The sequence below is a fragment of the Schistocerca cancellata genome, chromosome 5 (assembly GCF_023864275.1).
Source record: "Schistocerca cancellata isolate TAMUIC-IGC-003103 chromosome 5, iqSchCanc2.1, whole genome shotgun sequence".
Classification (NCBI taxonomy): domain Eukaryota; kingdom Metazoa; phylum Arthropoda; class Insecta; order Orthoptera; family Acrididae; genus Schistocerca; species Schistocerca cancellata.
The window spans coordinates 472,030,284-472,102,372 of NC_064630.1; the positions used below are offsets into that span (position 1 = coordinate 472,030,284).

General features: G+C 42.6%; 1 protein-coding gene across 1 annotated transcript; it reads left to right on the forward strand.

The window, feature by feature from the left end:
* Nucleotides 1–1,833: 1,833 nt before the first annotated feature.
* LOC126188608 (RNA-binding protein squid-like) lies at nucleotides 1,834–54,517 on the forward strand. Its single transcript, XM_049930210.1, is given in 3 exon segments — nucleotides 1,834–2,133; nucleotides 53,854–54,191; nucleotides 54,193–54,517. Coding segments are annotated over 3 exon segments (963 nt in total).
* Nucleotides 54,518–72,089: the final 17,572 nt, after the last annotated feature.

Genomic DNA, 72,089 nt, shown 5'->3' on the forward strand with positions numbered 1-72,089 from the left:
ATCTGTATATTGAGCAAGCAGTAAAGGAAACAAAAGAAAAATTCAGAGTAGGTATTAAAATCCATGGAGAAGAAATAAAAACGTTGAAGTTCGCCGATGACATTGTAATTCTGTCAGAGACAGCAAAGGACTTGGAAGAGCAGTTGAACGGAATGGATGGTATCTTGAAGAGAGGATATAAGATAAACATCAAAAAAAGCAAAACGAGGATAATGGAATGTAGTCGAATTAAGTCGGGTGATGCTGAAGGAATTAGGAAATGAGACACTTAAAGTAGTAAAGGAGTTTTGCTATTTGGGGAGCAAAATAACTGATGATGGTCAAAGTAGAGAGGATATAAAATGTAGACTGGCAATGGCAAGGATAGCGTTTCTGAAGAAGAGAAATTTGTTAACATCGAGTATAGATTTAAGTGTCAGGAAGTCATTTCTGAAAGTATTTGTATGGAGTGTAGCCATGTATGGAAGTGAAACATGGACGGTAAATAGTTTGGACAAGAAGAGAATAGAAGCTTTCGAAATGTGGTGCTACAGAAGAATGCTGAAGATTAGATGGGTAGATCACGTAACTCATGAGGAAGTATTGAATAGGATTGGGGAGAAGAGAGGTTTGTGGCACAACTTGACCAGAAGAAGGGATCGGTTTGTAGGACATGTTCTGAGGCATCAAGGGATCACCAATTTGGTATTGGAGGGCAGCGTGGAGGGTAAAAATCGTAGAGGGAGACCAAGAGATGAATACACTAAGCAGATTCAGAAAGATGTACGTTCCAGTAATTACTGGGAGATGAAGAAGCTTGCACAGGATAGAGTAGCATGGAGAGCTGCATCAAACCAGTCTCAGGACTGAAGACCACAACAACAACAACAACTTACAAGTGTTTTAATTTCAATAGCGACTATTAAAAGTTTCTTGCGATCGAGTTTTAAAACCGTAAGAAATGCTTGAGATTTATGCTTTTGATGCATTGTCTTTTAAATGTACATTTTCTTAAATGTTTCTGAATTTTCCATCCTTTGATTTTTAAAGTGTTACACATGACAAAAATTGTTTCTAATGATTGTAGTGTTGAACACATCCGGCGCAAGTTAAAAATAAAAATAATAATAAACGTGTGGAATGTTAGTCCTACACGTCCAACAGCTCATCACTCCAAGATCCAAGTTCCCTGCCATTTCAAAATCAGGGCTAATGGAAGGTAATGTTGCAATGAACTTAGGCTGTGGGGAGCATATATATATATATATATATATATATATATATATATATATATATATATATATCTGTGTGTGTGTGTGTGTGTGTGTGTGTGTGTGTGTGTGAGTGTGTTTTATGTGTTTTGATTTTCAAATATATCCTTTAGAGCAAAGAACGGGTTCCATTATATAGTACTGTTTATTCATTCATCACTTGTTTTCCTTCTGCCGGCCGCTGTCGCCGAGCGGTTCTAGTCATTTCAATCCGGAACCGCACTGCTGCTACGGTCGCAGGTTCGAATCCTGCCTCGGGCATGGATGTGTGTGATGTCTGTAAGTTAGGTTTGAGTAGTTCTAAGTCTAGGGGACTGATGACTTCAGATGTAAGTCCCATAGTGCTTAGAGCCATTTGAACCATTTGGTTTCCTTCCACTATTGCTTTTTGTCTGCTCCTTATTACATATTGGCAAGAAAACGTTTCCAAGGAAAGAACTTCGACCAAAAAGTGACTAACTACGTTTCTTAGTAGGCCAGTTCTTGAACACAGCAGGGCACTTACAAATGTCTTCAGAGAGCAGTTGATGTCGACAGTTTGATCAAAGACGCCTGGTTGACGTACACGCTCCGATCCTCCTGGATGCTGGTGCATAAACAGGGTGCCCGGAGCGCGCCAGCCCCTGCTCCTGCATCTGGTTCCTTCCGTCCACTTGCTGCTGGCTGCGGTGTGCAGGGATTCCCCGCAGGAGGCTGCCCCGCTCTCTCCACGAAGGTCGCGACCTCTGCGCTGCGCCGCAGCTACGTAGCGATGCGATCATACCCACTGGACTTCCGTTGCAGAGAAAGTGGAAGTGAACCGCAACCCCGGCTCGGCTTTCTTCCGGTCCACGCTGTGCCGCACCTCAAGAGACCAGCTGTGTTTGAAACTTCAGAGAGGAGGGTAAGGGGGAAGTAGATCTACGGACTGAGGGAAAGCTTACCAGCTAGTTTCGGCCTCAGTTGATCTGCCATACGTGTCCATAATTAATAAAATATTCCGGGCTATTATGACATGGTCGAAGGGATTTCACTTTAAGACCCGACGATTCGTCCTCATCTACAGAGGACATTTTCAAAGGGGATCGTAGCTTTGTTGAATGTCCGATTCACACCCTGGCTAGCTAATGACTACAGCGAAATTCCGCTTCCGCTCAGTGTCGTGACGTCACATTTTTTGAATTCTCGAGCGCAACTGACCGTTGTCCACTGCCGTCGTCCGCTGTTACTGTCATAAATTCCAGCTTTTTCCAGCGGTTTGCGAGCATTCTTGGCAGATTTTAGGTGAGCTTATATCTTCCGTGTGGCTGTGTAAATTACCGCGATGTTCCGCTTCCTGTGCGGTCAGTCAAGTCCTTAATGGACGGCTGGAAAACTATCGATGTCACCGGTGCTTGAGTTGTTGTTGTTGTGGTCTTCAGTCCTGAGACTGGTTTGACGTAGCTCTCCATGCTGCTCTGTCCTGTGCAAGCTTCTTCATCTCCCAGTACTTACTGCAACCTTCGTCCTTCTGAATCTGCTTAGTGTTTTCATCACTTGTTCTCCCTCTATGAGTTTTACCTTCCACACTGCCCACCAAGGCTAAATTTGTGATCCCTTGATGCCCCAGAACATGTCCTACCAACCGGTCCCTTCTTCTTGTCAAGTTGTGCCATAAACTCCTCTTCTCCCCAATTCTATTCAATACCTCCTCATTAGTTACGTGATCTCCCACCTAATCTTCAGCATTTCCCTGTAGCACCACAGTTCGAAAGCTTCTATTCTCTTCTTGTCCAAACTATTTATCGTCCATGTTTCACTTCCATACATGGCTACACTCCATACAAATACTTTCAGAAACGACTTCCTGACACTTAAATCTATACTCGATGTTAACAAATTTCTCTTCTTCAGAAACGCTTTTCTTGCCATTGTCAGTCTACATTTTATATCCTCTCTACTTCGACCATCATCAGTTATTTTGCTCCCCAAATAGCAAAACTCCTTTACTACTTTAAGTGTCTCATTTCCGAATCTAATTCTCTCAGCGTCACCCGACTTAATTCGACTACATTCCATTATCCTGGTTTTGCTTTTGTTGATGTTCATCTTATATCTTCCTTTCAAGACACTGTCCATTCCATTCAACTGCTCTTCCAAGTTCTTTGCTGTCTCTGACAGAATTACAATGTCATCGGCGAACCTCAAAGTCTTGAGCATCACTATAATATCTATCCGCTGGACTTAACGCTCTTTTCACCTCAGCGAACGAATAACCATTCTTGAGCAATGCATTGGTGAGATTATTTAATTCTGCATCAAGCAGCTCTGGTTCGCAGATTTGTCTTGCTCTGTCCACCAATGTTTTTATGATGCCTTGCTTTTGTTGTGGGTGGTGGTTCGAATCCCGTTGTAGGTAACTGTGTTCGTATATCGAGAGGTTGTAACAACAGAAAATTGTAGTGAAATGCAGGAGGATCTGCAGCGAATTGACGCATGGTGCAGGGAATGGCAATTGAATCTCAATGTAGACAAGTGTAATGTGCTGCGAATACATAGAAAGAAAGATCCCTTATCATTTAGCTACAATATAGCAGGTCAGCAACTGGAAGCAGTTAATTCGATAAATTATCTGGGAGTGCGCATTAGGAGTGATTTAAAATGGAATGATCATATAAAGTTGATCGTCGGTAAAGCACATGCCAGACTGAGACTCATTGGAAGAATCCTAAGGAAATGCAATCTGAAAACAAAGTAAGTAGGTTACAGTACACTTGTTCGCCCACTGCTTGAATACTGCTCACCAGTGTGGGATCCGTACCAGGTAGGGTTGATAGAAGAGGGAGAGGAGATCCAACGGAGAGCAGCGAGCTTCTTTACAGGATCATTTAGTAATCGTGAAAGCGTTACGGAGATGAGAAACTCCAGTGGAGGACTCAGCAGGAGAGACGCTCGGTAGCTCGGTACGGGCTTTTGTTGAAGTTTCGAGAACACACCTTCACCGAGGAGTCAAGCAGTATATTGCTCCCTCTTACGTATATCTCGCGAAGAGACCATGAGGATAAAATCAGAGATTAGAGCCCACACAGAGGCATACCGACAGTACTTCTTTCCACGAACAATACGAGACTGGAATAGAAGGGAGAACCGATAGAGGTACTCAACGTACCCTCTGCCACACACCGTCAGGTGGCTTGCGGAGTATGGCTGTAGATGCAGATGTAGATGTAGAACTGTCAGTGTGTACGCGGGTACTACAAAAAGAACTGTTAAAAAGCACTCGAAAAGCACCAGGGCAATTGCAGAAGACGGGAGATTGACAGATCAGCTGTTGCGGAACGGGCGTGAAAGTGAATGAAATTTGGATTCCGGTGCTGCGGAAGATGCGTACTAGTCTTCGGCCATGGGATGATAGTAACAGCGGACGACGGCAGTCGACAACGGCCAGTTGCTCTCTCGTATTCAAAACACGTGACGTCACGCCACTGCGCGGAAGTGGAATTTTGCTGTAGTCACTAGCGAGCCAGGGTGTGAATCGGACATTCGACAAAGCTACGATAGCCCTTCAAAATATCCTCCGCAGATGGTGACGAAACGTCGGGTTTAAAGTGAAATCCCTTCGACCACGGCATAACATTTTATTAACTGCGACAAAAAAAATTCCGGCCGTGTAAGTTTACATTTTATAACCGTTTTGGTTGCAGAAATCACTGTCAAGAGTAATCTGGGACCATGCAAACTGGATATTGTCCTACATATGATATTATTGTCTGTGAGTGGCTAGAATACATTATTACAAAAGAAAGAAAATTCCGCACCCACTTGTTAATAAGATACGATGTTAGTATTTTCTTATACCCGTCAAGATCGTTTGGAATCACATAAAGAAGGAATCAGTGAGGATGATCTCAGAGAACTGAGAATGTTGTCTGTGCTTGTTTGGAATACAATAGCTCAACATTGATTAAGAATAATGATAGTTCCGCTGCGTACCCATCCACGTTTCAAAATCGTAAAGAGATTGGTATAAGCGTGCGTTTGTCAGTAATCTTTAGGATCATGTAAACTGGCGAATATAGACGAGGGAGAGAATGCTGTCTGCAATGCCTTGGTATAAAAATGCTCATCATTAGGCGAATAAGGAAGCTCCCGTTGTGATTACCCATCACGTCAACTAGGTACCCGGTTGGAATCGGTGTGCACTTTTAAAGTATTGGAACTAATTGGTGATTCACTTCAGTACAAGAGAAAATCAAAGTAACAGACCTTCAACATCATACGCCGGAATCCACGGCATGGATAACACGGAAGATAGTCTGTCAGATCATAGTAAATGGTATTTAGAGTCTTTCGTGACGTGTGGGTTCAAGTACAGGGTTATTACAAATGATTGAAGCGATTTCACTGCTCTACAATAACTTTATCATTTGAGATATTTTCAAAATGCTTTGCACACACGTACAAAAACTCAAAAAGTTTTTTTAGGCATTCACAAATGTTCGATATGTGCCCCTTTAGTGATTCGGCAGACATCAAGCCGATAATCTAGTTCCTCCCACACTCGGCGCCGCAGCATGTCCCCATCAATGAGTTCGAAAGCATCGTTGATGCGAACTCGCAGTTCTGGCACGTTTCTTGGTAGAGGAGGTTTAAACACTGAATCTTTCACATAACCCCACAGAAAGAAATCGCATGGGGTTAAGTCGGGAGAGCGTGGAGGCCATGACATGAATTGCTGATCATGATCTCCACCGCGACCGATCCATCGGTTTCCCAATCTCCTGTTTAAGAAATGCCAAACATCATGATGGAAGTGCGGTGGAGCACCATCCTGTTGAAAGATGAAGTCGGCGCTGTCGGTCTCCAGTTGTGGCATGAGCCAATTTTCCGCGGGCTACGCGTGAAACTTGCCCGCACGCGTTCAACCGTTTCTTCGCTCACTGCAGGCCGACCCGTTGATTTCCCCTTACAGAGGCATCCAGAAGCTTTAAACTGCGCATACCATCGCCGAATAGAGTTAGCAGTTGGCGGATCTTTGTTGAACTTCGTCCTGAAGTGTCGTTGCACTGTTATGACTGACTGATGTGAGTGCATTTCAAGCACGACATACGCTTTCTCGGCTCCTGTCGCCATTTTGTCTCACTGCGCTCTCGAGCGCTCTGACGGCAGAAACCTGAAGTGCGGCTTCAGCCGAACAAAACTTTATGAGTTTTTCTACGCGTCTGTAGTGTGTCGTTACCATATGTCAATGAATGGGGCAACAGTGAATTTATGAAATCGCTTCAATCATTTGTAATAGCCCTGTATAAGAATATGACTTTTCCCATAATCACGATTATTTATCTAATGCTTTGTGTCTTGTTCCAGCACTTAACAGTCGGAGGTATGAGTTTAAAATTAGAGTGTATGTAAATGTGATTTTATGACTCTTGTCCCAGTAGGTTTTCTTTCCGGCACTTTTAGATTCGCACCGTAACCACCGACTGGATTCCAATAGCTCCTCTGCCTGTCCCGCTATCGGTTCGTCAGCTGTGTTACACGCGCTGCTATCTGGTGGCTCTGTCGATGTCCGGAGTAGTCACTAGATACGAAGTGCCGCAGGGGAGGCTCTCTATAACATCCACGATATATATATATTTATATTACGAGTGGAATATGAACGTGTGGAAAATTACGTAACTCAATAACATTCATTCAATTATGTATCTATTTCTTAAAAAGATGATTAAAACAGAGACAATATTTGTCTCATATTCTTTGTTAATCTATGTCAGTCTTTTCTTTTGTCTTTTACCCTTTTGTCGTCTTCTTCTGATGTAAGTCACCGACGCAAGACGCGAATCGATTTGAGGTCTGTTGAATGAAAAACATTTAACGTAAAATTATTGTACTTTTATGTTCATTTGCTGGTAAAAAACAAATAGAGCCAAATGCGTTAAAACTATTTATGATTAATTATTGAAAAATCACTTCCTCTTTTAATTATAATTTTGTATTAATTGTTTTATTATAGCTGCAAGAAGCGCAGCCATTGTTAGTTGCGATTATATAGCAACTTCGTCTGTGCTTCTGGTCGAAATATCAAGGGTTTGTGTTAAAACTAATTTGCAAAAGAGTATTAATAATTATTTTTGGTTGCATCAATTTAAATGATTAATTATTTATTGAGCAAAGGAAAATCTTAATTAAAAAAGAAATCCTCTATCTTTTGTTGGCCGCCATCTTAACTTTTATCTCAGCGGCAGACTTAAATTACTTGAAACTGCAAACAATATTCCGTTGTCAGAATGAGATTTTCACTCTGCAGCGGAGTGTGCGCTGATATGAAACTTCCTGGCAGATTAAAACTGTGTGCTCGACCGAGACTCGAACTCGGGACCTTTGCCTTTCGCGGGCAAGTGCTCTACCAACTGAGCTACCGAAGCACGACTCACGCTCGGTACTCACAGCTGTACTTCTGCCAGTACCTCGTCTCCTACCTTCCAAACTTTACAGAAGCTCTCCTGCGAAATAAATGTGCACCGGTGGGACTGAACTCTATTTATAAAAGAAAAAATTAATCGAATCAGACTGCATTTCCTAAGAACAGTGCTGATGGTATTTATTGTTGAACAAGATTTCATTGCTGATGTATGAGGCCAAAATTAAATTATGCACGAATCACGAGAAAAATATTTCTGGTAGCATAACGTCTATGTTGTGTGCGGGTGGTATTTTGTGGTTCCTTTTCATGATCAATTTGCTAAGAATAATTAAATCCATCGAATACAAAAATTATAAAAGCTCTGATGTACGACGTGTAATTTTAGTGATATGAACACAACTTACAGTCAACATTATTACACTACGTCAGGTGGAATTCTTGTGCAATTTGAACAAAATACTTATCCGGGAGAAGTGGTATGAACAATGCATTATACATGTGTATAATATTGTCACTATCATTTACAAAATCGAATCAGTGCAACTACGAAATAATAGAGCGAATTCAAACCGCAGAATACCATAGAGTATCATATCATCCATATTCATTGCATTTGTCCACGTTGATGATACGCAAAAGCACCACACTGGCGCCCGAACAGGGACCACCAATGCACATTTGTTCATTTAAATGAAATAATAACACAAAAAACTTGTAATTTATTACAGGTAAAAATTACCAGAACAATTTATTAATTACTTGTATGTATTGTTTTTCACGAACAATGACATCTGTCCACTGGGTTGCTGTACTACTAGAGCTGGTGCGACAGCCAAATCACATAGAGCACTGCTGCCCACTGCAGAAGAGTTTAAAGGTAGGAATAAGGTCCATGTTTGTTTCAAAAGTTGCAGTGACACACATTAATTGAGCAAACATACATTTTTTTTTGTGATATGTTACAATACAGCATCACCGGTCTATTGCGGTCTAACTGTGTTGGTGAGGCAGTAAATTTATCCACAGGGCAGTGACTGCGTCACTGCAATTCACTTTGGAGGTGTGGCGGTGGGACTTGTAGTCCCGTACCACCCTCTGACGGTGACAGTACTACATGAGTCAGGCAGAAAAATTTAGCCTAACGTGGGCAGGTATGATTGGAAAGTATTGGACGTAGAATGGGGGATAGTCCCGCCAAATGATGCGTCCGTGGTGGGCGTGCCAGACCTATCGTTAGCCATGGTCGGAATCCGATTCCTCTAGGATGGTTAGGGGAACCGGATGTCGATGCCAGCGGCGTGGAAGTGTGGTCCCAACGTGTCGTAACCCATGGACAGTGTCCCGCAAGGCATCCACTTTCTCATAGAGCCGCCGCGCGTTGTTGCGTATGGTCGTCTTTAGGGGGACGATATCAGCTTCCTCGTGGAGAGTGACAATTCTCGTGAGTGGCGGGGCGTGCAGACTCCACCTGAGCACCTTGTTCTGTAGGCGCTGCAATGTCCGCATCCTGGTGACACTAATCGTGGCCCATGCAGCAGATCCATACGTGAGGACAGGCAGGATAGCTGTTCGGTAAATGCGGAGCTTGGTATGCAGGTTAAGTTCCCTACTGCGAAAGAGCGGGTACAACGCCCTGGTTAGCTTTTGCCCCTTGTTGGTGACATACTCCGCATGACAGTGGAAGAGCAACTTGTGGTCCATCTGGACCCCGAGATAGGTGGTTGTCGGGGACCAGGGCACCTGCACACCTGCAATCGAGATATTGCGGTGGAGGACTGGGCGCCGTTTCGTGAAGTACACTGCCGTAGTTTTGGCGGCATTGAGAGCTATATTGTTTGTCCGGTACCAGGTGATAGTGGCGTCCACCTGTCGCTGGAGGCGGGCGACGACGGCCTCAGTAATGCGGCCAGTGGTGTATAGTGCTGTGTCGTCAGCGTATTGTGCAAGGTGGCACTCGGGGATGACCGGCATATCATTCACATAGATATTAAAAAGGATGGGAGATAGCACCGATCCTTGCGGAGTGCCTGCCGACAATTGGCGAATGCCAGAAAGCATTCCCCGTTGAGCCACTAGGAAAGTCCTGTCACGGATGAAGTCATCAACGATCTTGACATAAATATCCGGAATAGGGGTCTGTGTCAGCATCTTGTGTACGAGGTTGTCTTGCCAGATTTTGTCGTAGGCGTTTTGCAAGTCCAGAAAAACGGCAGCTGTCGACTTGGCAGTGTTGAAGCCTTTGCTGATGTGTTCAGTGATCCGTAGGACCTGAAGTTCAGCAGAGAGGTGCGAAGTGAATCCAAACTGTTCAGGACGGATCGTCCCAGCTGCTGCAAGAGGTTGGGAAAGTCGGTGAAGAATCACAGATACAAGGACCTTCGCCATAGTGTTTAGGAGGCTGATGGGCCTGTTGTTGGTGGGGACTGTAGGGTCCTTGAACCTCTTGGGGATCGCAAAGGGCTTGGCTTGTTTCCACTGAGGGGGGAAAAGGCCAGATGTGAGACAACAGATTAAAATCTTGGTGAACAAGATGAGTGGTGTGCGGGGAAGGTGGCAAAGATGTTCATTTAAAATTCCGTCTAATCCAGGGGCCGACCGGCCACGTTTCCGTCGAAGGATGCGCTGAATTTCTGCCATGGACGTAAGAAGGGGAGCAGATTGGGGTGGCCGGTTGCGGAAAGCAGCAACAGCTGTGAGGACTTCATGTTCTTCCTGTAGTTCGTTCGGAGAAAGGTCCTGGACCAGAGGGCGGTTTTGGGCCTCGAACGCATCTGCCAGCGTTTCCACAATTTGCAGGGTATCATAAGACAAGCCCGCTGCTGTGCGAATAGGATGGGCAGTCGTTGGCTTAGAACGCCGCAGGGTGCGAATGACAGCCCTGTCAGATTTTTGGTGGAGTAGGAAAGTGGACATCCTGTCCTCCCACTGTTCAGACCTCCATTCGGCGAGCCGGTGGCTGAATTCGCGTTGGAGGCGTCTCATTTGGCGTTTGTCCTGAGGGTCACGAAACTGCTTCCACCTCCGGCGGTAGCGGTTCTTCTGCACCTTCAGCTCTCGTAACAAAGGGGGCAAGTCGTCCAGGGGTGTTAAATTTCGAGGTGCAGTGGAGGTGGAGAGTTTCACTGCTTTCTGTATTTTGGCGGTAAGGTAGTCCACAGCACGGACTATATTGGCCGGTGTTGTCAAATTGAGGTCGTGTCGAGTGGTGTTATTTAGTACCCTGGCAAACTTGTCCCAATTGGTGAGGGTCGCAGTGGAACGAACATCAAATGAAAGGGCATCATTGGTGAGGTGCAAGAGTACTGGCTCATGGTCTGAGGCCAGTTCGTGGAGAACTTCCAGTGAAAACTGAGCGGTGATGTTTTTGAAGATGGCCACATCCAGAACGTCTGGCTGGCAGTTAGTACGGACTGGGATATGGGTAGGTTCGTGGGGACCATAGACTGATAGTGCTAAAGTATCCTCCAGGTCAAGGAGGAGCCGGCCTTTGGGGTTAGACACGCGAGAATGCCAAGCTGGGTGCTTGGCACTGAGATCTGCCCCAATGATGAGTCTGTCGAAGGATGACAATGTGCGGAGGTCTGCTTCCAGCAGCGGCTTGTTTGGGCTCAAATACGCTGCTGCAAAGGTAATGGCACCAAGGCGTGTGGAGATGGTAACTGCTGTGGCCTCTATTTGTTCCATTGGCTGGAGGGGCTCTTGCATATGGACAAGAGCTTTGTTGAGGAATACAGCTGTGCCTCCACCACGGCGGTCGTGGCGATCAGAGCGGTAACATACCATGTTGCGAAGGCGGAAATCGTCTGCCGATTTCAGGTGTGTTTCTGTGACCAGTAAAACATCCACACGATAGTCATGGAGGAAGGTGTTCAATTCCGTCTTCATACGTTTTATGCCATTGGCATTAAAAATGCAAGTGACAAGATCCCGAGGGGGCTGGTGGTGGTGTGGAGGTCCATTCGCCATTACAACAATATTTGACTAAGCCCTTCCACTAGGGCGATGACCTTGGAGAGCCCGTCCTCCGACTGACGGATTTTTTGTGCAGTGTCACGAATAACAGCCCGGATGTGGGGTTTCGTGAAAAAGGAGATGACCAGGAGGATTTCGCGCATGTCCGCCCGAAAAGACGCATCAGTCTCCACCACTGGGGGAGGGTCCCAGGTGGTCTGCTTGCCCCTACGGCGCGCAGGTGCAGGTGTAGTAGTAGGCAGAGTGGAGGTAGGGGCAGAGGGTTGAGATAGAGCCACAGATGGACTGGAGGGAGCTGCAGCTGGCTCCTGTAGTTGGTGAGCAGTGGGAGCTCTCACGGAAGACAGACAATGAGGAGGAGACCGGGCTGCAGCAGCAAAGGATGTCGTGGCAGTCCGGGCAGGAAGCGGCACAGGAGCCACCGAGCCATCTGGTGCCTGAGTGACTGGTACCAGAGTGGCTGCTGAGGACAGTGCACTAGGCTGACCCCGCAAAACAGGATAGTTGGTCATGTCCCGTAGTGGTGGGGGAGGTCGATTTATTCTCGGTTTCTTTTTCGGCGGACGAGAGCACTTCAGTGCCTTCTGGTAAACAGGGCACCCCCTCCAGGATGCCATGTGGTGGGGATCGTGCGTCGTTCCCAAACATCTGGCACAGGTAGGTTTCTCCAAAGCAGGGAGTGTGCAGTTCTCCACTAAATGTGGGCCAGCACACTTAACACACCGCAACGGCAGGGAGCAGTAATTCCCAGTATGTCGTAAACGTTGGCATTTGCGACAGATGGCTGGCCCGTTGCGGCCCTCGTACGATTCAATCCGGACTTTCGTGTATAGAAGATACCGGATTTGGTAAATCCGCTCTATGTCCTCCCTCCGGGAAAGGGAGACGACGTGGGTAGGGCAGGGGATCAATGCCCTGGTCTCAGGATTCCTCTTGCTATACTGGTGGACCAAAGGATCTTCGAAATCGAGTCGAAGCAGTTCCTCCTTGACCTCCTCTGCCGTAACCTCTGGTGGCAAGTCCTTGATCACGATTTTGGTGCGGCGATTACCCGACGTCTGGTGGGTAAAGTAAGGCATCGCCTTTGATTTTACGAAATCGAGAATGGTAAGATAGTCGTCCCTACTGTCAAGCAGGTATTTCACATGATCTTTTTGGTAAACAGCTCTCAATTGGCCGACAATGAGCCGCTGGAGCTCAGTGTTCAGTTTCGTATAATTAGTGACATTATATACCACAATGGGGGGTATCTTCTCTTTCTTCAGAGGGCTTGACGGGATCTCTTGAGAAGGACGGTCGGGAGCATGAGCCATTTCCTCATCCACAGGACCATCCTGTGCAGCGTCCCCCGGCAGGGGGGTATCGGAACACGATCCGCTGCCACCACAGCCCGCGTGGGCGGAGGGGCGTCTGGAGCGACGGCCAGAGGACTTTCCGACTGAGTCAGGGTGAGGGGCGTCTGGAGCGACGGCCAGAGGACTTTCCGACTGGGTCAGGGTGACCAGAAGACTCGCCACGGTGGCGGGACGGCGTAGAGCGAGGTGCAGGTACAGCCGGGTGGTGGGCAGACAGAGCCGATGTGTTCGCCGCCTCACTACGAGAGAGGTCAATTACTAGGCGGTCAGGTGGATCGTCGGACGACGACGATGACGCGGATGAACGGACCCTGACACGCGACGGTGGACAGTCTTCATGATGATCGGTTTCAGTGCCAGTGGTATCAACCGGCGATTTGTGGCGGTTGGCGCGATTCAAGCGATCCTTCGCCCGTTGTGAAGTGGGCGGAGCATTGTGCGCGACGGGAGGCCGGGACGAGCGGCGTAACCGACGCGGTTCTCCCCGAACGGCGGCGGTGCAGGGGTCGGAGGGTCGCGAAGGCTGCTCCGCGAGCCTCTCCATAGTGGACTCGGGTCCGCCCGACATGGCCAGGGGCCCGGCACGAGAGGACTACGCACACCAAAAATCTCCCACCTATCCTGGGGTTATAATTACTAAGACACCAACGCCGTAATAACAAATATACCAACGCTGTTAAGCGGTTCAAACTGTAACGATACGACACGGTAACGCACTCGTATTAAATAACACTTTCAGGGATCCAACCTGAAACACAGCTTACATTGAACACCAGCAGCGATAAGTAGTAGACATTCAATAAACCCGTATTAAATAACACTTCCAGGGATCCAACCTGAAACACAACTTACATTTTTTTTTTTTTTTTTTTTTTTTTGTTTGTGTGATATGTTACAATACAGCATCACCGGTCTATTGCGGTCTAACTGTGTTGGTGAGGCAGTAAATTTATCTACAGGGCAGTGACTGCGTCACTGCAATTCACTTTGGAGGTGTGGCGGTGGGACTTGTAGTCCCGTACCACCCTCTGACGGTGACAGTACTCCATGAGTCAGGCAGAAAAATTTAGCCTAACGTGGGCAGGTATGATTGGAAAGTATTGGACGTAGAATGGGGGCTAGTCCCGCCAAATGATGCGTCCGTGGTGGGCGTGCCAGACCTATCGTTAGCCATGGTCGGAATCCGATTCCTCTAGGATGGTTAGGGGAACCGGATGTCGATGCCAGCGGCGTGGAAGTGTGGTCCCAACGTGGCGTAACCCATGGACAGTGTCCCGCAAGGCATCCACTTTCTCATAGAGCCGCCGCGCGTTGTTGCGTATGGTCGTCTTTAGGGGGACGATATCAGCTTCCTCGTGGAGAGTGACAATTCTCGTGAGTGGCGGGGCGTGCAGACTCCACCTGAGCACCTTGTTCTGTAGGCGCTGCAATGTCCGCATCCTGGTGACACTAATCGTGGCCCATGCAGCAGATCCATACGTGAGGGCAGGCAGGATAACTGTTCGGTAAATGCGGAGTTTGGTCTGCAGGTTAAGTTCCCTACTACGAAAGATCGGGTACAAAGCCCTGGTTAGCTTTTGCCCCTTGTTGTTGACATACTCCGCATGACAGTGGAAGAGCAACTTGTGGTCCATCTGGACCCCGAGATAGGTGGTTGTCGGGGACCAGGGCACCTGTACACCTGCAATCGAGATATTGCGGCGGAGGACTGGGCGCCGTTTCGTGAAGTAAACTGCCGTAGTTTTGGCGGCATTGAGAGCTATTTTGTTTGTCCGGCACCAGGTGATAGTGGCGTCCACCTGTCGCTGGAGGCGGGCGACGACGGCCTCAGTAATGCGGCCAGTGGTGTATAGTGCTGTGTCGTCAGCGTATTGTGCAAGGTGGCACTCGGGGATGACCGGCATATCATTCACATAGATATTAAAAAGGATGGGAGATAGCACCGATCCTTGCGGAGTGCCTGCCGACAATTGGCGAATGCCAGAACGCATTCCCCGTTGAGCCACTACAAAAGTCCTGCCACGGAGGAAGTCATCAACGATCTTGACATAAATATCCGGAATAGGGGTCTGTGTCAGCATCTTGTGTACGAGGTTGTCTTGCCAGATTTTGTCGTAGGCGTTTTGCAAGTCCAGAAAAACGGCAGCTGTCGACTTGGCAGTGTTGAAGCCTTTGCTGATGTGTTCAGTGATCCGTAGGACCTGAAGTTCAGCAGAGAGGTGCGAAGTGAATCCAAACTGTTCAGGACGGATCGTCCCAGCTGCTGCAAGAGGTTGGGAAAGTCGGTGAAGGATCACAGATTCAAGGACCTTCGCCATAGTGTTTAGGAGGCTGATGGGCCTGTTGTTGGTGGGGACTGTAGGGTCCTTGAACCTCTTGGGGATCGCAATCAGCTTGGCTTGTTTCCACTGAGGGGGGAAAAGGCCAGATGTGAGACAACAGTTTAAAATCTTGGTGAACAAGATGAGTGGTGTGCGGGGAAGGTGGCAAAGATGTTCATTTAAAATTCCGTCTAATCCAGGGGCCGACCGGCCACGTTTCCGTCGAAGGATGCGCTGTATTTCTGCCATGGACGTAAGACGGGGAGCAGACTGGGGTGGGTGGTTGCGGAAAGCAGCAACAGCTGTCAGGACTTCATGTTCTTCCTGTAATTCGTTCGGAGAAAGGTCCTGGACCAGAGGGCGGTTTTGGGCCTCGAACGCATCTGCCAGCGTTTCCACAATTTGCAGGGTATCATAAGACAAGCCCGCTGCTGTGCGAATAGGATGAGCAGTCGCTGGCTTAGAACGCCGCAGGGTGCGAATGACAGCCCAGTCAGATTTTTGGTGGAGTAGGAAAGTGGACATCCTGTCCTCCCACTGTTCAGACCTCCATTCGGCGAGCCGGTGGCTGAATTCGCGTTGGAGGCGTTTCATTTGGCGTTTGTCCTGAGGGTCACGAAACTGCTTCCACCTCCGGCGGTAGCGGTTCTTCTGCACCTTCAGCTCTCGTAACAGAGGGGGCAAGTCGTCCAGGGGTGTTAAATTTCGAGGTGCAGTGGAGGTGGAGAGTTTCACTGCTTTCTGTATTTTGGCAGTAAGGTAGTCCACAGCACGGACTATATTGGCCGGTGTTGTCAAATTGAGGTCGTGTCGAGTGGTGTTATTTAGTACCCTGGCAAACTTGTCCCAATTGGTGAGGGTCGCAGTGGAACGAACATCAAATGAAAGGGCAGCATTGGTGAGGTGCAAGAGTACTGGCTCATGGTCAGAGGCCAGTTCGTGGAGAACTTCCAGTGAAAACTGAGCGGTGATGTTTTTGAAGATGGCCACATCCAGAACGTCTGGCTGGCAGTTAGTACGGACTGGGATATGGGTAGGTTCGTGGGGGCCATAGACTGATAGTGATAAAGTATCCTCCAGGTCAAGGAGGAGCCGGCCTTTGGGGTTAGACACGCGAGAATGCCAAGCTGGGTGCTTGGCATTGAGATCTGCCCCAATGATGAGCCTGTCGAAGGATGACAATGTGCGGAGGTCTGCTTCCAGCAGCGGCTTGTTTGGGCTCAAATACGCTGCTGCAAAGGTAATGGCACCAAGGCGTGTGGAGATGGTAACTGCTGTGGCCTCTATGTGTTCCATTGGCTGGAGGGGCTCTTGGGTATGGACAAGAGCTTTGTTGAGGAATACAGCTGTGCCTCCACCACGGCGGTCGTGGTGGTCAGAGCGGTAACATACCATGTTGCGAAGGCGGAAATCGTCTGCCGGTTTCAGGTGTGTTTCTGTGACCAGTAAAACATCCACACGATAGTCATGGAGGAAGGTGTTCAATTCTGTCTTCATACGTTTTATGCCATTGGCATTAAAAATGCAAGTGACAAGATCCCGAGGGGGCTGGTGGTGGTGTGGAGGTCCATTCGCCATTACAGCAATATTTGACTAAGCCCTTCCACTAGGGCGATGACCTTGGAGAGCCCGTCCTCCGACTGACGGATTTTTTGTGCAGTGTCGCGAATAACAGCCCGGATGTGGGGTTTCGTGAAAAAGGTGATGACCTGGAGGATTTCGCGCATGTCCGCCCGAAAAGACGCATCAGTCTCCACCACTGGGGGAGGGTCCCGGGTGGTCTGCTTGCCCCTACGGCGCGCAGGTGCAGGTGTAGTAGTAGGCAGAGTGGAGGTAGGGGCAGAGGGTTGAGATAGAGCCACAGATGGACTGGAGGGAGCTGCAGCTGGCTCCTGTAGTTGGTGAGTAGTGGGAGCTGTCACGGAAGACAGACAATGAGGAGGAGACCGGGCTGCAGCAGCAAAGGATGTCGTGGCAGTCCGGGCAGGAAGCGGCACAGGAGCCACCGAGCCATCTGGTGCCTGAGTGGCTGGTACCAGAGTGGCTCCTGAGGACAGTGCACTAGGCTGACCCCGCAAAACAGGATAGTTGGTCATGTCCCGTAGCGGTGGAGGAGGTCGATTTGTTCTCGGTTTCTTTTTGGGCGGACGAGAAGACTTTAGTGCCTTCTGGTAAATAGGGCACCCCCTCCAGGATGCCATGTAGTGGGGATCGTGCGTCGTTCCCAAACATCTGGCACAGGTAGGTTTCTCCGAAGCAGGGAGTGTGCAGTTCTCCACTAAATGTGGGCCAGCACACTTAACACACCGCAACGGCAGGGAGCAGTAATTCCCAGTATGTCGTAAACGTTGGCATTTGCGACAGATGGCTGGCCCGTTGCGGCCCTCGTACGATTCAATCCGGACTTTCGTGTATAGAAGATACCGGATTTGGTAAATCCGCTCTATGTCCTCCCTCCGGGAAAGGGAGACGACGTGGGTAGGGCAGGGGATCAATGCCCTGGTCTCAGGATTCCTCTTGCTATACTGGTGGACCAAAGGATCTTCGAAATCGAGTCGAAGCAGTTCTTCCTTGACCTCCTCTGCCGTAACCTCTGGTGGCAAGTCCTTGATCACGATTTTGGTGCGGCGATTACCCGACGTCTGGTGGGTAAAGTAAGGCATCGCCTTTGATTTTACGAAATCGAGAATGGTAAGATAGTCGTCCCTACTGTCAAGCAGGTATTTCACGTGATCTTTTTGGTAAACAGCTCTCAATTGGCCGACAATGAGCCGCTGGAGCTCAGTGTTCAGTTTCGTATAATTAGTGACATTATATACCACAATTGGGGGTATCTTCTCTTTCTTCAGAGGGCTTGACGGGATCTCTTGAGAAGGACGGTCGGGAGCATGAGCCATTTCCTCATCCACAGGACCATCCGGTGCGGCGTCCCCCGGCAGGGGGGTATCGGAACACGATCCGCTGCCACCACAGCCCGCGTGGGCGGAGGGGCGTCTGGAGCGACGGCCAGAGGACTTTCCGACTGGGTCAGGGTGACCAGAAGACTCGCCACGGTGGCGGGACGGCGTAGAGCGAGGTGCTGGTACAGCCGGGTGGTGGTCAGGCAGAGCTGATGTGTTCGCCGCCTCACTACGAGAGAGGTCAATTACTGGGCGGTCAGGTGAATCGTCGGACGACGACGACGACGCGGATGAACGGACCCTGACACGCGACGGAGGACAGTCTTCATGATGATCGGTTTCAGTGCCGGTGGTATCAACCGGCGATTTGTGGCGGTTGGCGCGATTCAAGCGATCCTTCGCCCGTTGTGAACCAGCTATCCTGGTGCACTAACTACTAAGACACCAACGCCGAAATATAAAATACACCAACGCTGTTACGCGGTGTAGAACTGCAACGATACGACACGATAACGCACTCGCATTAAATAACACTGCCAGGGATCCAACCTGAAGCACGACAACTTACATTGAACACCAGCAGCGATAAGTAGTAGACATTCAATAAACCAGCTGCGAGAAATTTACTGCAACATGTAATAAATTTGCATAAGATTCTCTACACAGATCCAAAGAGTTTTCAGTGTTTATATATATATATATATATATATATATATATATATATATATATATATATATATATATATATATATGTGTGTGTGTGTGTTTGTGTTAGGTATAAGATTATTTTGTGTTGATGTATATGTGTCAGTGATATATATATATAGATTTGTTGTGTTATATTGTGTATAAAATAGTTAGGCCAAGGAAACTGGTTAAACCTAGTGAGGATACGGAGGCAGAAATGGTATCAGATCCTCCAGTAGAACAATCTGTTCACACTCCTACTCAGTCATTAGAGAATTTAACTACCGATGATATTCCGACAGGTAGTGAGACTGAAGAGCTCCCGAAGCAAACTGGCACTCCACTAGTCAATCAGTTAGAAAATAGAGACACTATTTGTACCGGCCCAGGGCACAAGTGCACAACACACAAGCTATGCCGTTACAAGATATGTTAACAGTATTATTCGACAAGTTACTATCCAGCAAAGGGAAGAAAGAGCTACAGAGCTGGAACGTCAAACAGTATTATTCGAAAAATTTACTATCCAGCAGAGGGAAGAAAGAGCTAGATAGAGACAGGAACAAGAAATTAAAGACCAAGAGAGGGAAAGGAAATTAGTTGAAAATATCAACAACATATTTCTTAAAAGAGATGAGGAAATTGTCCGCCAGATCAATCAAACTTTAAACGAACGGTATAGTGCAATTACTAATCATGTGAAACAAGAGATCGATGCAGTGAAATCCACGATCGAACCATTAGTGAAAATTCCAGTTCAGGTTAGCAGCCTTCAAACTTATGTGGATAAACTTGAAAATAGATTCAAAGCTCTAGCCACAGCTGTCCATACATTGCAGGAAGATATTCATTCCGAAATTCATAGGCAAGTCAAAACCGAGATAGCCAGAGCGATGTATCCTGAAAACCGTAACCCACAAAATCTGCCAGTATGCAGCAATAACAACACTGATGCTGACAGGCAAACCTACACAGAACATTCTACACCGAATCTTGTTGTACCGCAAAGAAAACCAGACTTTGGTAGTCAAATGATTTTGCCACAGCAGTGCGTGACAACAAGAAAAAATCATGATTACGAAGGAGAGTGTACTTGTAAAAAGGTAAATGATAGCAGTTCAATGCAACTAACAACTCTGATGCATGAAGAGAGTCTCATCAAGCATCGGCACTTTCAGATCTTCAATGAAGAAAGCAAAAGAAACGTACACCCTGTTGTATCTGTCCGTAATTTCAAAAGTGTTCTGCCAAAATCATGGTCAGAAGAACAAAAGATACAATTTGTGGTATCACATATCTCTGGTGATGCGTCATTATGGGCATTAAATGCCGCAGAAACTTGTAAAACCTTTCATGACTTTGAAAAGGCGATTTTAGATCAATTTTGGTCGGCGTCTATTTAAGAGCGACTTCGTAAAATAGTATACAATGCCGAAGTCTATAATCCGAAATCAGGTTCATTAAGGAAATATTTTGAAAAATGTTAACATGACCAGATACTGTGATGAGCCAGTTACCACTAGAGATTTGTTACGAGTACTAAAAGCCAGACTACCAATCCACATTAGAGAGAAACTGTTCAATGTTACAGACACCGACTTAAAAGAATTTTTGTGTGTAATCGATTCCTTGGATCTTGTGCAGGAGGACGCCAGAAAAACTTCTGACGTCATCAGCAGTACAAACAGTCCGAACGGAAAGCATTGAATTCAAACAAGGGAAATAGTGGCGAAACTAGTCCTAAACAAAATAAAAATAAATCTTATGGAAACAGCAATTACAACAATAACAGTAACAGAAACCAATACAACCAAGATTTAGTTACAACGATAATAATAACAAGGATTATAGGAAAGCCGAAGAGTACCAACAGCCGAATGGTAATCCAAGGCAGCATCACAATCAGAATTCAAATTTTCTTAGTGACATTAATAACCGAAAAAGACGGAATGACCACAGACCAGACAGTCCGTACAAAGATAAGCCAAAGAATATGCGCGGAGATAACGAATACTGGCGGCAACCAGGACCAAGCCATTGGCAACCGTCGCAAGGTTCTTGTAATACAGGCCAGCCGATAAACTATGTCCAAGCTATTCCGATGTCAAACAGCCAATATCCACCGTGGTGGGATACAAGCAGGTCACCTCCAACTCCAACAGAAAATTCACAAAATGTGAAAATAACAGAGGTAGCTTCTGATACCAAACAAAATTCACAGAAGCCGACAAACTAATTGCGGTCCCTGTAGGCCTTCGCCAGGCGACCGAGGGCAACAAGGAAGGCAATAGGTTGAAGAAGCACAATATAAACATGATTCGATATCAAGATGGAAATAAATTAGAAGATGAGCTATATCAAGAACCTGTCATTTATGATAAGATAGAAAAGGAAATAATTCAAGCAAGTGTCACCGGGAGTATAAATGGGATACCAACTACAATTCTGCTCGATACAGGTGCATATGTATCCGTAATGAATATGCAATTTTTCAAGAAGGTTTCGCAACTAGGAAGATTACCGATCTTACCCGTCGCAAATTGCAAGGGTATTGGAGCATTGGGAAATAAGACACAAACCATAAAATTCCAGACACAAGCGGAAGTTACCTCAGGAAATGATCGCTTGACATGCAAGTTCCTATTGATAGATAACTTATCCGTACCAGTGCTACTTGGACTTGAATTCCTTCGGCAAAAGGAAGGTATAATTAATCTCGCCCGGGGGACATGTGATCTTAATCACCAACAGCGACCGATAACTTTGATGTTGAATCGGGCGTTCGGTGCAAACCTTCCATTAATGCAAAAGGTACACCTTTCTGTCAGTAAACAGAAGATGTTAATGTTGACCCAAGAGCACCCGCAGATATGTAGTCAAAACCGAAATAACGATGTACCCAGCAATGCGAATGACATCGTGGCAACAGTACAATAAAAAATAAAGGAGACAACTTTCATTATTACTTCTGATGCTAAGCAGTTGACCGAATTATTGTCTGAATATCATGAAGTATTCGTTAAACAACCTGGTATCATAAAAGATTAACAACATAAAATGAATGTATTACCGCACAAGACCTATTGTAGAGCAGCTTACTCGGTTCCCTGGACTAATAAGAATGATGTTATATGTTTGTTAGTTTGTAGACTTACACGTCAAGTGTCACAATATAATATGATTCAATTATTTGTGCAAGGAGTAAAGAGTCTCCATGATAAACACATTTTCAAAAAAGGAATCAATATCTTCAAAAACGTTCACTTAAATATTGTTGTATTAGATGTAATAAATTTTATTATTTTTTATGTTGCATACATATCAAAGAAATGCATAAAATATTTTAAATGAGATTGAGTCATATAGTCCCATACATGCAACGAGTGTTGGTCATGTGTGAGCTGTGTGTCAGCCACCTCTCTAATAGTATCTGACTGTGTACTACTTAATGTACACATTTCAGTATGAAGTCATACAAAATGACTTATCAGGGACATTCCAGATAAAAGAAGTCAAACATGGATCTCTGTCCAAAGAAATGATAAAATATTTGTATTTGCCATGAAGATGGAAATGTACTGTTACCTCGATTGTTCGAGAATGATCCAGTGATGACAACAATGTAACAGATTCCTAAAGTTTACTGTATTATGTTTACGTAACTGGATAAAATTTTTATCTTGTTATTCAGTCATTGTAATGCGAAAATATGTGCAAATGTAACGGACCTCTTTTCATGAAAGGTGTCGTTCGCATATAGACTGTGTGTAAGTACTATGGACATGTAATCACAGCAATCAGAAAGTTAATCTGTGTCTTACAAGAACTACACAAAAGTCTAGTGGAAACTGATTATTTAGCGAAAAATGTGAACACTGATAAACTGTGATCAAGAAACCTTAAGAACACTCATGTAGTGTCGAAAGTAACAGCAACGCTATGGACTTTAAGTTCTGTTGCCAATATTAGCAGTTAAAAGGAACTCGTGACCTCTAATAATCCGATTCGGAGCGACTTTGCGGGTAAAATATTATGTGACTCACTGTAGAGCCAGCCGCGCCGCACAAAAAACAATGCAACGTTGGCTTCGCAGCGCGTCGCGAGAGAGAAAGTGTAATCACATTCTCGGAGTATACACAAATCACGCTACGGACACGTGTGTGATTAACAGTGCCGTGTTTGAAATATACATATTGTGATGAATTCCTAAATAAATCACTACTTTGTGTTGAACAGTGTCAAGATACAGGACATACTTAAAAAAAAAAACCTAAATTAATTCCTTCGGTGTGGATGCGAGTGATATGGACCCTAACAAATTTTCTCCACAGGATGGAAAGAGTGTTTATCTTGTCACTGACACATGTATTTTGACATTTCATGTACCCGTCTTGAACTAAATGACGAGACACAAGAGAATCCAGAGCTGGTGCAGGGGTAGTTCCGGCCGGCAGCAGATAGCAATCACGACGCAGCCGACGGCAGTTGACGCTACGCCGACGCGGCCAGGGGCGGTCCGGCGGCAGTCACTACCTCACTGCGTTCCGACGGGTCGACGTGGAAGAAATTTTTATAACGTCAACGACAAATTGTTATGTCATACCCAAGAAATATATTAAAACTGTTAAAAAAACATCATAAAACTTCAATGTATTTCGCACATACGCCAGAAACATAAATTCGGGTTCCAGTTTGTACAATCTCAAATATGTCAACCCTGACTGTAAATAGTAGGTGAGTGTATTGTCTTGAAACCCCTTGGACGATTTTGATCCTGGTTTTCCGATTCCAGCTAACCCGAATGGGGGGAGGGGGGGGATAAGATAATCCGGGAAGCATCCGAAGCAATTTCCAAGGCAATATAGTAACGGAGCTTCTTTTTTATTGCTCAATTCAAATACAATTTTTTGTGTCAAGTTACACTGAAATCAAATACTCCGACATTAAAAACAATGAATCTTCGTGGATTATGTGGACTGATAAAAAAAGGGTGATGAGAAATAAACATGGTGAATAAACTATTTCTTTTTATATCAGCCCAAGGGGCAATATTACATCCACGATATATATATTTTTTATTACGAGTGGAATATGAACTTGTGGAAAATTACGTAACTCAATAACATTCATTCAATTATGTAATTATTTCTTAAAAAGATGATAATTATGTAAAACAGAGACAATATTGTCTCACATTCTTTGTTAATCTATGTCATTCTTTTCTTTTGTCTTTTACCCTATTGTCGTCTTCTTCTGATGTACGTCGCCGACGCAAGGCGCGATCCGATTTGAGGTCTGTTGAATGAAAAACATTTAACGTAAAATTATTGTACTTTTATGTTCATTTGCTGGTAAAAAGCAAATAGAGCCAAATGCGTTAAAACTATTTATGATTAATTATTGAAAAATCACTTCCTCTTTTAATTATAATTTTGTATTAATTGGTTATCACTGTTAGCATTCAACCGCGATTCTTATACATGTATTTTAACAACGCGTTTCGAGAGACAATGCTCCCATCATCAGGTTGTAAAATCTATGTCATGAAATTAAACGACTAAAAAGACAAAATACCATCACAAATAGTTAGGAAGTCCAAGAGTAAAACAGAATTAAAAGTATATTGGACTGTGGGTCCTCGTCTTACACTGAACTTGTTGACACAAGTCGATGGCCGTCCCATAGCTACCAAATATGCTCTCGCACTGTGCCGGCTCGGGAGTTGTTACGGACTGACGTGCCTAGGTGTTGTGGCGTGGTTACAGCCGTGTGCTTGACGGTAACGCTATGCTATTGGGCGCCTGATTTCCTTATTGCATTGGTCTGCCATCGTTAGTCTCTCGCAGCTCCGTCAGTGACATGCTACAAGTTTAAAATCGCATACCTACCCTAAAATAATTCTAAAAACCCGCTAAGAAATCTCATTTCTTTAAAATTATCTTGTGCATTTAGAATATTGTTTTGTTTCTTTTCATGGATAGCTATCTCGAATTCCTCTAGTAAATCAAGTTTCCTCCCTTTCTTTTCCACATGCAATATTTCTACGTTGTCTTGTATGCTATTAAGAGGATGGCCTGTTTCATATATATGGTTCGCAACAGCTGATTTGTCATAATTTCCTAACCTGAACGCATCTTTATGTTCTTTATACCGGATCGTGAATGATCTTCCTGCCTGCCCTATCTACACTCCTGGAAATGGAAAAAAGAACACATTGACACCGGTGTGTCAGACCCACCATACTTGCTCCGGACACTGCGAGAGGGCTGTACAAGCAATGATCACACGCACGGCACAGCGGACACACCAGGAACCGCGGTGTTGGCCGTCGAATGGCGCTAGCTGCGCAGCATTTGTGCACCGCCGCCGTCAGTGTCAGCCAGTTTGCGTGGCATACGGAGCTCCATCGCAGTCTTTAACACTGGTAGCATGCCGCGACAGCGTGGATGTGAACCGTATGTGCAGTTGACGGACTTTGAGCGAGGGCGTATAGTGGGCATGCGGGAGGCCGGGTGGACGTACCGCCGAATTGCTCAACACGTGGGGCGTGAGGTCTCCACAGTACATCGATGTTGTCGCCAGTGGTCGGCGGAAGGTGCACGTGTCCGTCGGCCTGGGACCGGACCGCAGCGACGCACGGATGCACGCCAAGACCGTAGGATCCTACGCAGTGCCGTAGGGGACCGCACCGCCACTTCCCAGCAAATTAGGGACACTGTTGCTCCTGGGGTATCGGCGAGGACCATTCGCAACCGTCTCCATGAAGCTGGGCTACGGTCCCGCACACCGTTAGGCCGTCTTCCGCTCAAGCCCCAACATCGTGCAGCCCGCCTCCAGTGGTGTCGCGACAGGCGTGAATGGAGGGACGAATGGAGACGTGTCGTCTTCAGCGATGAGAGTCGCTTCTGCTTTGGTGCCAATGATGGTCGTATGCGTGTTTGGCGCCGTGCAGGTGAGCGCCACAATCAGGACTGCATACGACCGAGGCACACAGGGCCAACACCCGGCATCATGGTGTGGGGAGCGATCTCCTACACTGGCCGTACACCACTGCTGATCGTCGAGGGGACACTGAATAGTGCACGGTACATCCAAACCGTCATCGAACCCATCGTTCTACCATTCCTAGACCGGCAAGGGAACTTGCTGTTCCAACAGGGCAATGCACGTCCGCATGTATCCCGTGTCACCCAACGTGCTCTAGAAGGTGTAAGTCAACTACCCTGGCCAGCAAGATCTCCGGATCTGTCCCCCATTGAGCATGTTTGGGACTGGATGAAGCGTCGTCTCACGCGGTCTGCACGTCCAGCACGAACGCTGGTCCAACTGAGGCGCCAGGTGGAAATGGCATGGCAAGCCGTTCCACAGGACTACATCCAGCATCTCTACGATCGTCTCCATGGGAGAATAGCAGCCTGCATTGCTGCGAAAGGTGGATATACACTGTACTAGTGCTCTGTTGCCTGTGTCTATGTGCCTAAGGTTCTGTCAGTGTGATCATGTGATGTATCTGACCCCAGGAATGTGTCAATAAAGTTTCCCCTTCCTGGGACAATGAATTCACGGTGTTCTTATTTCAATTTCCAGGAGTGTATTTTGCATCAAAAGTTCTGCACTGTATCTTATAAACTCCCGATCTTTCAAACTTATTTCTCTTCTCGCCAATATCGTGCTTAAGGCTATACCGCACTATACTCTGTGGTTCCTTTTCATGATCAATTTGCTAAGAATAATTAAATCCATCGAATACAAAAATTATAAAAGCTCTGATGTACGATGTGTAATTTTAGTGATATGAACACAACTTACAGTCAACATTATTACACTACGTCAGGTGGAATTCTTGTGCAATTTGAACAAAATACTTATCCGGGAGAAGTTGTGGTATGAATAATGCATTATACATGTGTATAATATTGTCACTACCATTTACAAAATCGAATCCGTGCAACTGCTAAATAACAGAGTGAATTCAAACCGCAGAATACCATGGAGTATCATATCATCCATATTCATTGCATTTGTCCACGTTGATGATACGCAAAACCGCCACATCTCAATAGCTTGCCGTCGATGGTTGCAGTAACAGCTTTGTCAGGGGATCTGCGGTGGCGGTGCTTAGTTTGGCCTTTGTCAGAGGCAGTGTCTATTTTATCCCCGAAGACGTGATCGCATTTCGTTAGCTTAGAGTATGGTAAAAGGGTTATTGTGTGTGTTAGTTAACTGGCTCCATATCGACGCAGGTAAATGTGCTTAAGTTACATTTTGTGCGCATTCGTGTAACGAACTGTAGCAAACAGACATAGTGTTCCAGAAAATAAGTAACAGTGACGTTGATTCTAAAACCGTTTACAGCAGACTTGATGAAGTGATTGTTGGACACTGTAAAAATTTTGTTTGGCACAAGCGAACTGAAGCTAAACGTGGACCGCGAATAGAACAGTACACAGCCGATTTTTAAGAAGAGTGGAGTTTTATCTGTTTGGAATTACGCGTGAAACCGAGGCTTTAACAGAAGAAAGTTTGACGAATGAGAAACGCAGTATTGCCTGACACCACCAAGGTCTACTCCACAGAAGCAGATTAGCGCGCAACTAACGTCACAGAGCGATTTAAACAGCTGAACGACTTGACGTCTCGAAGTGGAGCGAATGTACTGAACGGAGAGCTGAGGCAATGCAGAGATGATGAGCTACAGTAGTTAGCAGACGGTGCAACGGCAGCCGCAACTGATACGGAAAGTAATTAAGATAAATTGACATTGTAATAATTTGTAAAAATGAGTAACAATGAGATTAAATACAGTGTGTTACAGCTGATGGGGAAGGGCTTACTATTATGGATGGATATGAAGAAAGTAATCTACTTAGGGAAGAAATGGAGGAATTTCACTTGGTAGCTGAAAATAAAGTAGCAATTAAACGTAAAAGCTGGATATGACAGCGGATTGAGGTTAGGATTAGACTTGCTTTTAAATGAAAAACTTGATAACAGGCAGGCTGCGATCAAAATGACTAGGACGTCACCCATCGCTCACCATAGTGTAAATGTAGAAGAGAACAGTTCATAACTGGTGGAACAAGTAAATATTAAGTTAAGAGTGACTTGATGAAAATCAGAAAATACAAGGACAGTTGAGAACTGCAGGCATTATCGATACAATTCATGAAACAACTAGAAGAGAAATTAAAACAAATAAATTTAAAAACGAACAACATGTGTAGTAATAATGACACTGGTAGTTTTAATTTAAAATTAGACCGCAATAGTAGTGACATTAAAGAGGAAATTCAAAAAAGAAATTGATGAAATTAATGATAATCTTACAAAATGCGCAGAGGAAAATGAAGACAAAGCAGTAAAATATGCTTCGAAATTAGAATCTTTTGGTAATGAGAGCTTGCCAAATGAAAACTAAACTATAATCAAATGTAATGTTACTGTGAGCAGGGATTTGTTCTCTTTGTAATGTGGAGATTATGTACTTGGCCATTTGAAATAAAAAACCGAAAGCATGACTTTTGAGTTCAGTAGAGTGTTATAATGATTTGAGTTAAAGTACAAGAGGACAAGGAACAGAGTGGATGCACTTTTCTTATCTGGAGTAAAATATTGTGACATTTTGATATGTATATATATATACGACTTTAAAAAATGAAACTTTTTCTTATAGGCATAGAATGTTAGTCATTTGTATATTAAAGTAAGACGTTTTGTTTCTCTTTCCATATACAATGACGGAGGATAACCAAGTCCATGGGCACTTGTGAAACTGGAGGACATGAGGCAACTATTTGGACCTGTAAAATGCTTGTAGCCAGTTTCAGGTAAAGTGAAAAATGTATGTGTGGAAACAAGATCAATGCAGTTACTGTAAGATGGGAAATTCCATCCTTTTGTAAAAAGTGGAAAGTGTAGTTTCTCTAATTTGTTTTCTTTTGGTATTTAATTGCTCGTTTTCGGAAAAGACATTTGAAAATATGATGTTCATTGTGGTATATGGTTTTGTATTTGAATATGTTTACTACACTTGTATCTCTTTTTATTGGAAGTTTAAGGGCAGATTGGATAGCCAAAATATTTTTCAATCTCAGTATATAATATTTTTTTAATAATGTAGTGGTTTGTTGTTTAGACATTGGAATATGTAGTCAGCTATTTAGCAATATCTGTCTATACAGTCCAGTGTGGAAGTGATGTAACAAAGCAGGTGGATTTCTTTCTCCTGATATGCTTTCTCTCCTTCATCCCCTCCAAAAAATAATCTTTTTACAGATATGTTCTCTACGATCATTTATACAGAACGTGCACAGAACGCGAAGATTTCGAATATTGATTCAAATATTATCCAAATTAACTTCATCTATTACAATCTTCTGCTTAATTGGAACTCCTTTATGTTAATCGATGACCTAAAACTGTACTAATTGCAAACACCAGTAATACATAACTTTGTTATTGTTGTTCATATGTGAGCATATACAGCTAGTGTTGAAAGTATGTTAGCACTTTTGCGTTCATCTAATTCTGGAGTAACTTGCCTTCTTCACTAAAACATTGTTACTGAAGTAGAATCTCATATGTTGGCAAACTAGACAGCGTAATTCAATACCAATTATTGAGATACCTAAAAGTTCACTTTCAGATAAACGACCCTCTGTTGTTCAGTTGCTAAGAAATGTAGATTTTTGATCGTAGTTTATAAAAATACCAGCAAACGGAAACAGCTAATTTCAGTTTTAACGATAGGAAACATAAAAGAGAGGCCGCTGGGAGTTATTTCAGTCATTGTGAAAGGTCAAGATACAAGCAAGATCTGTGCCCAAAACTACTGGAGAATGTATGCAGACGAGTTCTTACAAATTAAAAATTGCGAAATGTGCAGAGTTTTATCTAAATATCATAACCAGGAGATCATTCTGGAATTTAGTGACTGTTTTAAATGATTAACTGGACAAATGAATGCGTAATTATTACTATGGGTTATGCCAAACTACAACAACGCACGCTGTGACAATACTATTGGACTGTGAAATGCGTTATTTTTAAATTATACTTGCTGTGAACAGTGTGTTCGTTTTGATATGACTATTTACTTGGAAGTACAGTGATTTTTAAAACTTTCATCAGTGATTGTGTTAATTACATACTTGCAACACATAAACTTTTGTATCACTGGTATTTTCGGTTAATGGACTTCAACAATAACAGTATAGGACATAAACCGAGTGTAAGGGCGGCCAACCGTTTACCTGTGCATATATTTTAACGAATGAGACTTGACGTGGCCACAAACCGTAGGTTATTAAACTTCAAAGTGGAATTAAAGTGTTTGGACTGTAAACCTGATGTAGACCATATCATTTCAAACAGCCTACCTTCAACAATCACTTTTCAGGCGATTAGATGGAGGAGGAGCTACCGGAGGCATATTAGCACAGGTAGGTATGGTTTTGCAACAATTTGTGGAACTGGGTTCGAGTTTTTCTGTTATAAATGTCACGGTAAATAGTAATCGACATAAACGATTTAGGAGACCATCTGAGCAGCCTACTTAGATTGTTTACTAATAATGCTGTCAAGTTATCAGTAGATCAGAAACAACTGCAACATGATGAAGGCAAAATAACTGTATGGTGTGGAAAGTGGCAGTTGTCTCTGAATAATGAAAAGGATGAGGTCATCCACATGAGAACGAAAAGAAATCCACTAGATTTCGGTTACACGATATACCGCACAATCGAAGATCGTCAACTAAATATCTAGGAATCAAAATTAAGAAAAACTTAAATTCGAACGATCACACATGTAATGTTGTGGGGAAGGCGAAGAAAGACTGCGTTTTGTTGCCAGGATACTTGTAAGTTGCAACATGTCTGCTAAAGATACTGTTTACGCTACGCTAGTTCGTCCTTTGCTGGAGGACTGCTGTGCGGTATGGGATTCTTACCAGACAGGATTGACGGAGGACATCGAAAAGATCCAAATAAGGGCAGCGAGTTTTGTGTTATCGTGAAATAGTGGGGGGGGGGGGGGACATTGTGACGGATATGATACGGATATTGAGGCGGTAACGAAAGGCGCTTCTCGTTGGGGCGAAACCTTTTATGAAATTTCAGTCCTGAAATTTCTCCTCAGCGTGTTGAAATGTTTTATTACCGCCGACGTACATAGGGAAAAATGATCACTGTAATGAAATGCGCTAAATCAGAGCTAGTACAGAAATATTTGAATATTCATTTTTCTAACGCGCTGTTAGAGATTGGAATGGTAGAGAAATAGTCTGAACATGGTTTGAAAAACCCACCGTCCGGCACTTTAGTGTGAATTGCAGACTGATTCTGTAGGTGTAGATGTTATTCACAGACTTACTAAGCAAATCATTCACTGAACTATGTCGTTAGAAGCTCGTGGTCTAGGGGCTAGCGTTGCTGCCTCTGGATCACGGGGTCTCAGGTTCGATTCTTGAGCGGCTTGGGGATTTTATCTGCCCGGTGACTGGGTGTTTGTGTTGTCCTCATCATTTCATCATCATCATCATTTGTGAGAGTGACTAGATTGGATTGTGAAAAAATGAAATGGACTGTGTAAAAATTAGGACTTTGTACGGGCGCCGACGACCGCGCATTTGAGCGCCGCACAAATCAAACATCGTCATCACTAAACTATATCAGTACTTACAACTTTTAGAAGCTACAAATTTCCTTCAGAGAAATGAGAAACGAAGCAGAGATTAGAAATATTGTTTTTCCAAATTAGAAAAGTTGATCTTAGAAGTTACGACACAGTAAGATGGTTAACAAAGGCTGTACTTCAAGACTGGGAAAAAGGAAGAAGGAAAAATAAGAATTATCGTATCATGGAAAGTTGAATGAATTTGAGCCGACATGAATTTGAAATCTGTTCTTTTTTTTCCTAGTTCTGTACGTTGACCACTGTTCCATCCAGTTCGGTGAAATATGTATCGAGATAAACCAGAATGGAGGGACAAGAAAGAAAGGCTGATGAAATGGTTTGTTTACTTATGCAGACGACTTCTGAAAGTGTTTTAAGTGTGGTATTTGAAAGAAAAAATGAAATAATTGCAGAATTTCATGGATCAAGTACCAGGTGCACTGGTGCTGAAAATAATGTCAGAGCTCCGGCTCTTCCTAAAAACGGCTCACGTTTTTTTGGGGAAAGGTATTTTTATTTGGGATAAAACAAAGTCGAATCACAAACAAAATTTACATTTTCACATACACCATGACACTTGCACCATACATAAACAGCTTCGTCTTCGTCCACCTTACGACGACCACGTTTCATAACAACGAAAGGCATTCTATACCTCGACAGCGAACAGTAGCTACTGCAAGCCATTTAAAACCTTGGCGTGAAACCATCAGCCTTTTTGAGAGTAGCGCTACAGTTTATAAAGCGATTGAGAATATTATTTTCAGTACTGGAGCACGTAGTACACCCAAGAAAAAAGTAAACGTTAAAGGTATTGGTTTACAGTCCGTGACTGGCGCATCTTCCGTGTTTGTAGGTGCTATTTTGAATTTTATTATCACAAAGGCTGAGGGTTCAGTGAATGTTCTTGATGGCTTGCAGTGGCTATGTTCACTCTTGAGATATTGAGGGTATCGGTGGTCTCCAAAATTTTAATAATCGAGACGTCATTACGTATAATGCTTTTAACATTGGTGAAGTTTACAATAAGGGCATTGGTACGTCTTATTTTTAATCTGCGATGCCTTTTGTTGTTGCGGGGTACTGATGTGGAAACGTAAATTTTGTTGGTGATTTGACTTTGTACTATCATAAATAAAGGTCCCTTCTCCCCGCAGATTTGTGTTAGGTATCTAATGACCTCATCGCAGACGAGACGCGGAATCCTAACATTCCCATTTTTTTGCAAACCATGCGGAAATGGATGAGGAAAGTTCGGAGAGATTTATAAGATGCATCTGCTCTTACATTTATACTAGATGATCAAAAGTAACCGGACACTCATTAGTCGACATTAATATGGTGTGTGTCCACTCTTCACACTTATGACGACTTGAAATGTAGTGGCGACACTTTCAATGAAGAATGAAATTACAATAAAATCCAGATCTTTAGCTGCTTACGGGCGTTGATGAATATCAATGGGGACAATTGAAAATTGTCCACCCCACCGGGACTCGAACCAGGAATCTCCTACCTACATGGTAGACGCTCTATCTGTCTGAGCCACCGAGGACACAGGCAACAGTGCGAGTGCAGGGACTTATCTCTGGCACGGTACCAGTGAGACCCACATTCCCAACTTACTTATATGGCCGAAAGAACAGACACCATTGATGACCTGCAGTCGTCTAGAACGAAATTAGAATTATATATTAATACCTTCAGCTGCTCACGGGTGTTGATATATATCAACGAGGACAGGTGAAAATGTGTGCCCCGAATGGGACTCGAACCCTGGATCTCCTGCTTACATGGCAGACGCTCTGTCCAGCTAAGCCACCGAGAGCACAGAGGATTGTGCGACCGCAGGGACTATCTCTCGCACGCTTCCCGCGAGACCCACATTCTCACCTTATATATCCACACATTACATTCGTAATTTCGCTACCCAACACACTCATTACTCGTGGAAGACATTCTTACCAAGTCGCGTAGGAGTTCGAGTAATATGTGTGCATCAGCACAGAAGAAGGAGGTCATGATCGGTATTGCCAGAACATATACTTATATGGATATGGTGTCTGTTCTTTCGGACATGTCCGAAAGAACAGATACCATCTTCATCTACTTTCAGTGAAGTGTCGGTATGTCTGTGAGGGAATGCTTCGTTAAGAGCCGAAACCAGAGAAGATGGTGATGTTGGCAGCTGGAAGTGAAGTCGATGTTGTAATTCAGCTCAAGATCGCCACTCTAGGAACGCCAGTCCCCTTCATGAATGTGACTATCCACAAACCATTGCCTCACAGATACTTCATTATGACAGAGCACATATTAATGCTGATATAAACACCTGTCGAACTGTTCCTCTAGTGTGCGCAGTACGCAGTGGTGTAAAATGTGTTCATATCCTTTCGCATTTAGAATCTTCTTAAGCGTAATAAGGGGACCACAGTCTAACTTTTGTATCCCACCTGGAAGGCGTGGGTCTGCTCCTGTGATCTGCAAAATAGGCCGAATCAAGGAAGCGAGTAGGAGCAGCAGAGGTAAAGCATTTTGGTACTGCATGTAAAGTAAAAGCACATTTAATAGAGAATATTAGTAAATGAGATCTACTTAACTTAGGGTTGATGAGCACGTAGGTGCGAAGCGGTAGTCCATGTATCAAAGCTAGCAGTTACTAGTAGTTGGACAAACTATCATTGAAGCAACAAAGGCAAAGTCTGTGATGGCTAGCCCCCTACGAAGTAGAAGCTAAGTTGCCAGGTCGTCTGCTCTGTATCAACTGCGGCTGAAAGCAGAATGGCGCTCGTTGAGCTCCACAGCGTCGGCTAGAGGGCTCTGTGGTCGGCGTAGTTCGTCCGCTCTCGTAGTGCCAACCTATGAGCGTGCACCTACACTGCGGCATTGGAACTATCGATACCACACTAACCACGAAAAATATCCCCATATTGTAACACAAAACCTCCGCACTTCTCTGTTGGCACTATATGGGATAGCAGATAACATCCTCCAGGCATTCGCACAAACTCAAACCCTTCCATCCAACTGTAAGAGATCTAGAGCGATTCATTACTGCAAATCATTCTTTTCTAGTCATCCGCCGACAATTGGCGTCGCTCTTTACACCATGTCAAGGGTCTCTTTACACTGGCTACAGAAATATGAGGCTTATGCGGAGCTGCTCGACCGATTTACCCCACTCTTTTTACTCAGTACCTGTTCTAGCTAAACAGTTGGTAGCAGCTGCTGAGAATTTTTCCGGGTTGTATGCCGTGGTCCATGGAACTCTTCAATCCCTGACATTTCATCCAAGGCTACGTAAGACATCTTCGGAGGTGCTCCTGGTCGTGCTGAGTCTCGCCGACTGACGAGTCGGATGTCGAAGAGCGGCCTAAATACCAGAGAATCGATGAGAACTTTTTGTCTTTGACTTACTACTCGTATAATCGATAGGCAAAAAAAAAATATCTTTGACAAGGTTTAACTCTGCTATCTCGTGAAATCCAGACCATGCCCACTTTCCACGGTATTTAGCACGCTTTCCGACATCCGACGCGCCAGTCGGCAAAACTCAGCACAACCAGGAGCACCTCCGAAGATGTCCAACTTAGCCTTGGACGAAACGTCAAGGATCGAAGAGTTCCATGGACCACGGCCGTACAACCCGGAAAAATTCTCAGCAGCTGAAACATCCGGTCGTGAAAGCCTTCATCGTATGATCGGTTGGTAGCACTTTGGAATCATAAGTGATTCCTTTCTCTCGTTTCATAGGACTTTTTGCAATCACAATGAGGAATGCTCGACGATCCGTGCCCGTCTGTGCTTGAGACCTGCCTGCTGTGGTTGTCCCTTCACGTTACCACTTCACAATCACATCATCAATAGCCGACTTGAGGATTGAAATGTCACTGATGGATTTGATACTCAGGTGACGTCCAGTGACTAGTCCACGTTCGAAGTCGCTGAGCTCTCCGGATCGAATCATGCTCCTGTTACTATTTTTCTACTGACAACACAAGACTCCTCACTTCGGTTTACACTGACGTGTCCGCTTCTCATCACATCTAGTGATCAATTCCAGGTCACGTCGGGGTGTTCGGGTACTTTTGATCGGCTAGCGTATAGTCTGACAAAACAATTTACTGTGCACGGCGGAGATTGTTCTGTGGAATTAATGGTTGCTCGATTTCCTATTCCAATTATTGATGGTATGCAGGAAAACCAGCTATTGGCAGGCTTCCGTTAGACCTCGAATCTCTCTGCTTTTACCCTCATGGTATTTACTAAAAGGGGTAAAACCGTTGTTTTCAAGGATTGCCTCAGAATCGCTCATTAACTTGACTGAAGTAACTCTTTTTCGTGACTCACCACTCAGCATTTACTTACGAAAATAAATGAAAGCAAGGCGCCTTCCCTTTTTATACGGGTGTTCAAAAAGTCTCTCCGCAGGGCCGTATGATTGTTAGCCGCGCGTGCCGTATGCCGCATTGAATATACCGAAATGAAACTCAGTGAAATACAGGTTATCAGTTTATTGAATATTCATTTTTATTTGTAGATTTTCACATTAAATGTTGAATGTGTCCCCCCTGTTGTTGAATACATAATTCAATTCGTCGAATCATGTTTCCAAACACAAGATGTAACATTTCTTCTGTAATAGAAGCAGTGAAAGTGGATATTGCAGTTTGCAGTTCGTCGATGGATTTTGGACGTTTTTTCTAGACAGTTGCCTTCGCTGCACCCCAGAAGAAAGAGTCAGGTGGTGTTAGGTCAGGCGATCGTCGAGTCCAAAGTTCCTGTGAAATTATGCGATCGCCAAAAACATCAGCAAGCACTGACATTGAAATGCGAGGTGTATGCGCGGTTGCACCTTCTTGTTGGAAATAACCGTTCAGTATTTCACTTAACACAAGTTCTCCTATCAATGGGTACAGAATATCACTGCAATATCGTTGTGCGTTTATTGTTTCGTTGATAAATATGAGACCTACAATCCGACGTCTACAAATTTCAATCCAAACTCCTATTTTCACAGAATGAAGTGGTTCCCCATGAATACACAATGGATTTGCAGTACTCCACATGCGAGAATTTTGCGAGTTCGTGTACCCGGATAAATGAAACCACGCCTCATCAGTGAAAAACGTTTCATTAAAAATATCCCTTCCATTTTGTTGAACGAAATTTTTGAGCCATTGACAATGACGCAGTCTCTTGCCATGATCAATGTTTTTCAGTTCTTGCACGACTGTCACTTTGTATGGGAAAAACTCTTAAGTTTTTCCTTACAGTTGTCTGGGCCGTTCCGACACTAACATCGATTTCCTGGGAGAGTTTTCTTACTGACTTGTTCGGACTCATGGACACTTTATCGGAACAAAACGCTAGGACGACCACTTCTCGGTGCATCTTTCACTGAACCCGTACTTCGAAAATTTCTTGATCAAATCTCCCACAGTATCGCGATGTGAGAGTGTTGTCTCCGGGAAAACTGAATTAAACGTTTGAAGAACTGAAACAGTGTATTTACCGCCAGATTTGAACACTTGTTCGACTAAAAACACACGTTCTTCAATGGTTAGCATTTTAACAGTGACAAAAACGAAACAAACGAAAAAAGGAAGTAAACATAAACGTTCACCTCAACACGTAACGACACACACCAACGATACTACTGACGCTGGTTGAGATAAACGAGACAGTGGAATGTTGAGAGAGTCCACTTGAAGGGAAGTAACGCAGGCAGGCGAACAATCATGCGGCACGCGCGAATAACAATCATACGGCACCGCGGAGAGATTTTTTGAACACCCCGTATTCCAATGTCACTGTACATGAATTTTTAACTTGCGGGCCCGCCCACATGTTGCCAAGGTTTATTCGACTACACTACAAAAGTTTCGCTCAGAAGCCCTTACATATTCTCCACACTGTCTCGATCTTTCCCCACTCGATTTCCATATTTAGTGGAGCCATGAAGAAGACATACGCCACGCGGAGTGGCCCCACGGTTAGAGGCGCCATCTCACGGATTGCGCGGCCCCTCCCGCCGGAGGTTCGAGCCTCCCTCGGGCATGGGTATGTCTGTTGTTCTTAGCATAAGTTAGTTTAAGTAGTGTTTAAGTGTAGGGACCTATGACCTCAGCTGTTTGGTCCCTTAGGAATTCACACACATTTGAACATTTGAAAGCATACACGTTTTAACACAATGAAAATGAATGTTTCCAAATGTAGTTGCATTCAAATGAAAAAAAGAAATTGTATCTGGTGTCGTCAAGCTGAGAACAACGTTTAACGAACCTGAAGGCTGGAACGTTTACAACATTTTCAAGAAAGGGATTACCACTGGTATGGTAAAGAACTTTCTTTTCTGACACAACAATTTATGACACCTTTTCAGCTGGAAAGAAAAGGATCTGCAACCTATGCTGCCGTATTTGAAAGTATTTAATAAAAGATTTTGAGAACAGTTAATCAATTAAAATTGATTTGTGCTCTATAAAATTAAAAGAAGAATTAAAAATAATTTAATCCCAGGATAGTGTATTTGCAAAATGTGTCTGTAAAATGTTTATTATTAACAAAACTGATAAATACTTGAGCTATCTTTCATTGGCACTTACCCCGTTTTTGCCGATACGTGTACGGCATTTACTACGTTGATAAAGGGGAGGAAACTTTAAAAAATTGCAACAGTCGTGTGACTGTTATTATAGACAATAAATAAAAAAAATATTCTTGACATTTTTTCGCTAAAATATTTTTGTGAAAACACAAAACACTGAATAACACGAAATCAGTCTACTGGTACTTAGCCCGTTATTGATTTCCGCTCAACATTTACTAGTCTTTTTCACCAAGTTCGGTAGTTCTGATGTTGGCTATCCATTCTTAATTATCTCCAATCTTTCTGAGAAAGAATGTGCAGATAAAGGCTTGGACAAAAGCTGTTGAGACGTGAGACTTAGGGAAAGCAGGAAAGGTGTGGACGGGGACCAGTCATTTACCGTTGGTTGCAGAGAAAACACATACAATTTATTTTAAAGAAACAAAACACTCAACAATAATTTTTAAAGATTTTACTACACTGGAGGCTGAAAGCCTTATCAGAAGAACTGCAAGTTATTGTCGGCTGAAGGCCACAAGCAATGTTACACACAATCAACGGCTGAAGGCCTGATTAAGGAAGTTCAAAATCATTCGTCGGCTGAAAGCCAGGAGCAATCTCAAAAATACACAACGGCTGTGGGCCTGAATTACCAATAAGGTGGACAGTTACACGTTAAAAATACCAAAAACCCTTTCTAATAATCTGTAACAAGTTATAGTGGCGGATGAAAGCCTTATAAAGACAGAACTGAATCTATTTGTCGTCTGAAAGCAACAAGCAATTTTACAAACAATTAACTTCTTGCCATGAAGTCACTTCGACACGCGGACACACACACACACACACAGACGCGCGCGCGCGCCCGACACACATACATACAGGTGAACGTTGCACTACGCGAATATCACGGTTCATACAAAGAAAACTCTCTGAATCCGGTCCTTGACGTAGTCGTGCACTCTCGCGACCACATCCTTCCGTCGGACAGGGCATCTGTGTCGCCAGCGGTCAGGCGAATACTGGCTGTCCGGACCTCACTGCTACTCCGTCGCAACTCAATTCGCTCAACACACGACCATCCGGAAGTACTAGAGGCCGCTCCAAAGATGGTATCACAGTACGCGCTATCGATAAGCGCTACTGCTGCCACTCACGGGCAGACAAGGCGAGCAACGTAGTGGCTCCAGTGAACACACTAAGGTGGTGGTTAGTGTTTAACGTCCCGTCGACAACGAGGTCATTAGAGACGGAGCGCAAACTCGGGTTAGGGAAGGATTGGGAAGGAAATCGGCCGTGCCCTTTCAAAGGAACCATCCCGGCATTTGCCTGAAACGATTTAGGGGAATCACGGAAAACCTAAATCAGGATGGCCGGAGACGGGATTGAACCGTCGTCCTCCCGAATGCGAGTCCAGTGTGCTAACCACTGCGCCACCTCGCTCGGTGAACACACTAAGGAAACACGCCACTTTCACTATTACAAGATGCCAAGCTATGAACAGCATCAACGCAAGCCGCACCTAGTTTTCACACACTTTCATAGTGCTTCAGCACGACGCTGTGGCGCATATGCTTACTACCTGAGCCCCCATCTTACTGTTACTCGCTCCTGTGAACGGGAACGCGTTATGCAGATCTTGGTGCCTCTCGCGTCCATCTAGAAAAAGATAACCTGAAGATGTCTAAATAAGGTAAAACGCGTCGTTGAAAAATAAAAATAAAATAAAATTGAAATTGCAACCAAGACTGTTTTTTACCAACAGTGCTTCAGCAATCCTGTAAACTGAGCAAAAACTATACTGCACTATTACTGATACACTCCTTTACTCTGTCTGTTGTATATAGCCGTTCGAAGTTAGCTGTGGCAGCAAAACCACCTACACGACCCGTGACCAACAGAGGTGCACGCACATATTCTCAGCGCTCAGCTAAGTTACATGGACATTCCCTCCTTTCATCTTATGTACGTATTAGTTCAATGTGTTTCAAAGAAAAGTAATGGTTTCCTCCAGATGATGGTTAATAACCGTGTGATTACAATCACATAATTCGTTGTTACAGATTTGTTACCGAAACGGTGCTTCTGTTTCCTCCCTGAATACGCAGGTGTTTCTTACACAGAAGTAAACGCACAGCTTACTTCCAGAAATTATGGAAGAGTATAAGTGCCGAGAACGATTGATCAGTTCTTTGAACAGCATTATTAACAATTCCTTGTTTTGCTGTCTATCTCTTACCGTAATAATAATAACATTTCCCAAAAGAGGCACCACTACTTTACGCATACTCCGGCATATAATCAACGTCAAACTCCATCCTCTGATTTGCAAATTATTCACATTTCAGAACAACGACAAACAGTGGCTATTTATGGAAAGCTTATGAACCAGATTTCTCATTGAGAAAATGTGTTTCACTGTTTGTTTGTGAGAGGGTAATGTTAAGCCCCCTGTATGAAGAGGAAATGTTTACCAGCACGTGCTGAAATTCACCAGCGGCAGAAACATGGTCATTTGAGAGAACGGTGTATCGTTCCGTGACGTTGCTGCTCGCGTTGGTCGACCCACGACTGGTAAGCGAATATGGAGTATGTTTTCAGCCGAGTCCCTGCTGTGTCCACTATATCACGAAGAACGCATTCGTGTGAGGTGTTGAAGAGAACGGTCGTTTTCAGATTGCATTCGTCATCACCATACGGACACAGCACGTGGTTTTAAGCTGTGAGATTTTTCTTCCTGTGCAAACATTTTCATCTCAGAGCAGCAGTTGGAACATGCGTCCTCAATTATTTGTGGGATGTACGAGGTCCGCTCAAAAAATTCCGGAACTTCGTCCATAAAATTTTTCTATCTTTACTTTTGACTTACTGTGCATGGTCTCCATCGAAGTATTCTCTGTTAAATCCAGGCTAATCGTCAAATATGGGTTCTAGGAAACATGCTTTCTCGGATCGCTGGACAACATTCAAACAAAATCGTATTAATGAGTTTTATTATATAATAAAAAAAACACAATACTTAACTTTGTGTTACACGTGTCGCAAGCAAAGAGCGACAGCCAAAATAAGAATTCTCTTCAGTATAACAATTCACAAGTCGGTGTTACATAGACATCACAAGCAATTGATTACAGTTACGACTTCTATCCTAGTTGCTTGTCTTAAAACTGCTGTAGAACTGTAACCAGTCTGGCGCGGCGATTATGTCCTCTTCACGTAGGGGCCGCTGCTGTCGTGTTGTCGTCCTGAAGAAGGGTCGGTCAGTGTACTATTGACTGACCTCTACTCACAGCCATCTCTTCTCTTTCGTTCCCGACTGGCGTGCCGGCGCTTTGACTTCACGCCTAACACCCTCCTCCACAACTGTTACGCCGATCTCTATGCCGTTTCCACTTCCACAAGCAGTCTTGGTACTCTTACAGTCTCGCCACATTTCAAGCCATTTCCTTCTCACATTTTCTAGCAGGAGCCGTAACACTTCGCGATAGTACCATTGATTAACAGTTTGTCACTGTAGCACGAATTGGTGATGAACTAATCCTTCAAAGTCAAAGTAAATTACTATGAAACATCCCCTTTGAAAAATTGTACAAGAGTGTGCTTAAACTGACACACAATATTTTTAGCGCAACGCAATCTGACTTTCAAAAATCCCTACAAAAGAATGGCCCTGACTAACATTAACCTATACGTTTCACAAATCACTTACCTCACCAAAAATCTTCGTTACTCGAACTACTGCAATACAGCGAGCGCCACTACTGCCAGCTAAATAAAAGATTCAAACTATGGAAGGCACTAACTACTGATAGGCATAGTTAGCAAATGAAAGACTTTAATAGAGAACAAACAATGTATTTACCTCAACAGTGTTCAAAAGTCATCATGTATATAGCAGTTCATTATATCCAGTATTGCAAATTTCAAAACCCCGCCATCTCTCTCCTCACATCCACCACTGCTGGCGGCTCACCTCCAACTGCGCAACGCTACACGCTGTTAACATCCAGCTGCCCAACACTACAATGGTAGACAACAATGCAAACTAGCCACAGGCTGCACACAGCACAGCCAGTGATTTTCATACAGAGCGCTACGTAACGTTGCCAATAAGAAAACATAAACAGCCTACTTACATAGCCCCCATGCTCCCCACAAAAAAATTTACAAATTGTTTTGGGCAGTGGCCAATAATGATTTGATAAAATTTTTCATAATTACAATAAAAAAGATATCAAATGCACACACTTATTGATACAATGTTGGTCAAAAGCTAAAATTTTCTCACAGTCCATAAAGACTGTCTAGATCGTTCATCACAGTAAAATAGCAGTGTTTTTCTCAAAGTCTGAGCAGTAGAAGAAAATGCACAGGGAAGTAGTGGATTTCCATGCAGTCTTGAAGAAGTAGTGTTGTCCTTCCAACGAAAAGACAGTGCTGACTCTTGACATGCAGACAGGTAATGGGCCACAACAGAGCAAACCCACCGCAGAGTCAGTCGAAGTTTTGAAGAATATTGGTAGGTAGGTCATCACAGAGTAGACCCACTTTAGTCCTGGTAGAGATTACGGTATTGGTGGGCCACCAGAGGTGCAGACCCACTGCAGTCCTTGTAGACATAATGGTACTGTTGAGTCAGCAAAGGTGTAGACCCACTGTAGTCCTTGTAGAAATAAAGGCACTGGTGAGTCAGCAAAGGTGTAGACCCACTGTAGTCCTTGTAGAGATGGCCAGCAGCCATCTACTGCGACTGTGCAGGTGCACAATCACCATCGAAGAGTCTTGCAGACAATATAGGAAGTCCATAACCACCACTTGTGCACTCACAAAGTTTTTGGAATTGTCCTTAGAACCAGCAATGCTGTTATCCAGTCCCTTGCTGAATTTTTAACACATGTGCAAACACTAACAGTCCCTACTTCTCACATATTGTCCATATACTATGACCAACAGAAACGTGTGCAGTGAAATGGAACTTACAAGTTACTTAATTTGATGAACTGGTGTCAATTACAATTTTATAACATAAGAATACAATTACAAAGTTACAAAATACATCCTTAAAGAACATAACAATACAGATAAAATTTTTAGTACAGGCTTTACAAAAGAATCGAAATAACATATACATCAGTGTTACAGGAATTATGACATAAGTTCATACATAAAATATCAGAATAACTTTTGAAACATCCACTTCACACATGAGCATTAAAACAAAACAGATTAAATAATGTCTAAACGTGTTTACAAAGAAAATAACATATTATTAGAAAAATTCCACAACATAACTCATATCAGCTAAACACATAAAGACAGGAAAAATACAAATGTACAAGAGTACACAAACACATAGCAGAATAACACAAGAGGAAAGGACAGGGTTTGTTTTCAGTGTAACATTTGGTACTGCAGTCCAACCTAAAACTTCCTTCCATAGATCTTTCGTCTTATTTCAACATTGGTTTCCACCAAAAAAATCATATCCAAGCATGCTTTCTGTATTTTTATGTTCACATATTTCTCACCTCATTATTTATTTTCCATTATCTTACCTCATCATTTATTTCCAACAAAATCCTACCTAAACCTGTTGTCCCTAAACCCTACTTTTTTGTTCATATCCTCTTTCAAAATACTTTTTTTGGCCAAACCATTTTCTTATAGCTTCTCAATACATTTTTTCCAATTCATCACAACTCGTTCTCTCATATAGCCTACCCCATCTTAAGCTAACTTAAATCTACTGAGCTCAGATGCTAAACTAAGGAACGAGGCAATGCAGTAGCACAAAACAATTAACACAAACATCAATGACAAAAAATTTAAATAGGCGAAGCAATTGCAGTATTACAACTAATATAAGGCACTGTGCAGCAAACAAGAAAAATTAATCAGTAGTAAAACTAGCTTAACAGAGTAATACAAAGTGAAATTCAGTAGCACTATGCCTAACAAGCAGCCGCAGCAAATGCAATAACTTATATCTAAACATGATAAAGCTCAAGCAGAAAAAATATTACAGTAAAAATAGCCATGTTTAATACCTATGTCACATCTTAACACTAGAGTGATGCATCACAATTTATTCTACAAAAGAAATTACCAAGTACTTGGAAAAAAAATTCTGTATACAATTCCTGTGAAGGGAAATGTGTTTTTGTGCTCCTTCGTTTTTTTTTAAGTACATCAAAGTTATTCCTTACTGGGTCTGCAGGCACAAAATATTTATATTAGTACATCTATAAAATTTTATTTTAACCTATGCTGCAGGGCAGCTAGAAACTAGATATTAATCAAAATGAGCAATCTCTCAACTAGAAAGACAATAGATGTAAAATGTCTCTCATCATTTCATTAGGCATTTTAGTAAATATCATAAATTAAGAGCTCCACAGTGTAATCATATATTTTCAAGTTTGAGTGTGTCGTATTTAGGATGCTTTCTACAAAGAAATGTCAATAGCGAGGATAATGGCCTCCTTTTTTTTGTCCACCTGAACCTCTGAAAGGCACACACTAATGGCTTTTTTCCAGGCGACTGTCGCGCAGCTGCCCACATAATGCGTCGTGCCAACAATGGATTATGTGAAGGTCACTTAACTTCCTTGCCGAAATATTTACGACAGCAGTTTCCGCTACAGTGACAGTCTCATATAAAAATATGTCACAGGTGAAGAATTTGCGTTACAAATCTGTAGAAACAAAATGCTATTGATATAACATTGTCCAAAAAATTTTCGTCGGCATTGTAATACATTCATGCATTTACATACATTTCATAACTCTTAAAGTACGATTCTTGGTTTCCAACAACCTTTTTCACAAACCAGAGTCCCTAAACACTACTCATTATTCCTTACCTTATACGTCGACACTTCTTCAATATTTCATCGTAACAGCTACGTAGCATAACCAAATAACTCATATAGCATCAGCTTATTGATCATAAACATACCGCAACAGGATAATACACATAGTCATCGTAATAATAACATCATAACACCCAGTCAACTCTCAAAATCGTCGTAGCTTCCTCCAATAATTAAAAAAAATTCTCTACTCATGTCAAAAGTGTCATCTGTCTCAAACGTACTTTAAAAATCGTGATCCCATACCAAATATATCATTCAAAGCTCTCATAATATCACAATGGGTCTGAAAAAATATGAACAGTTCACAAAGTACAAACAAAATACAATTTCGTAAGTGTGAAGTTATACAACGGTGTAATTACGTAAACATGTCACTGATGTAGTAAAAGGAAATGTTTGTCTCTCTCAGTTAAATGATCAGACAGCTGTGTAATTCTGTGTTAGAGAAATATGGTACCAATGTGTAAAGTTGTATAAGCAAATACCATATTAGCTAGGGCTCCTTGTGTTTGCCAAACACATGGTACACAAAGTAGGCGTTTACCCCCCTGATGATACATGTAATTATACCATCACGGAAAACCTTTGTATCATTGTACTTCAAATATCTTTAAAAATAAATATTTCAAGTACAAAATTAATCACTCAAATACGTGTACTGTAGCGCTAAACTGTGCGTCTTGTTGTAAGATAATATCTGTGGAAGTGTCGTAGTTATCGTCCTCCGGAAGCTAAGTTCTGCAGAAGTCAATGTATTTACCTCATGATAAACAAAAGTGAAATGCTTTGCGTATAGATATCTTAGTTTTTACGCTTATTGCCGTGATGAAGAAAGTACTGTGCTGTAACGTATTGTTGTGCTACAGAAAAGGCAGTCTCATTGTAGCTATACCACTAAAGTTACTACTAAAACATGTTTTACTTTCCAGAATAATACAGAAAAACTGCAGATATAAAACAGACACACTGAAAAAGCAACATTGTTAATTGTCACTCATTAGTAGCGTCGTGATAAAATCGTGCAACTAACAAGTAAGAATGTACACACACAATAACACTGTGTCGTCTGTTCACTATAACAATGCACTCGTAAATACTGTCTAAATATGTTCCCTAGGTTCTAGACTGGGTATTTAACTTCAAACATTGTTGCATGGTAACAGTTTCTAAGTCTGACAATGCATACTAGAAATGTGAAGTGAAAAGTTTTATGGCAAAGACAAATTTAAAAAGCAGATTATCTTTCAATAAACGGTTTAACATGTGAAATGTGGTGTAAACCTTTACTCTTCCTAGTACGCAGAGTTTGTAAGTAGGCTGTTTAAGTTTTCTTATTGGCAACGTTATGTAGCGCTCTATATGAAAATCACTGGCTGTGCTGTGTGCAGTCTGTGGCTAGTTTGCATTGTTGTCTGCCATTGTAGTGTTGGGCATCGGCAGCTGGCTGTGAACAGTGCGTAGCATTGCACAGTTGGAGGTGAGCCGCCAGCAGTGGTGGATGTGGGGAGTGAAATGGCGGAATTTTGATATTTGAAAGAATGGATGTTATGAACTGCTTTATATATTATGACTATTAAGGTAAATACAATGTTTGTTCTCTATTAAAACCTTTCATTTGCTAACTATGCCTACTAGTAGTTAGTGTCTTCCGTAGTTTGAATCTTTTATTTAGCTGGCAGTAGTGGCGCTCGCTGTATTGCAGTAGTTCGAGTAATGAAGATTTTTGTGAGGTAAGTGATTTGTGAAAGGTATAGGTTAATGTTAGTCAGGGCCATTCCTTGTAGCGATTACTGAAAGTCAGATTGCGTTGTGCTAAAAATATTGTGTGTCAGTTTAAGCACAGTCTTGTATAATTTTTCTAAGGGGACGTTTCTTATGTCGACCCTTAGCCGAGGATACCTCATTGGAGTCTCCTGATTTTTTTCTTGTAGTTTGTGTATTTAGTGTAGCTTTTGTTTATTGCTAGCGCGTAATTATAGAGAGAATTTCCTTGGTAGTTGTGGTTTTTCATTGTTGCACAGTAAAACAGTTGTGGCAAGCATGTAGATTTGCACCAAGTATTTCGCAGCTGCGCTTGCAATTAACTGGATATTATTTTCAGTTCTATGTTAATGTGTTCTCTTATTTTTTCTCTTGAAATTGTGTTTTTTTTGTTGTCGTGTGAAATATTGTGACAATAATGGCATGTGAAAAACGTAATACTAGGCTCCAAAGTAAACTGAGAAATGACAGTGAAGACGAAAGCAGTGTGTTAGCGCCACCGAGTAATGTTCAAATTAGTAATTTGGTAATTATACATAGGGAAATGGAGCGTGCTGCAAACAATGGCGTAGGCAGTGAAACAATTAGTGAACAGGGAAGCATTATCGATTGATCGCTCGGCAACAGCTCGCCTCAGGAATCCGAAATGACAGTACACAATTTTACAAATACTGTAGATTCAGGTTTTGCGTCCTCACCGTTTTCTCAAATAAGTCAAGACACATTTTCTGCTTGTCAAAATGAAAATGTTGCTGGTGCAAATGCACTGCCGAAAAGCGTAGAGGAACAGATTCCAGACACCAATGCATTGTTATTACAATTAATGCAACAAATGGGACAAAATCTTCAAAAGTTAGACACAATGGAACAAAATCAGACAAACACAGCAAAAGCTTCAAAAGTTAGACACAATGGAACAAAATCTTCAAAAGTTAGACACAATGGAACAAAATCTTCGTAAGTTAGACACCACACTTGAACAAACACGAGAAGATTTAACTACTGAGTTACATAACATTGAATCGAAATGTCAAAAAGTCTGTAATGATGTAAAAACACAAATTTGTGAGCATTTTCAACCTATTTTTTCGCGGCATGAAAATGCATTACAGAATCACGAAGCAGCCATAAAAGAACTGCAAACCATTGTTCATGAAAATCATGAGACCTTGTGGGCCAAAATTGACTCAGTTGCATCTACCGATTCGGTTACGCAACTTGCAAAAATTCAGGAAAACTTAAATGACACAGTAGATTCGATTTCAACACAAATGGACACTCTGAAACTTGGTTCAGAAAAACACACTGAGGAAATGTGTTCACTATCGGAGAAAGTAGCCGAACTTTCGGATCAGGTCACTAACTTATCTACGATGGTAGATGATAATCTGAATGACACAAACCGGTAGTCTTTAATGACACAGAAGAGTGCGAACAAATTAGGAAGCTGAAACAAAATCTGAATCAAATTAATACGCAACACCAAAGAGAAATCCGGGAAGTACAAGATCAGCTGACACAGGTAATACAAGAATTACGTATTTCAGAGGACACTCGTGCTCCAATACGGGAAGAGGGACATAGAAATACGGAACAGCCACAAAATAACAACACGGGGCACTTCGGAAATTATGAAAGAAATTGGCAAGGTACACCAAATTTTGAGATGGAACCGCCGACACGACGTAACAATGACCGATATGCTACTCGCCAACACGATGATTATGACTATAAGCTGTTCATTACTACACGTAAATTCAAAACGTTTAAGAATTCTGCCAACGACATTCATCCACAAGTGTGGCTCCATCAATTCTCTCATTGTTTCCCTCCCAACTGGTCAATAGAGCACAGGTTAGAATTTATGTGTGGCTAGTTGGAGAATGAACCAGCTGTAAGAATGCGATCGGTCATTCACGATTGTCACACTGAAGGAGAATTTTACCATGTGTTCGTCTCAGCATATTGGTCTCAAGCTACACAAGACCGAGTAAAACATAGCATCATAATGATGAAACATTTCGAACAATCTGAATTTTCCAGTCTTGTGAAATATTTTGAAGACATGTTGCACAAGAATCAGTACCTGTCAAACCCATACAGCCCCTCAGAACTCATCCGCATTTGCTTAATCAAGCTGCCTGAACATTTGAGACATATTATTTTAGCAGGACGTTGCAAAGACGACATTGAAGCTTTTCAGGGACTGTTACAAGAACTGGAAATTGACACTGACAATCACGGAACGTGAAAACAGGAGCAAAACAATTACGGATCACATCCGTCACAATTCCGTGATGACAGAAATAATATACGACAAGGTTATTCTTTCAATGTAAATCGTGACCGAAGCAGACACCACCCGTATGACAACCGTTGGCAGAGTAGTAATAAGTACAGGGAAAGATCACCTCTCCGTGGTAATGACTATCACAGAGACAATCAGAGAAACAGACAATATGGAAACCAAAATAATTATTATCAAGGGAGACAGAATAACTTTAGACGCAACGGTCCAGCACGCAGTTATGATTCAGGGAGAAATTCTCCACCACGTGACCGACAAGAAAGAAACTATGGAATCTACCGACATGACGACAGACGATATAATCATAACGACAGACCTGAACTGCATCAGAACTGGTGGGATTTAAACAGGGCAGGGCCCTCTCGTCACGGTGAATTTGTAGAAGTTAGGTCTCCAAATCCTAATTACGACGCGCGCCAACAAAGAGACAATAGGCAATGACACACCGCTGGCAGCCACAAAACGTACTTATGAAACTGACGACGCAGCTGCCATAGCTAGTAATTACATAAAAATGGAAGACATTAGGGACATCTTACTCCAGGAACACAACGTAAAACTTAACAACATTGCATATCCTGTGATTCACGTTACTGTAAATGACGTAAAATTTACGGCAGTACTTGACTCTGGCAGTCCCATTTCAGTAATTAGTGAAACAGCTTTTAGCAAGTGCAACAAATCGAACGATTGCCCCACACTTCCGTTACGAAAGATTAAATTACAAGGTGCAATCTTTGGAAAAAGTGTAGATGTACGCCAACAAACCAACTTAGAATTCTTTTGTCAAAGCCACAGCTTCTCTATGAACTTTTTTATTGTTCCATTATAGTCGACGGAAATTATACTGGAAGTAGACTTTTTGAATGAATACAAAGCAGTCTTAAACTTTCACGATGCTGAAATAAGTTTAGAGAAGGAAGGTAAGTCAATAGCTTTGAAATTTGAAGATTGGCTCTCAAACCATGACGAGGAAATTAATCGGCTTTACCTTCTGTTAGACAACGGTTCGGAATTTTCTACGGAATTAGACACTAACAATCACTCTGCAAGTACTTACAGGGATGATATCGATGGCATATTTGAAATTAATGAGTTGATTCAGAATAAAATTCAAACAATTGAGAATTGTAATGACACTGATAGGCAGGATCTTTTTGAGATTTTGCAAGCACATTCCACAGTTTTTACTCACAAAACAGGAACAATCAAGGGATTTCAATACCAATTTCGTGTTCGTGAGCATACTAAATTTTGTGTTAGACCATACGTAATTCCAGCACATTATAGGGACCGTGTTAGAACAGAAATACAATCTATGCTTGACAAGGGCATTATTGAGCCTGCAGTAAGCTCATACAACAATCCGTTACATGTTGTTGAGAAGAAAAATGGATCGATCAGGCTTGTCTTAGATTCGAGACAAATCAATACCATCATTATTCCTGAAACAGACAGGCCATAGACGATGGAAGAACTTCTTCAAAATTTTAATGTTGTAAAATTGTTGTCTTCCATTGATCTCAGATCCAGCTTTTATCAGATCGAACTTCATCCAGAATGTAGAAAATACACAGCTTTCCTTTGTTTCGGCGTTTGTTATCAGTTTCGGAAACTTCCTTTTGGTTTGAACATTTCTTCGGCAGCATTCATTCGCGGGCTAAATTCCATATTACCTGAGTTCTTAAAACGTCACATCACCTTATATGTGGACGATATTCTGATAGCAGAAGCTTCATGGGAACAACACAATCGCATCCTCAACAGTTAGTTACTTATTTTTGCAGAATCTGGAATTACAGTTATCTTGGAAAAGTCTGAATCCGGTAGGTCAAAGGTGAAGTTTTTGGGACATATTATTTCTTATGAAGGCATTCAGCCGGATCCTGAAAAGTTAGAAGCAATCAGAGCCATTCCAGGTCCATCCACAAAAAGACAAGTCCGCAGTTTTCTAGGTCTCGTGAATTTTTACCGTCGTTTTCTGAATATGCAAATTCTAGTTACACCAAAACTTTGTTCTCTCACTGGAAAAAATACTATTTGGAACTGGGACGAACAAGCACAGTTGGAATTCAATTCTTTGAAAGAAGCGTTACTTCACACGCCAATACTAGCTCATCCAGATCTGTCACAAGATTTCTGCCTTAGCACGGATTCCTCTAAAGTCGGACTTGGTGCCCACTTATCTCAAGAAGCCATAGAAAATGACACTACTGTTCATAAAACCATTGTTTTTGCTAGCCGAGTGCTAACAAAATCTGAAAAAAATTATTCCGTTACTGAATTAGAAGCTTTAGCTATCGTTTGGGCATTTAACAAATTCCGTTTCTTTCTTTCTGGTAAGCACGTAAAAGTATACAGAGATCATCGTGCATTACAATTTCTTATGTCTTCAAAATTAAATCATGACAGGTTAAAACGTTGGGCATTGTTTCTGCAAGAATTTCGCGTCACAATAGTCTTTATTCCCGGCAAGGAGAACATTGTTGCGGGCGCACTGCCACGCGCACTGGCTGGGTTTGAGAAAAGTAACACAGAAGGCAATCTCGAGAAAAATTTCAGTATTCTTTACATTCAGAAAGTCGCCTTTGAAAACTTCATCTTTAAAGGACATTGCTCATGAACAAGATAAAGATCCGATTTGGAAAGACATCAAGAGCAAATGGCATGAAAAGACACACACAGATTCGGCATTATTATCTGGTTAGAAACAACATACTGTTCAAACGCTGCACTGTTGATGACAAGCTATGGGTACTTCGAATTCCTGACGATTTTGTTAATAAGCTCATTTGGTACATTCATTTCAGCTATGCACATTTTGGCCCACGAAAATGTTATCATATTCTTCGAACGACTTGTTATTTTAACAATATGGAAAAGAGAATTCGAAGAGTCTTGTCTATTTGTAAACTTTGTCAAAAGGCGAAACCATCTACTATCTCACATCGTGCTCCGTTGTTTCCTATTATTCCTTCAAAATTAAAAGAATTTGCTGCTGTTGATCTCTTGGGACCCCCTGCCAGAACATCGAATGGATTTTCGTACGTTCTAGTCGCTGTTGAACTTACTTCAAAATTTGTTTCTTTCACTCCGTTACGTAAAGCCACTGGACGGTCTGTATCCAACGCCTTTGTTAAAAATTTCTTACGTGAAGTTGGACACGTTAGTAAAGTCATTTCAGATAACAGACCGCAATTCAGATCTGCTGTTTTGTCACGCATGCTTCGGAATCATAAAATCAAACCTGTTTTTATTTCATTGTACTCACCACATTGTAACCCGTCTGAACGGATTATGAAAGAAATCAATAAGCTTTGCAGACTTTATTGTCACAGAAATCATCAGCATTGGGACAGATATTTACACTTATTTCACAATGTGCTGAATGAAATGCCTCATGATTCCACTGCTTTACCACCTACTCTTGTACTAAAGAATGAAGAACCACCGAACAGAATCAGAGAGCTTGTACCTTTCCCGAATACACGTAAACTTCGACACAAAGACATAATTGATTTGGCTCTTAAAAATATAAAATTTGCAGCAGACAAAAGGAGAAAACTACACGGTAAAGCAAATGCAAAGAAATTATATATTGGTCAGAAAGTTCTCATTAAAGCTCATTCATTGTCACATAAGAAGAAACACTTGAGTCACAAATTCTTTCTAGTTTACAATGGAACTTACAGAATCCGACGTATACCAAATGATAATTGCGTTGAAGTTGAAACTCTGCGTACTAGGAAGAGTAAAGGTTTACACCACATTTCACATGTAAAACCATTTATTGACAGATAATCTGCTTTTTAACTTAGTCTTTGCAATTTTCACTTCACGCTACTTGTACAATTTGTCACACTGAGAAACTGTTAACATGCAACAATGTTTTGAAGTTCAATATCCACTCAAGAACCAAGAGAATTTATTTAAACAGAAATTACGAATGCATTGTTATTGCGAACAGACGACACGGTGTTATTGTGTGTGTACATTCTTGCTTGTTAGTTGCACGATTACGTAACGACTATAAGGCTCACATACTTAGAACATATACTGGTACTGCTAATGAGATTCTAATGCAACATTTTGGTTTACTTGAAAATACATTCTGGACTTAAAGTACTTTCTGTGAGATACCAGATGAGACAGTGGTTAGTTTATGTGACAGCTACACGATTTTATCACGACGCTACTAATGAGTGACAATTTACAATGTTGCTTTTGCGGTGTATCTGTTTTATATCTGCACAGTTTTTCTGAATTCTTCAAGAAAGTAAAACATGTTTAATAGTAACTTTTGTGGTATAGCTACAATGAGACAGCCTTTTCCGTAGCAGAACAGTACGTTACAGCACTGTAATTTCTTCATCACAACAATAAGCGTAATAACTAAGATATCTATACGCAAAGCATTTCACTTTTGTATATCATGAGGTAAGTATATTGACTTCTGCAGAACTTAGCTTTTGTAGGACAGTAACTACGACACTTCCACAGAGATTATCTTACAGCAAGACGCACATTTAGCGCTACAGGACACGTATTTGAGTGATTAATTTTGTACTTAAAACATTTATTTTTAAAGATATTTGAATTACCAAGAAAGTTTTCCGTGATACATTTCATTCCATTGCTGTAATCTGTAACACCTGAGGGTATAATTACAACAATCCTCATGGGGGTACACGCTTACTTTGTGTACCATGTGTTTGGCAAGCACAAGGAGCCCTAGCTAATATGGTATTTGCTTATACAACTTTACACATCGGTAGGTAGGTGGCCTCAGTTGGGAAACAACTGACAAGGAACTTAGGGAACACTTCCAAACATATGGTGAGATTGAGAGTATTAATGTAAAGACTGACCCACGCACTGGTAGGTCAAGAGGGTTTGCCTTCATTGTTTTCTCACAGGCAGAATCAATTGACAAGGTATTGAGTGCAGGGGACCACATAATAAATAACAAAAAAGTTAACCCAAAAAAAGCAAAGGCCAGGCATGGGAAGATTTTTGTTGGTGGCCTGGTTCCAAAGCTGTCAGATGATGACATAAAGAACTACTTTGCACAATATGGAACAATAGTAGAGGTAGAGATGCCATTTGACAAGACAAGGTTTCTGCTTTATCACTTTCGAATCTGAAAAAGTTGTACAAGAATTGTTAAAATCTCCTAAGCAGAGCATAAATGGAAAAGAGGTGGATGTTAAAAAAGCAACACCAAAACCAGATGGCATGGGTGGAGTCTGTGGCGGTAGAGGCGGAAGAGGTGGCCGTGGAAGAGGCAGAGGAGGTTATGGTAGTCAAGGCTGGGGTAACCAGGGAGGTTATGGAGGTTACGGTGGATATGACCAAGGAGGCTATGGAGGATATGGCGGGTATGATTATTATGGAAGTGGGTACGGAAATTATGGTGGATATAGCAAAAAAGTTACATAGTTGGGTAACTTCACACGTACGAAATTGTATTTTGTCTGTACTTTGTGAACTGTTCATATTTTTTTGGAACCATTGTGATACTATGAGAGCTTTGAATGATGTATTTGGTAAGGGAGCATGATTTTGAAGTACGTTTGAGGCAGATGACACTCTTGACATGAGCAGATAATTTTTTTTAATTATTGGAGGAAGCTATGATGATTGTGAGAGTTGACTGAGGTGTTATGATGTTATTATTACGATGACTATGTGTATTATGCTGTTGCGGTATGTTTATGATCAATAAGCTGATGCTATACGAGTTATTTGATTAAGCTACGTATCTGTTATGATGAAATATTGAAGAAGTGTCGACGAATAAGGTAAGGAATAATGAGTAGTGTTTAGGGACTCTGGTTTGTGAAAAACGTTGTTGGAAACCACGAATCGTACTTTAAGAGTTATGAAATGTGTGTAAATGCGTGAATGTATCACAATGCCGACGAAAATTTTTTGGACACTGTTATATCAATATGATTTTGTTTCTACAGATTTGTAACGCAAATTCTTGACCTGTGAAATATTTTTATATGAGACTGCCACTGTAGTGGAAACTGCTGTCGTAAATATATCTGTAAGAAAGTTAAGTGACCACCTGCACGTAATGCGTCATGGGCACCCAGCTGTGTCAGACGCCTGGAGAAAAAGCCATTAGGGTGTGCCTTTCAAGAGGCACAGGTAGAAAAAAAAGGGGAGGCCATTATCCTCGCTGTTGACATTCCTTTGCAGAAAGCATCGTAAATATGACACCCTCAAACTTGAAAACATGATAACACTGTGGAGCTCTTAATTTATGATATTTACTGCAATGCCTAATGAAATGACGAGAAATATTTTTATGTCTATACACCTGATTATGACTACTGTCTTTCTAGTTGAGAGAAATGCCATATGGCTTGCTTTATGTATTTTTTTGCTCATTTTCTTTAATATCTAGTTTCTAGCAGCACTGTTTAAAATAAAATTTTATGAATGTACTAATATAGATATTTTATGCCTACAGATCCAGTAAACAATAACTTTAAAAAAATCGAAGGAGCAAAAAAAGACATTTCCCTTCACAGGACTTGTATACATAATTTTCTTTTCAACTACTTGGTAATATTTTTCGTAGAATAAGTTGTGGTGCACCACTTTAATTACATAGACATTAAGATGTGAATATACATTTCCCTTGTCTGCACTGCTGTCTTTAATGATTTTCATTTGCTGCTGCTGTTTGCCAGGCATAATGTTACTGAATTTGACTTTGTATTACGCTGTTAAGCCAGTTTACTACTAATTTATTTTTCTTGTTTGCTGCACAGTGCCTTACATTAGTTGTAATATTGCAATTGCTTTGCCTATTTAAATTTTTTGTCATTGATATTTGTATTAATTGTTTTGTGCTGCTGCATTGCCTCGTCCCTTAGTTTAGCATCTGAGCTCAGTAGATTTAAGTTAGCTTAAGAAGGGGTAGACTATATAAGAGAATGAGTTGCGATGAATTTGAAGAAATGCACTGAGAGGTTATACGAGAAAAATACAGAAAGCATGTTTGGATAGGATTTTTTTGGTGGAAGCAAAGGTTAAAATAAGACGAACGATCTATGGAATGAAGTTTTGGGTTGGACTGCAGTACCAAATGTTACACTGAAAACGAACCCTGTCCTTTCCTTTTGTGTTATCCCACTATGTGTATGTGTACCCTTGTGTATTTGTTTTCTTCCTGTCTCTGTGTAGTTTCATAGAATTTTTTCTTCTTTTAATATTAAGCTACATTCACTATGATGAGGAATACTGTTCTCCTCAACTATAATTGGCATTAATAATATGTTATTTACCTTGTAAATATGCTTAGACATTATTTATTCTGTTTTGTTTTAATGCTCATGTATGAAGTTGATGTTTCAATAATTATTCTGATCTTTTATGTATTTACTTATGTCATAATTCCTGTAGCACTGATGTATATGTTTATTTCTATTCTGTTGTAAAGCCTGTACTACAAATGTTATCTGTATTGTTGTGTTCTTCAATGATGTACTTTGTACCTTTGTTATTGTATTCTTATGTTATAAAATTGTAATTGACACCAGTTCATCAAATTAAGTAACTTGTACGTTACATTTCACTGCACACGTTTCTGTTGGTCATAGTATATGGACAATATGTGAGAAGTAGGGACTGTTAGTGTTTGCACGTGTGTTGATAATTCAGCAAGGGGCTGGATAACAGCATTGCTGGTTCTAAGGACAATTCCAAAAACTTTGTGAGTGCACAAGTGGTGGTTATGGACTTGCTATATTAACTGCAAGACTCTTCAATGGTGATTGTGCACCCGCACAGTCACAACAGATGGCTGCTGGCCATCTCTACAAGGACTACAGTGGGTCTGCACCTCTGGTGGCCCACCAATACCACAATCTCTACCAGGACTACAGTGGGCCTGTCCACAATTTCTACAAGGTCTGCAGTGGGTCAGCACCTCTGGTGGCCCACCAATACCATACTCTCTATCAGGACTACAGTGGGTCTGCTCTGTGATGACCTACCTACCAATATTCTTCAAAACGTCGATAACTCTGCTGTGGGTTTGCTCTGTTGTGGCCCATTACCTGTCTGCATGTCAAGAGTAAGCACTGTCTTTCCGTTGGAAGGACAACACTACTTCTTCAAGACTGCATGAATATCCACTACTTCCCTGTGCATTGTCTTTTACTGCTCAGACTTTGAGAAAAGAAATGGCAGTTTTACTGTGATGAATGATCAGGACTGTCTTTATGGACTGTGAGAAAATTTTAGCTTTTGACCAACATTGTATAAATAAGTATGTGCATTTGATATCTTTGTTGTTGTAATTATGAAAAATTTTTTCAAATCATTATTGGCCACTGCCCAAAACAATTTGTAAAATTTTTTGTGGGGAGCATGGGGGCTATGTAAGTAGGCTGTTTATGTTTTCTTATTGGCAACGTTATGTAGTGCTCTATATGAAAATCACTGGCTGTGCTGTGTGCAGTCTGTGGCTAGTTTGCATTGTTGTCTGCCATTGTAGTGTTGGGCAGCGGCAGCTGGATGTGAACAGCGCGTTGCGTTGCGCAGTTGGAGGTGAGCCGCCAGCAGTGGTGGATGTGGGGAATGAAATGGCGGAATTTTGATATTTTAAAGAATGGATGTTATGAACTGCTATATATATTATGACTGTTAAGGTAAATACAATGTTTGTTCTCTATTAAAATCTTTCATTTGCTAACTATGCCTACTAGTAGTTAGTGCCTTCCGTAGTTTGAATCTTTTATTTAGCTGGCAGTAGTGGCGCTCGCTGTATTGCAGTAGTTCGAGTAATGAAGATTTTTGTGAGGTAAGTGATTTTTGAAAGGTATAGGTTAATGTTAGTCAGGGCCATTCCTTGTAGCGATTACTGAAAGTCAGATTGCGTTGTGCTAAAAATATTGTGTGTCAGTTTAAGCACAGTCTTGTATAATTGTTGTAAGGGGACGTTTCAAGTTTCAACCTGAACGCAATTATCATGTGGTATACGTCGGTTTAAGAATACTGGAATTTTTCTCAATGTTAGCGTCTATGTAATTTTTCTCTGAGCCAGCCGGCGCACGCGGCTGCCTGCGGTGCGAGTCATTGTCTGTCTCTTGGTTGGCGTGCGCCGTTATTGGGATTAGGAGACCTAACTTCTACAAATTCACCTTTACGAGAGTGCGCTGCTCTGTTTGAATCCCGCCAGTTCTGATAGAATTCAGGTCTGTCGTTTTGTTGGTAGTTTACATAGTTTCTTGTTTGTCAGTCATGTGGTGGAGAATTTTCCCTGAATCGTAACTGCACACTGGACCGTTGCGTCTAAAGTTATTCTGTCTCCCTTGATAATAATTATTTTGGTTCCCATGTTTTCTGTTTCTCTGATTGTCTCTGTGATAGTCTCTACCATGGAGACGTGATCTTTCCCTGTAAATATTACTACTCTCCCAACGGTTGTCATACGGATGGTGTCTGTTTTGGTCACGATTTGTGTTGTGAGAATAGCCTTGTCGTGTCTAGTTATTATTTCTTTCATCGTGGAATTGCGACGGATGTGACCTGTAGTTGTTGTGTTCCTGTTTTTGCGTTCCGCGATTGTCAGTGTTAATTTCTAATTCTTGTAAGAGTCCCTGAAAAGCTTCAATGTTGTCTTTGCAACGTCCTGCCAAAATAATATGTCGTAAATGTTCAGGTAATTTGATGAAGCAAATGCGGATGAGTTGTGAGGGGCTGTATGGGTTTGACAGGTACTGATTCTTGTGCAACATGTTTTCAAAATAATTCACAAGACTGGAAAATTCAGATTGTTCGAAATGTTTCATCATTATGATGCTATGTTTTACTCGGTCTTGTGTAGTTTGAGACCAATATGCTGAGGGGAAGGCATGGTAAAATTCTCCTTCACTGTGACAATCGTGAATGACTGATCGCATTCTTACAGCTGGTTCATTCTCCAAGTAGCCACACATAAATTGTAACCTGTGCTCCAATGACCAGTTGGGAGGAAAGCAATGAGAGAATTGATGGAGCCACGCTTGTGGATGAATGTCGTTGGCAGAATTCTTAAACGTTTTGAATTTACGTGTAGTAATGAACAGCTTTTAGTCAAAATCATCGTGTCGGCGAGTAGCATGTCGGTCATTGTTACGTCGTTTCGGCGGTTCCATCTCAAAATTCGGTGTACCTTGCCAATTTCTTTCATAATTTCCGAAGTGCCCTGAGTTATTATATTGTGGCTGTTCCGTATTTCTATGTCCCTCTTCCCGTATTGGAGCGCGAGTGTCCTCTGAAATATGTAATTCTTGTATTACCTGTGTCAGCTGATCTTGTACTTCCCAGATTTCTCTTTGGTGTTGCGTATTAATTTGATTCAGATTTTGTTTGAATGTCCTAATTTGTTCGCACTCTTTTGTGTCATTAAAGACTACTGGTTTTGTGCCATTCAGATTACCATCTGCCTTCGTAGATAAATTATTTAGCTGATCAGAGAGTTCAACTACTTTCTCTGATAATGAACTAATTTCCTCCATGTGTCTTTCTACTGTGTCCTTTAAGTTTTCCTGAGTTTTTGCAAGTTGTGTAACCGAATCGGTAGATGCAACTGAGTCCATTTTAGCTTGCAAGGTTTCATGATTTTCATGAACAATAGTTTGCAGTTCTTTTATGGCTGCTTCGTGATTCTGTAATGCATTTTCATGACGCGAAAAAATAGGTTGGAAATGCTCACAAATTTGTGTTTTTCCGTCATTACAGACTTTTTGACATTTCGATTCTATTTTATGTAACTCAGTAGTTAAATCTTTGTTCAAGCGTGGTGTGAAGATTTTGTTCCATTGCGTCTAACCGTTGCTGTGTTTGTCTCTGGTGTTGTTCCATTGTGTCTAACTTTTGAAGATTTTGTTCCATTGTGTCTAACTTTTGAAGCTTTTGCTGTGTTTGTCTCTGATTTTGTTCCATTTGTTGCATTAGCTGTAATAACAATGCATGAGTGTCTGGAATCTGTTCCTCTACGCTTTTCGGGAGTGCATTTGCACCGGCAACATTCACATTTTGACAAGCAGAAAATGTGTCTTGACTTATTTGAGAAAACGGTGAGGACGCAAAACCTGAATCCACACTATATGCAATATTGTGTTCTGTCATTTTGGATTCCTGAGGCGAGCTGTTGGCGACCGATCGATCGATAATGCTTCCCTGTTCACTACCTGCTTCACTGTCTACACCGCCCGCTCCATTTCCCTATGCACAATTACCAAATTACTACTTCGAATGTCTGTTAATTCAGTACACAGTGGTGCTGATAAGCTACGCTCGTCGTCACTATTATTTCTCACTTTACTTTGGGGCCTAGTGTTACGTTTTTCACACGCCATTATTGTCACAATATTTCACACGATAACACAGAAACGCACAATTTGAAGAGCAAAAATAAGAGAACACATTAACATAGCACTGAAAATAATATCTACACTCCTGGAAAATGAAACAAGAACACCGTGAATTCATGGTCCCAGGAAGGGGAAACTTTATTGACACATTCCTGGGGTCAGATACATCAGATGATCAGACTGACAAAACCACAGGCACATAGACACAGGCAACACAGCATGCACAATGTCGGCACTAGTACAGTGTATATCCACCTTTCGCAGCAATGCAGGCTGCTATTCTCCCATGGAGACGATCGTAGAGATGCTGGATGTAGTCCTGTGGAACGGCTTGCCATGCCATTTCCACCTGGCGCCTCAGTTGGACCAGCGTTCGTGCTGGACGTGCAGACCGCGTGAGACGACGCTTCATCCAGTCCCAAACATGCTCAATGGGGGACAGATCCGGAGATCTTGCTGGCCAGGGTAGTTGACTTACACCTTCTAGAGCACGTTGGGTGGCACGGGATACATGCGGACGTGCATTGCCCTGTTGGAACAGCAAGTTCCCTTGCCGGTCTAGGAATGGTAGAACGATGGGTTCGATGACGGTTTGGATGTACCGTGCACTATTCAGTGTCCCCTCGACGATCAGCAGTGGTGTACGGCCAGTGTAGGAGATCGCTCCCCACACCATGATGCCGGGTGTTGGCCCTGTGTGCCTCGGTCGTATGCAGTCCTGATTGTGGCGCTCACCTGCACGGCGCCAAACACGCATACGACCATCATTGGCACCAAAGCAGAAGCGACTCTCATCGCTGAAGACGACACGTCTCCATTCGTCCCTCCATTCACGCCTGTCGCGACACCACTGGAGGCGGGCTGCACGATGTTGGGGCTTGAGCGGAAGACGGCCTAACGGTGTGCGGGACCGTAGCCCAGCTTCATGGAGACGGTTGCGAATGGTCCTCGCCGATACCCCAGGAGCAACAGTGTCCCTAATTTGCTGGTAAGTGGCGGTGGGGTCCCCTACGGCACTGCGTAGGATCCTACGGTCTTGGCGTACATCCGTGCGTCGCTGCGGTCCGGTCCCAGGTCGATGGGCACGTGCACCTTCCGCCGACCACTGGCGACAACATCGATGTACTGTGGAGAGCTCACGCCCCACGTGTTGAGCAATTCGGCGGTATGTCCACCCGGCCTCCCGCATGCCCACTATACGCCCTCGCTCAAAGTCCGTCAACTGCACATACGATGCACGTCCACGCTGTCGCGGCATGCTACCAGTGTTAAAGACTGCGATGGAGCTCCGTATGCCACGGCAAACTGGCTGACACTGACGGTGGCGGTGCACAAATGCTGCGCAGCTAGCGCCATTCGACGGCCAACACCGCGGTTCCTGGTGTGTCCGCTGTGCCGTGCGTGTGATCATTGCTTGTACAGCCCTCTCGCAGTGTCCGGAGCAAGTATGGTGGGTCTGACACACCGGTGTCAATGTGTTCTTTTTTCCATTTCCTGGGGTGTAGTTAATTGCAAGCGCAGCTGCGAAATACTTGGTGCAAATGTACATGCATGCCACAACTGTTTTACTGTACAAGAATGAAAAACTACAACTACACAGGAAATTCTCTCTACAATTACGCGCTGGCAATAAACAAAGGCTGCACTAATTGCACAAACTACAAGAAGAAATCAGAAGATTCCAGTGAGGTATCCTCGGCTAAAGTTACGTTGTGCAAGACGCGACAGTTGGCTGCGACTGCGACGCTGCCCCCTTCTCTTTTCCCACCCTGGCAGACGGCGACACGGCCGCAACACGACAGGAGTCGTCGTTGTTTCCCAAGCTCCGGTCGGCGGCGGCGGATTCAAATACATAAGAAAAATAAGAATTCCGATTTTCTTGCTGTACAAAATACTGTATGTTAATGCAACAAAGTTACATCGGCTCCCAGAGTTAGTTTTTCGATACAGATTCTCCTTTTCCTTTAAAAAATTGAAAAGTATCTCTTCCGGTTTTGCGTGTTTTTTTGGCTGTATATTACTTCTCTATCAATTGTGAGGAAAGTAAAAGGCACAAAAAATTGATGTTTTCGTATCTTACAGTTTCACATCACAGCTTGATAATGAGGTGTCTATTTTTTTTTTCGATATTCGTCACAGTCATTCCGATACTTAATTTACAAGTAACCTACTGCATAAAATTTGAATTGTGTACAGTGAAAAATGTGGTCGCTGGCTACTTTACTTATGGTTCACGTTAGGTCATACATCGTTGCCGATGAAAAGAAGCTAACATATCGCAATTATTTTTAAAGTTGAGATCAGAATGATATCGATCTCCGTTTCCGAGATTTGGGCTCATATATCTCCGGGAGCGTCGCGACTAGCCGCCAGTTCTGTCGACGCACAACGAGAATCGTGTGGTCATCACACGATAGAGAATGCATTTGTTTTGTTTCGCTGACACATTTGGATCTAATGAAACCATTTTATGTCATATATTTCTCCGGTATGGGTTATTAATATTTCTCCATATGATCTTGACAATTTCATTTAAAATGCCACGAAATGTAGGTTTCTTAAAGCCAAGTGATCAAGCAGAACCCATTTTCTTGGTTTTGCTGAGGCATCTGAACCTGTTCCAAGTTTTCTTTCTAGTTTATTTCTCTGATACGAGCCCCGAATATTCCTCCATCTGTTTTTGCACATTTCACCTAAAATTCCAATGAAAGATAAGTTTATTAACAATAAGCGCACACTAGCGTCATTGCATTGTTTCAAGTTCCTGACAACAAGATAGGGTTACACCTTAAACATCTCTAGAATTTTCATTCTGAACGTCTACAGTATACACTGGCAGAAATGTGGAAGAAATAATGTCTGTGCTTGTTCACAAAATTTCCCCAACTTATACTTGTCAGTTTCTCCCATGCAGAAACTTTTGGAACAAGCTAAGGCAACTTTCATAGCCGACTGACTCTTTATTCCCATCCAAATGAACTTCCATATTCTTATATTCTGACAGCATACTTCGTTATGGATGACATGAACATTTAATCTTGCCAAGCTGCACTCAAAAGATGACTCCGGGTTTTACAAAAGACGAATTTCAATTGTGAACTGTGTCAGACCAGAAGGGCCTTGTAAAACAGTAGTGCACTTTTGGCACAAGTTTTTTGAGCACCATCTTCTACCAATGAATTGAAGTGAATGTGACAAGTTACTTATTGCAGCATACTGTTTGCGCAATCTGTTGAGAAACGCCTTCCTCAAAAACGAGCATCTATTGATTACAGAAAGCTGTACAACAATCTGGTGGTGGTTTTTCACAACTAGAAGGTATCATCAAGACACCAATCTACCGTTTACTTTCAAAGTGAAGGTATTGTAAAATGTAACTTTCTCTTTGTACTTTAGATTGTTCATTTTATAATGTACTTGCCGTTTTCAATTTTTGTCGTCACAGAAAAGAGTAATGCGAAAGTTGACCTTCAAGTTCATTTTCATCATTCTAATTCTACATCTGCATGGATTATACTGATTTTCATAACAGGCCTGAGAAATTTGCATTAATGGGAAAATATTATACATTTCACTCACCTGCCAGTTTCAACTGTGCACCAATTTCTTCCCAAATTCTGTCTCTGAACATAGCGTCTCTATATTTAGGGTTCTTCAAATCGTAAAGGCAAGGATGTTGCGAGACCAGCTCACAGAGCATCACATCCTGTGAGTGGCTCATTTCAGTTTTCCTTGACTGGCTCGACATCTTTCTGGCAGCCGTACGTCTTTGTGTCGTCCGACTTCCGTCGCAACACTGCTCACTGGTGCAGTGCTGCGGCAGCTGCCGCAACAGTCGCGCGTCGCATCCCAAACTCGAACTGCGCATGCGCCAGCAGGCAACTTCTGACGTCACGTAGCGACCCGTTGCAGTCGCTAGTGTGCGTCGCGTCTTGGACAACGTACCTTGAAACGTCCCCTTTGAAAAATTGTACAAGAGTGTGCTTAAACTGACACACAATATTTTTAGCGCAACGCAATCTGACTTTCAAAAATCCCTACAAAAGAATGGCCCTGAATAACATTAACCTATACGTTTTACAAATCACTTACCTCACCAAAAATCTTCGTTACTCGAACTACTGCAATACAGCGAGCGCCACTACTGCCAACTAAATAAAAGATTCAAACTACGGAAGGCACTAACTACTGATAGGCATAGTTAGCAAATGAAAGACTTTAATAGAGAACAAACAATGTATTTACCTCAATAGTGTTCAAAAGTCATAATGTATATAGCAGTTTATTATATCCAGTATTGCAAATTTCAAAACTCCGCCATCTCTCTCCTCACATCCACCACTGCTGGCGGCTCACCTCCAACTGCGCAACGCTACGCGCTGTTAACATCCAGCTGCCCAACAGACAACAATGCAAACTAGCCACAGGCTGCACACAGCACAGCCAGTGATTTTCATACAGAGCGCTACGTAACGTTGCCAATAAGAAAACATAAACAGCCTACTTACACTACCAGCATGATTTTGACATTTGACCTGACCTGACGGGTCTGTTTTGGACTTAGACAACCCTTGCCAACTCAAAGTGAGGACTGAAACTGGTCTCAACATAACCGTTGATCCACCTCTGATCACCAGTTAGATTCTGTTATGGAACATCTTGTTCTTATTTGCGCGATCTAAAAACTCTTCACAGATTGCGAGGCGAACGTCTTTCTTGTCTCACAAGCCGTGGGACAAACTTGATGGCAACACGATGCACTCCAAGATGCTGTGTCAGGATTTCATGATATTATCCAACTGAAATGTTACATTCTTCTGTAGTCTCTCGGTCACTCTTCGATTGTCAAGCACAATTTCGTTGACGCCCGACATGAGCGGTCGTCGGGAGGTGTCAAAGGGCGTCCTTAACGAGGGGCATCTTTAACTTCCATCCGTCCATTTTTAACTTATGTGAACCATTTGTAACACAGAGTACGGTTTAATCACTCATCACCATAGGCTTCCTGAGACATTTGGTGTGTCTCTGTAATGGCTTTCTTGAGTTTCACGCAAAAATTTAATGCAGACGCGTTGCTCCTCAAACTCTCCCATCTCGAAATTCACAGACGGTGCGACACAACGCTCTACTCAATACAGCTCTGAACAATAACTAACAGATATACAACAATGTATCTTCTGTCAGTTACATTATCCGAAGGCTTGTGCAGGGATGCCAACCATACTTCTCTCCAACACATCACTGGAGCGAAATTACGAATATTCCGGAATTTTTTGAACAGACCTCGTATCCCAGTCTCTACGTATTTCTGTATTTTTTATGCTCTACAGCTTTCTTAATTACCGTGGAAGCTATTCGGTGCTGTCTGTTCCTTCTTCTAGGCAGTGTTTTTCATAAATTCCTAACCTCGCCGATTCCGCGGAGAACCTCCCCATTCCATACTTTATCAGCCCGCCTACTTTTCAACATTCGTCTGTAGCACCAACGTCTCAAATGCTTCGATCCTCTTCTGTTTCGGTTTCTCACAGTCCATGTTTCCTACCATAAAATGCTGTGTTTCTGTTGTACATTCTCAGAACTTTCTCCATCAAACGAAGGCCTATGTTTAGTATTAGTAGACTTCTTTTGGCGAGGAATGTCGTGTTTGTTAGTGCTAGTCTGACTTTTATGTCTTTAGTGCTCCGTTCACGATGGGTTATTTTGCTGCCAAGATAGCAGAAGTCCTTAACATCGTCTACTTCATGATCCGGGATTCAGACATTAAGCTTCCCGTCCTTCTCATTTCTGCTATTTCTCATTAGTTACGTCTTCCTTCGATGTATACCTCATTCCACATTCTGTTCTGATGAGGCCATGCATTCCTGGAGGCCGTGCATTCCATTCAACAGATTCTATATTAATTCTTGTCTTTTATTGAAGATAGCAGTGTCATCAGCGAATCTTATCATTGATATCCTTTCACCTTGAACTTTAATCCCACTCCTGAAACTTTCTTTTATTTCCGTCAATGCTTTTTAGACGTGTGCATTGAACAATAGGATGAAGGACTACTTCCCTGTCTTACACCCTTTTTAAGCGAACTGTTCGTTCTTGGTCTTCCAGTATTATAGTCCTCCCTTGGTTCTTGTACATATTGTATATTACCCGTCTTTCCCTATGGGTTACCCCTATTTTCCTCAGAATGTCGAACATCTCGCACCATTTGAGATTTTCGAACGGTTTTTCCAGGTCGACAGATCCTATGGACGTGTCTTGATTGTTCTTCGGTCGTGCTTCCATTATCAACTGAAACGTCAGAACCATCTCTCGTGCCTTTACCTTTCCTAAAGCCTATCTTATCGTCATCTAACGCATCATCAACTTTCTTTTCCATTCTCTGTATATTATTCCTGTTTGCGAGTTGGCTGCATGGACTATTAAGCTGATTGTGCGATAATTCTCGCACTTGTCAGCTCCTGTAGTTTTCTAAAATGTGTGAATTTTTTCCGAAAATCTGATGGTATATCGCCAGCCTCATACAATCTACACACCAAAACGAATAGTCGTTTTGTTGCCACTTTCCCCCATGAATTTAGAAAATTCCAATAGAATATTATCTATCCCTTTTGCCTTATTTCATATCACGTCTTCCAAAGCTCTTTAATTATCTTTCTAATCCTGGATCCAATATCTCCTCTATATCGACTCCTGTCTCTTCTTCTATTATGTCATCAGGTAAGTCCTCTCTGGTGATCCCATTGCGCTCTTAATGTTACCGCCAGAAATCTTTGTCTTCTTCCCATTTCATTTCACTGGCTTCCGTTATGTCTAGATTGAGTCTCATTTCCCGTTATCAGATGTTGTAGCTTCCCTATCACATCCAGAATTCTGACAGTCCCCCCACCCCCCAGACTCGTTGAACGTTACCCTTCCGTTGATCCTTCAGTCTTTTTCTCATGGTCACCTCCCCCTTGGCAGATCCCTTCCAGAGATCCGAACGGGGGACTAGCCTGGAATCTTTTGCCAGTTGGGATTTAATCATGATACCTTTTCAACTACAAGCCACATGTGCTATGTATGCACATATATCTCTTCAATGCAGTGGATCGAATTGCCTTCTGCATTTCAAGTCGTTTATTATTGCTGATTCTTCCGCCTTTTTGGATGTGTTTCTCATCCCAAAGGAAAAGCTTTCACTTAACCTCTGTTCGCTCCTCCGTCCTCTTTGACGAGGCTGTTTGCTAAACCGAGGGTGACTTCTTATGGAAGTCTTCGGCGCCTTTGCTGACGATTTTTATTCAGAATTTAAGCAGGGGCGAGTTTCGAACTCGCGACCAAAGACGTTCTGATTAATAGTCCCAGTCGCCCTCTACTTGGGCAGCTGAGCGGTTGGCATGACAACCACGCCAGCGATACAATCGATATACTCTGTCATAAAGCTGAAACAGCGTAGAGTGATTTACATGGATCTATCATCCTAGCTCAATTTGACTCGATATCCAGCCGGACTGAAGCTTTTCTTGCTGCTCTAGATGGAGCTCTGTGCAGTCAATTTCACACATTTGTATACCTCCTAATCACTTACGAGTAGAATAGAGTATTCCTGCTGTGTTATAGACACATGATAAGCAAAATTTCGATACTGTATTTGCTATCGTCTCCTGTGTTGCAGTTTCAACACCCAGGTGTATATCGTAAGTGAAAGGTCATTGACTTATGTCAGGAATGGAAGTGGATCCATACTTGATTAATACGAGACTTAATTCGGCATTTCTCCCAAACTCTAAAACTTTCTGCCCATTCAGAACTATTCAGCAACTTTTTTTCATTTTTTCTCAAGCCGCATGTTGGTGTCAAATACTACAAATACTAAACTTGAAAAGAGAAATTATGTGTGGTGATGTTTGCTCGTATGGCAACGCTTTACAGAACTGGTACGTTGACCACGGGAGGGAGGGAAGGGGAGATAGAAAAAAAAAAGAAATTAGACTCAAGTATGTAGAAATGTTACATACAGGTATTAAAAACAATTAAAGTAATAAGGGAAAAGTGTAACAGGCAGCAGTAACGAAGAGAACAGTGTACCGAAAGTTTCTGATGTAAAGGTAAACAAAGTGGTACGAAACGTGACGAGCGTTCACGACTAAAGAGAAATTGCAAATATGTGGATAAAATGGTTCAAATGGCTCTGAGCACTATGGGACTCAACATCTTAGGTCATAAGTCCCCTAGAACTTTGAACTACTTAAACCTAGCTAACCTAAGGACATCACACATACCCATGCCCGAGGCAGGATTCGAACCTGCGACCGTAGCAGTCCCGCGGTTCCGGACTGCAGCGCCAGAACCGCAAATATGTGGATAAATAGGCTTTACATCCACAACTATACTCATACTCCGCAAACCACTCTGTAGTTAACCGCAGATGGACCTTCCAGTCCAAAGGTTATTCAGTTTTTTCAACATCTCAGTTACGCTCTCTTGTGAGACAAATGAACTCGCTGCCCGTCTTTGTAAACCTCTATTTGTAGTTTTTAGCCTGACAACACTAGGGCCATCATGACCTCTACCACATCTAACAAGGTATTTTACGTATTTTACATTACGTTCATTGCGATAAGGATGAGTTACATGATTTACACTGTTATAAAAGATACTGTATTTACGAGAAGCGTTCAATAAGTAATGGAACACTTTTTCTTTCTCGGCCAATTTAGACTGAAAAAATCCATAACTTATTATGGAACTTCCTCCAACATTCCCGCTTCAGCCCGTATAGTTTCACGAAGTTCCGATACGTAGCGGCGCCGTACGTAGCCTTCAAAATGGCGTCTGTAATAGAGATGTTTTCCTGCTGAGAGCTGTCATTCAGTTCCTTTCAGCGGAAGACAAGAGCATCACAGACATTCGTAGACGCTTGCTGGATGTCTACGAGGATCTGGCAGTGAACAAAAGCACGGTGAGTCGCTCGGCGTGGCGTCGCGCAAACCTGTCCGATCTCCCATGTGCTGGCAGGCCGCACACAGCTGCGACTCCAGAAAAGTCGGGACGTGTGGACACTGTCACTCGAGATGATCGACGGGTCACAATCAAATAGCTCGGTGCTCAACTGGTCGTCTCTGTTGGTAGTGCTGATAAATTCGTCCAGCAGTTGGGGTACTCAGAGGTGTGTGTCCGCTAGGGTCCACGCTGCCCAACTTAACACTAGAGATGGGCAAAACTGTTCTTTTCAGAGATTGGATCAGAACTGTTCACTCCCTGAAATGAATTAGCTCTTTTTCATGACTCACCACTCATTTACAATAGAAAATAAATGGAAGGCACATTGCCCTTTAAACTTGGTTTATTCCAGTACTATACCTGTATTTTGATCTTATTTGATCCTATTTTGAAGTAACACAGATAATGAGTAAGAATTTTGTATTGTTTATTGAAATTTCCACGATATGACAAACTTTTTGATTATTGATATATTTTGCACTATTGTGGTTTTTTGGGTGATCGGAAAATGTTGTAACTTGAGATTTACATTAACAATATATTTGGCTATAATGTATTAAAATTTCATTAACCTCATACAAATACATCGCAAGCCATATATTTTTAAAGTGAACGTTTCGTTTCGAAGACGCCTAAAATCGCAAAATCCGTATCAGAATAAGAAAAAAAATATAAATTTGACTGTAAAACGAAAGTGCTGCATATAGCCTTACGCAGAATAAAACAAGGAAAATATTGGTGTATCACATTTTGTGATACGTTTATCGGTTCGCTCGTAATTAAAGCGTAAATTCGAGTGTCCATAATAAAAATCCTATAGTAAGAGGAGTCATCAGGAACCTAATCTAATCAGTTTAAACAAATAAAAATAAAATAAAAACAATTGATGTATACATAACATAATAATGTAATATACATAGCGGTATTACTACGAAGAACAGTATCCAGTGGGGACGAACTCCGATGCAGAGGCGCTGAGTCGAGCAGGTCGAGCCGCGAGCTGTATTACTGCGTGAGCTGAGACCGCAGAGACCAGAGTGACGCTTTGCTCGACGCTCTGGCTAGAGTCGAGACGGTGGGGTGAGCGTTGAGCGGGCGAGTTCCGTGGGTGGGGGGGAGCGGTGAACTCACCCGCTCCGAGACAAATCGTCCGTTCCCTTGCGAGCAGGTTTTTGCAAGTAGTTCCTATGTTATCCGCTAGGTGGCTCTCTGTCCTGTTGCTCGCATCAACTGCCCAGAGGGCAGGACGTGCGACTGAAATGATCGCCGACAGAGTGCGATGCGAAGTTAAGCTGTGCCAGACACTGCACAGTGCACACGGCAGACGACGCACAGAGATCCAATGGGGCACTGCACAATGCAGGCAGCCAAGGTAGAAGCAGGGCAGAGGCCGGCGCTGGCTGTGTTGTGTGGCGTGCACTGTGCTCTGACCAGCAGAGGCGCTGCTGATATGCTCCGTCTCTCTCTCTCTCTCTCTGCCGTGGGAAACGTTTGGAGCTACCGTTCTTTTTTTCTGAATCACTGATTGTTCACTCCTTTGAAAGATTGAACTCTATGAATTAGTTCAAGAGCGGATCCCCCATCTCTACTTAACACATTAAAGAGCAACGAAGGACCATCTGTGCGGATTTGTTTGTGTTCTACGAGGATGATCGTGACAACTTTTTGTCAGACAGACGATGAAACATGTGTTCATCACTTCTAACCGGAAACAGTAATCCATGGAGTGGCGCCACATTCCCTCTCTTCTGAAGAAAAAGTTCAATTTCGCAGCCTCAGTTGGTAAGGTCACGGCGACGGTCTTCTGGGACTCTGAAGGTTATACTGTTTTTTGTCCTCCCTCATGGTTCAACCATCAACACTGAAGTGTATTCTGATTCCATCAGGAAACTGAAGAAGCGACATCAGCATGTTCTTTGCCACAAAAATGCAAACGAACTTCTCCTTCTTCATGACAACGCAAGGCGTCAAGCAAATCTGCTCGTCCGAGAGGAACGCAGAAAACTTGGTTGGACTATTCTTCCTCAGCCAACTTACAGCCCGGATATTGTACGTTACGACTCCGAATGAAGGACACACTCCGCTCGAAACAGTAGGTGGTTAGTGGGGAACTTATTGACGCAGCAAGACGTTGCCACCTAAGTCGACCAGTGGAGTGGTACCTCGCGGACATAGGGGCCCTTCCAGTAATGTGGCGTAGGCCGTCGCGTTGAACTGTGATTACGTTGAAAAATAGGGTTCTGTAGCCCAAAGGTGGGGAATAATATGGTGTATAGGAATGATAAATAAAACCAACCTGTTCTGAGAAAAAAGTGTTGCTTTACTTGTTGAAGACCCCTAGTACTACAGTGCAGAAGAAGAAGAGAAAATATAAACACTATTTACATTCGTTCATGACCCCAACACTAGAGACAAATTACAAGGAGGCAGTTTTAAACTATGAGGGCAATAAACATGAGAGAAGGGATAGAAGAGAGAGAAAGAAGAGGGAGAGAGAGAGAGAGAGAGAGAGAGGGAGAGAGAGAGAGAGAGAATAACGTAGTAAAAGACAGTAGTATTAAGGTAGGGGAAAAGAAAGCGACGTGACTGACTGGGAAATGTAAAGAACATGGTACATAAGTGGGAGACGGTGGGAGAACATGGGTTGCTGTTTG